Source organism: Chroicocephalus ridibundus, chromosome 6 (genome assembly GCF_963924245.1).
Source record: "Chroicocephalus ridibundus chromosome 6, bChrRid1.1, whole genome shotgun sequence".
In the NCBI taxonomy this organism is placed as follows: Eukaryota; Metazoa; Chordata; class Aves; order Charadriiformes; family Laridae; genus Chroicocephalus; species Chroicocephalus ridibundus.
Genome location: NC_086289.1, coordinates 69906436 through 69969555, shown reverse-complemented (window position 1 = coordinate 69969555; position 63120 = coordinate 69906436). Strand labels below are relative to the sequence as shown.

At 40.4% G+C, this 63120-nt stretch overlaps 1 long non-coding RNA gene across 1 annotated transcript; it reads left to right on the top strand.

Annotated features, from left to right (window-relative positions):
- Positions 1 to 34949: 34949 nt before the first annotated feature.
- On the top strand, positions 34950 to 62641 carry LOC134517357 (uncharacterized). Its single transcript, XR_010071604.1, has 7 exons — positions 34950 to 35022; positions 36294 to 36386; positions 47339 to 47489; positions 49424 to 49745; positions 59518 to 59646; positions 60745 to 60949; positions 62506 to 62641. It is a non-coding gene; the product is annotated as an uncharacterized LOC134517357 (long non-coding RNA).
- The last annotated feature ends 479 nt before the right edge of the window (positions 62642 to 63120 follow it).

Genomic DNA, 63120 nt, shown 5'->3' with positions numbered 1-63120 from the left:
TTAGCAAGAGGAGCTGAATCCAGCCTTGATGGGCTTGTGCGCAAAAAGCCCTCGGGTAAGTACGAGCACTGACGACATGAACAGGGCCTGAAATCAAGAATGACGAGAAGGACAAAGATCTGCTGAACATCATAGATGATCAGCCTGTGCGTTATACAAAAATTATGGGGGAAATAAGAAGAGCTGTACATCTTACTCTGCAAGCCAATTACTCTCATTAAAACAGAATGTTTAATTGCATATTGCACAAATACAATTGTTCTACAAAGAGAAGACAGGGAGAACACGTTAATGACCTTCAAATATGTAGAAAGTTGTTACAGAGAGGAGAGGAACCTTCTGGTTTTCATTTCAAGGTAGACTGGACAAGAGGCACTGAACCCTTAACTGCGGTAGAGACATTTTAGATAGATGTCAGGAAAACTTTTCTAGTGGTCAAAGAACATATCTAGAGGGATAGTTTGACTTGGGAATGCGACGCTTTTTTTCTTTTTAATTTGCTGTATGTTCTTTTGCATCGCTCTGTGATACACTAAGTAGTCATCCTAAAAATAGGTACTTCAGCTACTTCAGCTATTTCACAAAACCCTCTGTATTTAAAGATGGATGTGCTGAGACGTCTTTATGTCCCAGTGCAAAGAGGTTAAAAAAAGAAGATCCTTAACATCAGGTAATATGTGAAAGGGGGAAAATGGGTGTTGGTTAGGGTTTTTTTTTTTTCAAAATACAGTATTCTGAATATTTTGTTTTAAAATTCAGGCTTCTCAGTACTTTGCAGTAAAGTTCTTGATAGACTGTTATCCTTCATGTACCTACACAAGGAAGAAAGACATCTGTTCCCATTTAAATATACAAAGGTTCGTATGCCTCTTTTCTCCATCTGAATCGTGATTCTTAAAGGTTTTTTTTCTGCAGGAGTGATTGCAATTCAATGCACATTCAAGTTACATGGTAGCAGCTGAAGTTACTGGCCATATCTTAACATAAAGATAAAGTGTTTTCTTGTAAAGGAGGTAAGAGATGATAAAAGGCAAAATTGAACTGTAAATGCTATTGGCTTTAGTGAGAGGAGCACAGTGTGGGATGAGATGGAAAAGCAAAGATCAAAGCAAAATGCAGTTTCGCAGCCCTTAAAAATGCGATCTGAGGTTAGAGGTTAGACGTGTAACTCGTAGTTGAAAGTCTGTTACAGTGACAAGAGTTACAGAAGGTGATAAATTCTAAGGCTTTTCAATGAAGCGTGAGTTCATTTTTAGAGCTTGCCAGATTATTCAGATTTCACTTAGTATGACAGTCTCCGAACTAAGATTACCTTCACTTGATCTGTATGACTCAGAAAGAAGACATGTAACAATAGCATTCTACATTTTGGGAGCCAAGCTAAATTCTGCAGAAATTAGGTGGAGGAATACTGCCTGAAGGGCCCCAGTTTGGAATAACGGGAGTGAAGCAGTTTTGCAGAGGCTGTGAGATTATAGATTTGAGTAGTTAGCAACGGGCATTGTGTGTTACATTTTAAAAAAGTAAGATTATATATATCTAAGCGTAGTGTAGGTATCTAAGTGCATATATCTAAGTTGTGCTTAAGTCAAAATGCAAAGCAAGAGAAAGAAAGAAACCAAAATTAATTGGTTACGAATCTTCTTCTTGGTAAACGGTGTACCAACTGCATCAGGAGAAAAATACATATCCAGGGATGTATGGTTTCTTTAAATCTACGTTTAAAAGTGTTGCCCTGAATTGTTCATTTCTGATGTTTCCATTTTCTCCTTTTTGAGTTTATCATGAAGGAGAGATCCTCTAGTTCAGGATAAGGTTTTGGAAAGTATAAACAGGAACTATTTGTGTCTGTTCCAGGATGGGATTAAGAACAGAATTAATCATTATGCTCACAGCGAAACTTAAGTAAACCTAAATAAATCTAATAACCATTTTCTCGGCAGTTCTATCAAAATTTTGGTAAAGGACTTTGTACCTTGGAACCGGGGAGAATTTTTGTCTGTATTTGTATTTGGGATTATTGAATCTCAATCAGCTAGAGTCCCTGAAAAATCCGTCTAAGGTGAGTTATCCCAGTGAGATGCAGAAGAAGCTCAGCAGAGCTTTGCCAGTGAATGTGATGTCGGGCTGAAGGAAGGCCATTGGATTGTCAGGCTCAGGGAAGAAGAGCAGCAAACCCAACTCCGGTGTTAAAATTGCAACGTCTGTTCCTTCTGCTGGCTGCCGGCAGCCGGGATGGGGAGCTGCTGAACTTGGGCATGGAGGAAGGCAGGAAGATTGGAGTCGATCAAGGCATGAGAGGGGAACTGGAGTTGGATGAAGGGGCCAAGCTGAACAAGGAGAAACTAACTAGAAACTGGCTTTGTCAGGCAGAGTATTGAGGTGAGGTAAAGAATAGGGAAGCGGAGGGAAGGAGAGAAGAGGACTGGTTTAGCCACATTCAGATCCAGAGTGTTTAATGTTACATGACAGAGACATGCCCATTATGAGCTACTTCACTGCTGTGCAAAAGTACTAAGTTCTGAAAGCGGAGTATGTTTTGGGCAAGTGCGCTGATGAGTACTTTAGTCCTGTGACTGTTTCCTACTTTTCAGACCTGGCAGTTTTTGCTGGCCTGAGCACTTGCAGTAGTGTTTTATTGAACAGTATAGATATAAATTTAGTTGCCTCTCTCTTTGTTGTGTGTTAAGTCGCCCTGCTTTTTTTTTTTGTTTTGCCTTTTTTTTTTTTTTCCCCCGGCCAGGAAATAATGCATATCAATTTTTGGCATTTGGCTTTCATCAGTATTTCAGCGTCATGAGTATTTCAGTGGAGCTTGAAAAACCGACGGGATCATATATGGTGCAGGGAAATGAGTTGGCAGACTCTCAAGGTAATTAGGCAGCAATGCAGAGACCAGTTTTTCCTTCTAAACTATTAACTCGTATGGATCTGAGAAAGGGGACTGTTATCTTTGCAATTTATCAAAGAAGCTTTGACAAACTAATTATTATCAGAAAGCCATCGGCCACCGCTCATGCCATAGCAGGTGTAGGGCAGATGATAAGACTACATGGGCTACAGAGCTTTGGCTTCATTTGAGGCTTAGTTTTGCGCCCACAAAATTCAGTAAGAGCTTTGCTGTTGACATGGAAGGAAGACTTGGACCTTTCCTTGTCAGGGGATTCAGTAGAAGACATGGACTACTGTTACCTTCTGTTGTTGACATCCGTGCTGCATCCACTGAATGGACCCATGTTCACACCTCTAGAGGAGGATCACGAATCAAGCTTCTTTCTGTGGGAGACGAGGAGGTACTATGCAGCTGTTAAGAATTAATTTTAGAAGTTTGCCTTCTCAGTATCACTTAACTTTCCAACACTCAGTTACTAGTTTTCCTGTTTTACTATATGATCAGTTTTGCTTTCATTACAGTGAAATTAACACTTATCAGCCCAGGATTTCATTGTACTTGTGTTGTATCTAACTGCAGCCCAATTTGTCAGGAGTCGTTGCTGACTGCTAGAGTTTTAGACATTTGAGTGCCATTGGGTTGCAGGATCTCACATCTCATTGCCTTTTTAATCTGAGTTCTGACTTTTAAATTGTACTGATAAAATAGAGCATAAGTCTTATGGCAGTTGGGTACGTGGAGTGTTTGAGTATATTTTTACGGAGTTATTCTAACTGCGCTGTCTTTTTGGCAAATCTTGACATACTTAGGTTTGATGTGTGGCAGTACACTGGTAGGATCATATCCATTGGATTTATTTGTAGTAAAAAAAAAATGATCTTGCTGCCATTTGTTGTGATAAATTTGAAATTTTCAGCATCAGACCGCATTTTCTGAATGGAGTTCTCTGTTGGAGAAAAAGGAGTTGGCATCTGCCGTGCCATTCTGTGGGAACATCTGCCCAAACCCATCGAGCTTTGGTTTGAATCTTTATACGCAGGAAAAGCACCTTGCACCAGCTTTTTCCCTTTCTATTAGTTACAATTATTTCTCAAACAATGAATTACTGTCTGTGTTTCTCAAAGTTCAGGAAAATAAATTCAGGAAAATGGAGTTCTAGAGGATTTCAAAACTGCTTAAGACCGCCTTAAGATCACTCAAGCATCAAGTTAGCATTCTTGGTGGAAATAAGAACTTTGTAATCCGTCCAGCTCAGCACGTTAGGAACACTTGAGCTGGTCTTTATGTGCCATGCTTTCTTCTAGGGAATATATAAAAGAACATAAGAAGAAAAATTTCTTCACCAAAAGGGTTGTCAAGCATTGGAACAGGCTGCCCAGGGAGGTGGTTGAATCACCATCCCCGGAGGTATTTAAAAGATGGGTAGACGGGGTGCGGAGGGACGTGATTTCGTGGTGGTTTTGGCAGTGTTTGGTTAGTGGTTGGACTTGATGATCTTAAAGGTCCCTTCCAACTAGAGGACTCTGTGGTTCTGAGGGTGTTCAGATTTATACGTCGTGTGTACAGCTCCAGACTCAACCAGGACTGTGACTGGAGCCGTAGAGGGGGCTCCAGACCCAAAGAGCTTTCTCCTTTCTGAGGTCAGTGGAGTAGAGCTGGGGTGGCAGCTGAGGTTTAAGGCTTTCTGAGCAAGGTGTGTACCTACACACAGGAATGCACCGATGTGGCATCACTGGTGTATGGGTCCTTCTTTCGGACTATGCACTAGGAGCTGGACTCAAACGTGTATTTTGTCAGTGGGATCCCTAAATGGGGACTGTATAATGAATTAGTTCAGGGAAATCCCGCGGCCTGTGCTCCGCTGGAGGCTAGTTGATCACAGTTGTTGCTTTTACCTTGTAGTCTGTGCACGGATGATGTTTCTGAGAGTGCAAACAAGAGAGAAATAGGTATAAATAATGCCAATGTACAAGATCTTCCTATTTTCCCACAAAATAATCTAACTCATTCCATTTGAAGAATTTCTAAATGATGTCACAGAGAGCGGAAACACTATTGCGTATCACCCAGCTGCTGCTCTTTTTTTCTTTTCCATAAAATGAATAAGCTATACCCATGAGTTTTATTTAACATTATCAATTCTTTCCTCCCTAAAAAGCTTTTGATAAGTAGCTTAATAGAAAAACACTGTGGAGTTAGTTTTTTTTTTTTCTTTAAAATTTTTTGAACAGAAGCCTCTATCCCAAAGGAAAGAACTTATAAAGCCTGATAATCTCACTTTAGTCCGGTGTTTAATTAATTTTTATTCCAGTTGCTCAGTTTCAGGGCATCTAAAGTGTTTTGCGGGAAGAAAAGGGAACATTGCGAATTCAGTTTAAAAGGAAAAAGAAAAAGTCGTGAAAACAAGCCTCATTGGAGAGCACTGCCTCCGTTCCGAACGAAACCCTTTTATTCAGTTCCTTTTCATGGAAACCATTCAGCTTGCTTGTAGTTTTGTTATTCTGATAGATGGATAGTTTGAGTGCTTTGCGGGACTACTGGACCTCATAGAGCCAGTTAGAGTCAGTGCGCTTAGGCTGCAGTGAGCCGGAACCTGAATTTTATCATTAGTGAATGTCGTTACTCACTGCATTTGCCTGAACCGGAGGAGCAGAGGGCAAAAATAAATCTAGCAAAACCCCACTTCTTTACATATAAATACTTAACCTGGCCCCAAACGTTTCTTCTGTAGATCGTCATTCCTAAATAGTAAGAAAATAGAGGTGTAAATATTTCCAAGTGACTGAAATAGCCGTCATCTGATGGCAGTTGGAGTGAAAGGAAAGGGAAGAGGCTTAGTCTCTCCCTGGATCGGCTCCGGTGTTTGAGGGGCAAATGGAGAGTGGAAGCCCTAGAGAAAGGGCGTGAACAAAACGGAAGGCGTCTCTCTGCCTTCTGAGTGGTCTGCTGTATGCAAAGGCCAAAAGAGGTGAATTTTTATGCTGTCTCTCTTTTCCCCCCTCAAGTGTTTAACCTTTCAGTCCCGTAATGTGTGTTGACTTTGCAGGCGTAAGCAACGCTGTGCAGGACTTCGCATTAATTGTGATCTGAGCACGGAGCAGGGACCACTCGCCCCACGGAGGGTCAATTGAATTTGTCCCTGTTCCTACAGCTTTGTAGGTGAACAAGTGTCTCAGAGTATAAACTTCAGTGATGAGGATAAAAAGCAGATGCTTTTTGATGATGCATCCTTTTAATCTTTTGGGAATGCAGCTAAGTTTAGCACACGTTGTGAAGAGAATGAATTTATCCGCGTCGAACACATATCATCAAAACAGAAAATCCCTAGTTACAATTTGGTTTTAAGCAATGACAATGAGACAGCTCTTCATTTGTCTTGACCGTTTCTGTGCTGCCGTAAGGTCTGGTAACTTACGGAGAGTTCCGTGTCAGAGCAAACCCATGAAAAAGCTGCATTAACCATTTAAGATGTTTAAGGATGTAAATTTTACTGGCATTTTCAAGACTTTCTGATAAGAATATGATAAATCCATTGATGAACGCTGCTAAGTGCTTACCCCAAGATCAGAAAAATATGCTTTTGAACGTACTAAAGACAGATAATTCTCCCTGTGTTTTGTGTGTCATAGCATCTGAAACTAAAACACAGTGCTCAGAGGAAATATCTGACTAGCTGAGCAACAAGCTCAGCACAAAGCTACCTGCAGAAGTGTTATTTTTACATTATTTATTTGAAAGTATGGCTAAATGCCTTACAGGTTAATGCAGTTTAGACATACATGTAGCTACTGCTTACCTCAAATAACTTGCTTAAGCAGACACACACACACAAACAAACTCGAAATCTCACCATATGCAGCCTGATGGAAAACCTGTTTTAGGGGGTAACGCTTGTTCAGATCTGAATAGAACCTGTTCTGTAAACTCTGTTTCTTCCCACCCCTCCCCGCCCCCCCCCTTTTTTTTTTTTTTTTGCTGTTTTTCCATAGGCACATTCTACCTGTGCCCTTGCAGCTGACAGGAGTTTGACCCGGATCTTAATATGGGACAAGGGATGGGCTCATGATGGAGAGCTCCGGTCTTTTGAACAGTCTTCCATTCCTTTTTGAAGTACTCCAGGGACACCAGGCAGGTTTATCCTCATTGCAGAGCCGTGCCAAAATTTTCTGCAGGAAAAGCAGAGAGACCCGCTGGGAAATAACCCTCGATGATCCCCGGGTTCATAACCAGAGCTGTGAATTTTTTTAACTAGCACGGGGTACCCTGACAGGAGGAATATGAGCGGGAGCCAGGGAGGAAACCTAAAGCTTTCCTGTACGCTTTGTGCAGGGCTACTCTGACCTTTTCTAGTATTTCTTATTTCATTTCTGGCTCTTTCTGTTCTGTCTTTGCTTCTTGATTACAGCTTCCTTTTCTCTGGGGAAGCTGTAGGCTACAATATGAAGCGATTAATGCATTCAGAGTAGAGTGGTTCATTTCGCTGACTACGCTGGAAGCTCCAGATTGGGGAGTTTGTCCTTGTGGCAATAACTGCAAGAACCGGAGCGGTGTCAATGACAGTAAGGCAGGTTACACAGAGTTTAACTTTCCCAGAGAAAAGCCCCAGATTAAACCTTCAACCCCAACCCCTTTGAGTCCTCACTATAAAACTACTTAATCTCACTGGGAAAGACGTTTAGAGTATGATCCCTGGAACCGGCACGTAGTGTCAGCGCATGTACAGCATTATTACTGTGTAGAAGGGATTGTACAAATGGGCTAACGTGACGTTAGCACGGGAATAACAAAATGGCTTGTGAATTACAGCCCAGCAAAAGTTGCATTTGGCAGAATTATGAACTATGGATGAGCGTGTACAGGTGGGACCCAGCAATCCATCAGTAAGACATGTTTCCTAATCCCTAACGCCAGGAGGCCTGGCATTATGCAGCTAATCAAATGAGAGAGAGGAGTGTATGGGAATGCGCGCTTTGCAACGGGTACTGTGCGTGTACGCAGTTAATGACACTTGTGAATTACGGAGTGATGACAAACACCGTCGCTATCGCAAAGGAGACCAGCGGGTTCACTCTGGGTAGATAAAATAAATCATGTAGTCATACAGAACTCCTTAGATCTTCTTAGCCAATGGCCTCAGGCAATTAAATGAGCCAGAAATTGAGCTCTCCGCAGCATTTAAATAGCAACTGTTCACATGCATGCACAAGCAATTATTTGGTGTTGAAATAAGAAAAGAAAATTGAATTAAAAAATCTGTTTGGTAGGGAACAAAACTGTATTTCAGTTTCCTGGTCAGTCAGGAACTTTGCTAAGCACAATTCTAGGGTTCAGATGGGAAGCTAAGCTTGAAAAAGAGAATAAAAACACCAAGAAATTTCAAATAGTTTGTATTTGATTACGATGTGGCACAGTATAAGCACTAGTCTGCGTATATGCACACCTGCCTATATTGATATTGCGTGTTTCAAAAAATAAAAGAACCGTTAAATTACTATTTGTACCTAATTACCTGTGAGAGACACTGTGATGTTAAGCAGGCCAATACCTTGACAAACCTAGAATTACTGTACCGTGGTTTCCGTATGCCTCGGATACATTTGCGGGGTGTGTGAGTGAATGATGGCATAATGGGATGAATCACTCGATAATTTGAACAGTAAAAAGCTGCAAGGCACGTACTTGACTGAGGCATTTTCTAAATATAAAAATGGGCTTAATTTTTTAGACAAATAATTTTGAATACCTGAGACAAATTCTACGGTATCACTCTGATTAGTTTTCAGTTTCTTATTGGGGGTTGGTAGAAATGCAAACTTTTAAACGATTGCAGCAAACGTAAGACTTCAAAACAACATCACCTTTTTTCTTTCCGATCAGCTCCTTCCGATTCCTTAATTTTTTTTCTGCAGCGCGAGAGTCTAGCACATGTGAAATCGAAAATTGTGGCCAGGAAGAAACTCTTGAGAGTTTATAATATTAGATTATCAAGTTAAGGAGGTTCAGAATGTTAAATGTGTTGAGGGACTACTAATGTAAAGGCCAGATTTTTGGAGTTGGTTATGTCTTCCTGGGCTACAACTTCTAAATACCGGTGGAGATTTGGATCTTTAAATGGAAACTGTTAAGTCATCCAGCTCCAGATTATTTTTTTTTTAACATACATAAGCATCTCATGGGAATTTCAAATGCAATTAGATCCCATTAAGTTCCAGACAGTTTAGACATTTATATAGGTTCCTGTCTGTACTGAAAGGCCATAAAAAATCTGTTTGTAGTGAAAGGTGGACTAATGTTTCAACAAGAAACAGCCTTTATTATTATTATTGTTTAGTTTATTGTGATCTCTTTGCGCAAGCTGAGTAAATGATGTTGGCCTCTGGGGGAACCGTGGTGCTAGATGATGATGAAATCCTTCTCCAATTGGTAATAGAGCATCCGCGTGTGTCTGGGGCTGTTGTGCGGGAGCTGGGCTTGGGGTGGTGGGACCTGCAGCCCCTGCTGACCTGGGGTGAAGGCAGAGGCAGCTCCTGCCTCCGCTGGGAAAGAAGGCTCTTCCTCCTGGATGGAGGAAAGTTGCCAGGGAGTTCTTCCTCTAGTGAAATCCCGGCAAGAGGCTGAGAAAATTCAGGGAATGTCAAAAGGTTACGATACAAAGTAAGATTTTAAAAGTTTGCTTAAAATTCACTGATTTGTAAATGGCTGCTTTATTCTCACTGCGTCGTTTGGGGATGTATTTTTTTTTTTTCTTAATTGCAATAACAAATACTACGAAGGTATCTAAACAAATGGAAATCTGTAACATCCTGGAGCAGTGCATGATGTTGGCGTTAACCCACTTTCATGAGTACCCATTTTCAACTGTTATTCTGAGTTTGTTGGTAGCAAAGTGTGTTCCAAACACAAGTGCATGCACACACTGTTCTTTCTTTCTGAATTTACTTCTGGTTCTCGTCTTGCTGTTTTTTCCCTTAATCTGAGATAATAGGACTGTGAACGGAAGGTGCATATTTTCTTCTTATGCATAGAGAAGATATTCAAGCTTTTTTTCTTTTCTTAAAGTTTTCTGAAGTGGTACAGTAAGATTTCCACATGTTGAAAGGAAACTGCCTCTTAAGATGTTTTTTTAAAGAAAAAAACCATATACTTTTGAATTGTGATCTACAAACTTATAAACTTTGAACTGACACATAAAATGGCAGGTTGTTACTGTGTTTTAAATTGTGTATTTAGCTGTATTGGAACCTTTCTCTGTAGTACTGTTGATTTTTGCAGTGTCACCAAACCACTGTAGAGATGTGCTGGCATGAGTGTTAAATAACCTTTTATTTTCAGGAACTTTTGATTCAGTGGTAACATTTTTAATAGGGTGCAATTAGAAGTCAATCAATAGTATTCTGTGTGCGTAGTGCTGACTTTCAGAAATGTAAGGAAATATATGGCTTATTTTGCGTTGTTAACGTGAGCATCTTCAGTTGGAATAGCTACTTTGATTTGCCAACTACAGAATCAATAAATAAGTTTAACATGTACTCCAGAATGTGCAAAACAGCAGAAAGAATGCCGTTAAATGTCTTATTTTCAGAGCTACTATGGTAGTATTGAGATTTTTCTGTCTGATATTCTGTTACTGAATGATTCTGGTTTTAGGAAGATGGGTGTCTTGGGGAAGACATAGGTGATTTGTATGTGTATTGAATCACTCGGAACAGCAGTCAGGAAAGGCATTTTAAATAAGAATGAAAATAATGAAAGATAATAGTGGATAATACATCAATCACTTCTCTTATCTTGTCCACTTTCCCTTCCATGATAAAAACTGTTTCTGAGAGAGGGGAATTTAACAAGTATTTCCCATGAAATTTGTTGATATGTGCTAATCTGTCAAAACCAAATTGCTGATGACAGTTAGGTTATTCTGATTTGTATTTCCAGTCAACCATCTTGAAAAAATATTTAATGCTGTTGACAGATTGGATTTTTTTTTTTGTTATTTTAAAAATTCAAGTTCTTGTGTTGAAAACTTAAGAAGAAATTAAAACAAATCAACTCCCTGCCTGTAAAATTTAAGTTTTACTTAAATTCCATCAATTCAAATTCTTGAAAAGGAATATCAAAATAATTTCAACGTGTGAGGTTTTTTTTTCCCCCAGATTTATGGCAGATGTTGTGTACTCAATTTTTATCTTAATATTTGTAACATTCCAGTGTTTGTGGGTTGGTAAGGTATTTCGCATCCATCTTCAGTGTGGACTGACGTTGTGCTTCTTGGTGTTAAAAGGAAATTAGTAATTTGTTGTTAACAAGACAAAATTTATGGTTAGAAATGTGCTGGGTTCTTTTCTTTTATTCGGATAAAGGTGGAAGTGCACAAGAAATTCTCAAGGAAGTCAGAGGTGCTGGGACCTAAATTGAGTGATTGATACCAGACGTGTAAATGTGTTCCTGGAAAATCAACAGGAGGATTGCTGCTAAATTCTTGTATACCTAAAACTTTGTCTAATACAAGGAAGTAGAATAGATGAGGTTCATTAGAACGAGAGGGAATATCTAAACTTACACAATGAACTCGAGGAAATTTTTTCCCTATGTTATGGCCTTGGAGTGATTCCTTGTATACATGGCTGTGACTGCACTGGAAAACCACTCGATATTGGGGTGCTTATCCTTTAATAGTTTTACTTTTTGAGGGTAATTTAAATAGAGCTGCAGCTGGCTTTAAAAAAAAATCACCAAATGTACTTGGATGCTGGTGGTCTCCCCCTCGCTCGTACACCCTGCCACCGCTGCGTGATATTGCCAAGATGAAACTTAGAGCGACATTTGCAGCCAGTATGTTTCCATTCAGTGACCTTAAAACAATTTAAAACAGCAGTTTCTGCCATTACAGAATTTAGTGTGCTCTGTTCCTGGGGAGGAACATCACATCCATTGAGCTCAGCACTATAAAAACCGGCGCACAAGTGCACTCATGATAATATAGAGAATTCTCCGGCATGTTATCCCTTTTATTTTCCTGCCACAAAAATAAAGGGCAAGCCTTAAATCCGACTGAACTATAATGTAAAAGCTGAGCAACTGTCACTTTTATTTTGGCTGGTTTCCCTGCAGAATTTCGAAGACGTGAAGCAAACCAAAGGGCCACCATGTGGGAAGTATGCGGAGTTCGTGGGCTCCCTTTATGTCTACTGCAGTTACTGAAGTCAAAATGCACCCTAATTCCATTCAATTACCTTCACTGTAAAGCTATTTTTGCACTCCCATACATATGCATGGTGTGCGGCTCAGCGTGACCCTGCAAAGGTCAACAGAGCTTCAGGAGCTGTGTGGTGAAAGGAGAATAATGATCCTACACAGGAAAAAGTGTTACTTTTTAATTATTTTTTTGGTTTCAGCAGCTCTTCTTTTTCTCTTCCCCCCCCCGCCCTCCCCCCGCTATTCCTCATTTTTCTCATCTGGGAGGAGGGCTTCTTTGTGTTGTAGTGATCAAAGGGAGAAGGAGGATGTCTGAGAATATAAGAACTTCCAGAGTGTGCCAACATTAGTAAAAAAAATGAGGGGGAGGCAGGAAAAAGTGCCTTTTAAAAGTATTTTCGTTTCAAGAAAACATTGGTGCGCATTTAAATTGAGAAGCCAAACTCTCCGAAATCACGCTGTTGTGCTTTTATGCCATGGGAAGGTGTAATTGTTCTTTCACAGCCGTTTATTATTATTTTTTTTTAAACTCCAGCGTTTGTCAGAATAGTTACCCTGGTTCCCTTTGCTTTTTGCTATGAATTCAATGGCATAACGCAAAGAAGAAAACTGTGGAGGATAAATCCCTACGAAATAATAACTGATTAAAGATGGCAAATCTTATGCTTGAGAGTAGGAGGTGTTAATGAGACACAGAAGTGATTTTTGTTCCTCTCTACCAATGCAAGATTCGTCTCAGCAGAGGAGGCTCAAATGATAAGGTTTATACCGTCTGCCTTGGGAGCCGGGACTTACCACTGTCACTGCCAGGATGGCAGCACGGGTAGATTTCACCCAGTTTTCAGTAACTCGGGCAGGATACGGAGCTGGTCATGCTTGTCTTAATAAGGAAACAATAATAAATTGAAACCATGAGTGTTTTCCAGCAGTGTAAGGAGACAACAGGTCACTCCTGAGCTGCTGAGGAATTTAGACACGTAGCAAAGACTTTTTTCCTACTTCTTACAACAAGTTTGTTTCTCACTATCTTATCTATGAAAGACCTAAGAAATTGGGACCTAAAATATTTTCTTTTTGTTCTTGTAATCTTTTTATGAAGATAAAAGTTTTCCTTTTTGACATGGAGGACAACATTAGGGATTTTAGATTTCCTTTTTAACTCTTTTATAAAAAATGTTGAATGTATTGTTCTTTTTTTTTTTTTCCTCTCGTGTACAGCAGAGCTTGCGACTGCCTCAGTCTCTTGGGGAAACAGCAGTATTTGTATGTGAAGAGTAGAAAGCTGGATGAGAATTTGTTAAGCATTTACTGATTTTTTTAAAATTATTTTCTTTTCTTATTTTTTTTTTTTAACACCAAAGCCTGTTGTATGGGTTGATTTCATAGCCGTCTCTTCTCTGGTGTTCCTACTAATTATATTAATTAGGGTCCACACCATGTTCTCAGACTTGGTTAGGTTGTTGATAACTTCTAAGGAGGGATCTTTCCAAGTGACTGCAATCAAGCTCCTCCTTCTGTACAGCCTAAGACAATTCCTCCCATAACCCACAGCGATTATGGCTATTGGGTATGAAACCTTCTGATTTAGGTTATACTGAGCTCCTATTTTAAATGAGATTTGAAAGTGGAAAAATACTGTGTTCGGTTTTGGGGCCCTCACTACAAGAAAGACATGGAGGTGCTGGAGCAGGTCCATGGAAGGGCAACGGAGCTGGTGAGGGGTCTGGAGCACAAGTCCTGTGAGGAGCGGCTGAGGGAGCTGGGGGTGTTCAGCCTGGAGAAGAGGAGGCTGAGGGGAGACCTTGCTCTCTACAGCTCCTTGAAAGGAGGGGGTAGAGAGGTGGGGTCGGTCTCTTCTCCCAAATAGCAAGCAATAGGACAAGAGGAAACAGCCTCAAGTTGTGCCAGAGGAGGTTTAGGATGGATATTAGGAAAAATTTCTTCACCGACAGGGTTATCAAGCATTGGAACAGACTGCCCAGGGAAGCGGTGGAGTCACCATCCCTGGTGGTATTTAGAAGCTGGGCAGACGTGGTGCTGAGGGACATGGTTCAGTGGTGGGTTTGGCAGTGTTAGGCTAATGGTTGCACTCAATGATCTTAAAGGTCCCTTACAACCTAGACGATTCTATGACTCTATGTAACATTAAGTCTTGATCCTATGTCTTTTGCTTTCTCTCTTTGGATCCAGCTTCCTTGAAGTGTGTGAGGTCCACAGTCACATCTGTATGAAGGGGGGCGATGGAGAAGGGCCTGTTCAGAGGGTGATTTGTGTCACTTTGCCTGATGCCCATCTCACAACAGGTTCAGTTTCATTCTGCTGCAATCTAGTGATCTCTGGTCGCTCCTCAGTGACGTGCCCAACCTGGTGTTAATTTTTCCACTATGCCAAAGTAATGTGGAAGTATTTGGCCTTTTTTTTTTTTTTTTTTTCTAAAAGTGGCTCAAACGTCTTCCTCTGAAGTGCGTTTGAATAAAGCCCCCCACTTAGCAGGTTGCCATGCAAGGGGCTGTGGCTGAACTGCATGGTGGGAAATTTGTAGTGAAAGAAGTGCTGGAATTGGTGATGCTTTCTGAAACTAATGGCATTTCTGCTTTGGTTCTCCCTGCATGTGGGGGAAACCACAGTATTCATTTTGGGGAAAGTTTTCAGAAGCCTATTTATGCTTGGAAAACCTGCTGATCCTGCAGTAACCGCCTTCCTCCTCCTCAGCCTTTGTCCCAGTCCTTGTTACTCTCCATCCTCTCACATTAAATTACATGAACTACTTGTTGGAGCTGAGAGACTACAGCCAGGGGGCACTTCACTGCCCGTCTCTATTTCCCTGGTATTTTCAGTTTGTGGGAACTCTGCAGGGCTTTGTGTCCCAGACCTGGATCAGCGTTCGCTGTCTTATTGCCCGTGGAGACTTGGTGAATTCGCATCTGGATCAAGAGATGTTGAACGAACTTTGAGGCTGCTCAGATTGTAAATAATCATGAGCTATGTGTAACACATTCTGATGGTTTCTATTTTAAAAAATGACCACTATATGCAGAGCGTCGGGCTAAAGTGTATGCTCAAACATAAATACTAAACATTACATTTTGAAATCCATATATCGACTCCGAAGTACATGATCCAATTTCCTCTGTGTGTGCTGTGCATTGTCTGTGTTTCTGAGTCAGACTTTCATTTAAATTAGAGATATGAAAAATTGTTCCTTAATAATTTTAAATCTTTTTAATATAAAATATGAAGGAGAAGGAAAAAAAAAATATTTTTTTCCCTTTACGTACCCATCATCCCCCAGAACTAGGTGTACGAAAATTTATCTAATAAGAAAGAATAGGCATCTAAATTAAAGTTTTTTACCTGGTTCCAGGCTGCAATGAAATGTCATGCTCTTAGCTGAGGTGTTATGGGTCACTTGCTTAGCTCAGGAAAAGCGTGGTATCTAATTAAATATGTCACTTAGTGTGCTGTAATTGTCACTTCTTGCCACGGAGGGGCCAAGGAGTAGGACATAATGTAGGAGACTTGTCACCCCTCGAGTTTAACTGAACAGCTCTAACTTGAGAGATAAGGGAGGTTTGTGGGTGGTGCATGTTGTTTCTCTTGGTTATCTCTATATAAGTTACATGATAGTCGAATCATTAAGAAAAAAAGAATATTTCTGAGAGAGAGGCCTTTTGGTAAATCGTGAGAAATAGCATAGCATGTTACTGATGCAATCTCAGTGATTCTTTACCTTCAAGGACTTTGATGTAAGAATAGATAAAAAATGAAGGCAGCATGAAAGGGAGCACGTAGATGCTGGGAGTGCAGGCGATCAATCTGTACATCATCTGTGTTAGGCCTGTAATGTATCTGGATAGTCCCTCTGGGATTTCCCCTGTAGAAATGAGGTGAAATTAGGTGTCTCCAGAAGCAGTCCACGTCGCCTAGAACAGGCTATTATTCAGAATAACCTTTTCAAAAAACCTAGTTGCTCTCCATTCTTCATAAGGAAGCCCGTGGAGACCAGCAGGTGAGCTAAGTTAGGTGCCGAGTGTTAGATTGAATGAGTGTCCTTAAAACTATAATGATGCAACTCTGGATACGTGACCGAGGTGTCCTTGAGGACGCCACGTGCCCAGAAGACTAACAAGATGTGAAACCGGCCATAGTCAAGGTTCCTCTTTTGGCCGTGTGTCGAAGATCAGGCAGATGCAGTGAGACAGGCTGCTTCAAGGACCTTGAGGTCTGTCTGTGGTATTGCTGTTGCTGCCACACGTAACGTCAGAATCGTGGGCCCTAGCTGAATTTTATGTTCTGCTTTTAAAACGTAATTTTGAAATTCAGATGCGTGCTGGTTTCTGCTCCAGAATTGAAATACACGGTTGCTTTAATTCTTGATAGTTAACGAGGTAGTCATGTTCATTCCTAGAAAAGGTGGTATTTTGGAAGAAAATTAATACTTTAATATCAGTTTGCAAAGTTCTTTCAGAATGACAAGTAATACTTAAAAAGATAGGTGTGGGGTTTTTTTGAAGTGCAATGAAAAATCAGAATTACACTCGGATTCTAAAGAAGCTGAAACCAAATATTATGAAAGGTGAAAAACATGATCAACAGAATAAACAAAACCCATTTAGTAAAATACCCCCAAAATGTGTCAAAAATTAAAAAAAACGCTCCTATTGATGTTAAGCGAATATAGGTCATGTTTTCAACTATTATTTTGTGAAGCGTTGATGCGGTGAAGTTGTGTTGCTTTTTGGGAAGAAAAGTGACTATTCCACTCCAGTGGTAAGAAACAACAGATACACATCAGATATCTTTTTTTCATGCAGAACAACATGGTTTTGGAAAGTGTATCACTGGTACTGATACTGGTACGGTATCTCCATCTACATGTAGAGAGAGGAGGGAAACCTCCGAAGCATGCCATAAACTCAGAACACCGTCAGTCTGATAAGCTGCAGCGATTTTGCTGTTCATTTTTATTAAGTGCACTTTAACAGGTTCTTCATGCTTCCGAGATATGTAAAGCATAACATATTTGTAGTTTCAGCCTTCTAATTGACTCCGATATTTTTTTTTTTCCTCGAGAAGTCTTCATTAAAGGGAAATGATTTTGCAGTCGATACCTTATGATTTGTTATAATGCAAGTAACATTTAGCACATCTTGTAGACTGTCTGAAGAATTCCCACAAGCTTCCTACCAAATGTCATCTTACTTCTGAATTGAGTGAAGCACTGCCTGCCTTTTGCTTTCCTGCAATTTGTCATGCTTCATACTTGGCTAAATCTGCCAATTTTCATTGTCCTCACTGACAACAGCTGTCAGCGTGCCATTTATGTCTTCAAAACTCTTGGTGGCAGCATCCTCTAAGTTACAGGATTGAAATGCAACCTGAGCAACTTAGAGATTTAGATCTGTCTGACTTCTTGATGCATCATGCTCAGAAGCAGCGCCACAAAATCCCTTAATTGACCTCCTAGAAAGGAAGAACACAGCTGGATGTAACAAAGTGGCCAACAGGTCCAAAAAAGTCATCATTATCTCCTACATGGCTTTGAAGAACTCGTGTTGACAGTGATGGAATTAAAATCCTTTGGAGAAGCGTACATGTAATGAACCTAATCGCTGTGAAAAGACAGGGTGCCGGCCAGCTAAATAATTTTCGTCTTTTGTTCGCTGCAGAGCTGAGTAGATGCTTTTCTTTGTACGTTCTCATTTATTGCAAACTCATGACCACTTTTGAATTCTTCCCAAACCGAAGAGCTGGGAATCTATGAGATACAAATTGTGGACAATTCCTAACTTTGAGAACAGAGTTGGGGATAATTTTTTAGTCTGCCATGAGAGAAGTTCCACTCTTTTACAGTTAACCTTTCAGTTGGGGAGGTTTGGGTTTGGTTTTTTTTTTGGCAGGGTGGGAGGGGTGTTTCTTAATTTGGGGGAAATTAAGGAATTCCTTGTGAATCACAACCTCTCTTTGGTTTTGCATCTGCCATAGATACGGATATATTGTAATTCAGTCACTCTTTATCCAAACTCACAGCCACCATTATAAAGAACTGGATAAGTTACTGCCATCTTCCTGATCTGTTATTAGGTGGGATACTTCGAAGGTGGGCTTTGGTTTCTCAAAGCTGTCTCAGTCAGAACTTTCTTTTAAAGCAATTCAAAAGGTTGATGATTCTGGTCATTAATTTTATCTAAAGGAAAAATATTAAACTTAGTAATTAGGAGAAGTTCCAGTTTGAGGCATATTTTGAATACTAATTATTTATCATTATTATTAATACTGTTTACTGCCATATTATGTTTTGATAATTTTCATTTAGATTTTTCAGTTCTAAGTAAAAGCGATGAATTTAGAAGACACCGAAAAATTATTTTTCTATATTTTAAAATGAAAATATTTCTAAACATTATGATATTTAATATTGCAAATAAGAAAACCTAAGCCCATGAAATCTATTGAAGGAAATAAAAATATTACATTGATGATTAATGTCAAATAATGCTTATTATTTGGAAGAATAGCTTGAAAATAGCTGCTGTCTTTCCCTGCCTAAACCTGAATATTCACGTGAAGGAGGGCGTCATAATGGTTCAAGTGCTGCACTGGATATTTGGGATGCTTTTATTTCATGCAGAAAAACCAACAGAGTCTGTGAACTCATCTACCTGACAGCTGTTTAAGAGCTGTCGAGGGTTCAGTGCCAGTATAAAATGTTTGCTGGCAATCCTTCTTCATGCAGAGATGCTTTGAGTCTTCTATGCTAAGAAAAACATGGCTAGCTCTTGGCAGCTCTGCAGAGTCATCAATAGCCCCCATGCAATTCTCGTTTATTGCAAACTCATGACCGCTTTTGACTTCTTCTCAGACCTAAGAGCTGGGAATCTACAAGATACAAATTGTGGACGATTCCCACTTTTGAGAACAGAGGTGGGGATCATTTTGTATTAATATTTTTAACGCGTATTTCCATGGGTGTTTTTAAGGAAGAGGAAGGAAAGGAGGGGGATGTGTATTAACGTGGATTAGTCGGTTTACGACTCCGGACATTCTGGTCCTCCGTAGTTGATTGTGATTACTCGTTGGGTGCTTTGTGCAGAAGGGTTTTACTATGTCTGACCATTAATGGTGGCGCTATACACTAAGCTTGTATTTAGCAACTTGAAAAAAAATAAAATAATAGAGTGACTGTAGTCTGAAACAGTAAGCCCCCGATCAGTTAGGCTGGGTGTCTGGAGATAGCAGCCCTGGAGCTATTAGCTTAGCCTGCTGGTGTGTTTGCTGCCAGGGAGTGTTTCAGCAGCACTTTTCCTGGATGAAGAGTTTATAGTGCTGTTGGGCTCAAGTTGCTTTGGGCTGCAGGTGCGCTTCCACCCTTAGGCAATCTAGTTTGTTCAACTTTCTTTTCTCGTGAAAGGTATTTGGAGGACTGTCTCTTTGCCAGCGTAGCTGTGGAGGGTGGAATGGTCACCAGAAGTGGTCAGGCATGGTGTGAGGAGTCTGGGGCTCCTGGGAACGGTTGGCCCTGGCAAGCGGTGTTGCGGTGTATTAATAGATCGTGATTTTGCTCTGAGCAGGGAAAGTAATTCTGCTCAGCTAGGTTGGTACAGAAGTTTCTGTAATAGACTGCCTGCAGCTTTTTAGAGCTGTCAATGTGGAAGTTTTCTACTAGTTTTGAGTACAGTCTCTAACTTGGCAGCACTGTTGTTATAGAGTAGTTTAACAGCGGGTCTTGCTTTGGTGAGGTCTTAGAGAGCAACAGAACAGCTCTACAATAACTGTTTCTCTACTACATCTTTTGCAATGCTTCCTGGCCGCGATGTCTCTACAAGTAGCCAGTAGCACTCCCTTACGTATCCGTAGACACAGCTACATCTCAGCGGTTGCCATCTGAGTTCACTTTTAACTAATTACCTAGGTTTAGCTTCGCTCAAAAAGTTCTGTAAGAGCTGATGCCTGGTTGTTTATTGACTTTGTGTTCAGGCAGGTCTGGAGCTCAGCTGTTGAAGCCTGTTACGAATGCTCGGGTGCTTCCGTCCGCGCTGCAGCCTCTGTGTTGTACCCATATCCTAAAGTGCTAGTGATCGGAGAGGTCCACCTGGGCATAAATTGAACTGTCTTATGTCTCTTGGGTAAGAGCAGAACCACACCATCACTAGAAGTGGCCTTTTATTTATTCATTTATTCAGCAATGCAGCCACAAAAGCAATGTGTTTTATCTGTAAGCAATGTCTGCTGATGATGTGGTTTTCTCTCGCCTCAGAAAAATATCATTAGCTCATGCTACAGCAGCTTGCGCCTTTGTTTTTTGATCCTTCCAGTTTATCAGCCAACACCGAGGATTAGCATGCATAATCTAGTGGATCCCATGAAGGCCAAACACAAAGTTACCCCAAATCAGAACGTATTCCTATTTCGCCTTCCGTCGCTGCTGTTCAAAGGAGAGGTAATACTTTCCTCATCTCAGGGACTGAGGTACCAGGGGCCTATCACCTTGGTGTCTGTGTCCCGCTGGGCATCCCAGAGTGCACTAATCTCTGTATTTAGCTCTTCTTCCATATGCATTTATGAAAGCGCTTCGCACAGATGGGTAAGAGTTTTTATCCACATTTCTTGTTGGTTTAGTGTAGTTACATTGGGAGGAGTAATTATTTCTATCAGCAAGATTGTGACAGCCACCACATATTATGGAAATTTTCTTCATTGAAACTTAATTTTTTTTTTCCCTTTTGTTTGATTCTCATAGCAACGCAAAGAATAGTTTAGAAGTATAATTGCAATCGCTAGAAGAAATATAACCAGACTGGCTATGAAGCTGAATCACATTAGAGCACTGGGAGTAGAGCCACCTATAAAAGAAAATGAGCAGAAAGAAAATCACAGCTTGAGCAGTTGTCGTTTGTCAGGAAAGGGGAATCTGTGCTGAACCACCGGCCACCCGGGAGGAAAGTCACTTTGACAGTGATGGCTTGTAGCCTGCCAGTGTGGGAAAACTCACGAGGTAGTTTTTTAACAGCAACGATTACTCCGTTATCGAGCACATGGTGCACAGTTACGCTCCTTAACTACATTTGTCTAACACATTTTGTCTCGTGCGGGATTGGGTTGTGCAGAGAGCTAACGCAGCTGAACTCTCAGTGAAGACCTTGAACAATCAGCGTAACCTTTCCTAAACTCAAGGGTTCGACTTGTAAAACATCTTTGCTTTGCTGCCAAACAATAAACCTGGCTGCTCGTAAGGAATTGCAAACGCGACATTGATAGAGTTAAAATGTTTCCAAGAAAATCTCTGTAAAAGTTCAAGTTACTTTAATGAATGCATTAGTTCACGACACGACTCTTTTAGTGCCTCACCCTTTCTCAACATTGTGTGCACTGAATCGCAGTTATGTATGTTATACTTTCAGATATTTTTATGTTATACTTTTTGGGCTTTGCATACATATAGTCTGTAGTAACATATAATAACTGCTTGCAGAAATTATTAATAATATGTAGTGTTTCCCTATATCGTAATAATAGGCTTTTCTAAATTTTTTCTGTTAGTTGAATGAACCTCATAAAAATCTTGTGAGAAATCCTACTTAAGTTTTACTGGATTCAGCCACACACAAGTTTACATTTGAATCCTGTTCTTCACATATACTTTATACACTTCAAACTTTTATATTGACTAACCCTCACTGACCCCGCAATTCATGTCAGCATCTCTCTCTCACCTCTGCATTATGAAGAAATCTGAAAGTCATATAAGGGCTTTTTTAAAAATATGAGATAAATGTAAACCTGCAGCAATATGGGATAGAAAAAATATGTCTGCGTTCATCTACCACTATTGCTGCAGTACAAAACTACTAGTTCAAGACACCCCAGAATTAAGTGTAGGTCGTCTTAACTGCAACTGAGAGCCTTACATTTAAAAAGAAAGCATATTTTAGATTTGAAGAGAGAAATGTAACCTTCTGACATTTGAGACTGGGGTAATTATCTTTTATTAGTATTTAATTGTAGTGCATTAGTGTAGAGATATTACCTAGAATTAATTACTGATTAAATACAGAAGTATGATCTGTTGAATGCTTTTATATCTGCAAATTCAAAATATTGGCTTATCTGTGAAAACACGCATTTGCTTATGGAGTAGAACTGATGTGTTTCCTTCTTAATTTTAGTAAGTACTAGTTTAAACCTTATTTAAACATTATTAGATATTTTCTTGCAAAATCTCGAACGCGTTGTCAAATCCTTAATGTGGAAAAGGCTGCGCTGAAAGGGTGGCCTCTGTATTGAGGTCCGTGTAAGGAATAACAAGAAGGCTTTCAAATTAATAAACTCCTTACTGATTTCGATCATCCTGGAATCATTCAGGCCATGAGGTACAGCTGGTGAGGAGCGCTTGTACTGTGTTTCACATTTCCAGCACTCTCTTTAGGAACTCTCTAACGCCGAGATGGAAGGAGTGAATTTTTTCCCCCCCTAGAGAGCGGATGTTTCGACTCTGATAATTGATGGAGAACTTCATAGAAAGGCACAGTTCAGGTGGTGCTGTCCCGCGCTAATCCCGGCTGCTGCTGGTTCTGCCGCTGTTGGTTCATCCTCGCCGTTTTTGCGATTCCTACAGGGACCTTGTGTCTGTAAGCGGGAAAGGGGAGCAAATTTATGGTGAGAGGCGGGGAGGCGATCTCACAGCGGCTCCTAGACTGGTGGATTGTGCTGTGGGAGACTGGGACCGTGGGGAAGAGATGGTATTACAGGTTAGAGCATGCACGTTACGTTTGATAATTATACATGTTATGTACTCCAAGAAGCAAGACCAGAGATGCAGGGTTTTTAATTAGAATGGCTGACCTGATTGAAAAATTGACAAGATTTTGAGCTTCACGTGTTCTTGTCTGGTCCTGAGAGCAGATTGGTTCTTTCCCATCAACATTCGTTTTTCTGAAAAAGAATAGACTGTCTCTTCTGATCATTTTAAACATGATCTTTAATTTACTTTTTTTTTTAAGCTGAAAGTGCTTTATTGTCCTAAACGGGGACAATAGCAAAATCTATTACTGTGTGTGATGATAGAGCTTGATTTACTTAGAGTGAATTATAAGACTCTGAAATCCTGTTCCTGATCTGAAACAGTGTCATGGTGTAGCTTATCTAATTTTCGAACTGTAAATTAACAGTTAAATTAATCAATGCATCATGTAACTACTTTAGGAGTTTTAACATCTTATCTCTGTGAAGTGCTGAGGCCTCCCCTTAGACAAGTTTGATAGTAATTCCTGTCATGATCATCCATTTTCTTGTCTTTGCCACTGTTCAGACTGAAAGCAGGGGACAGAGGGAGGAGCACTGGGAGGGAGAGGTGACAGTGACATCTTATCATAGAATTGTTAGGGTTGGAAGGGACCTTAAAGATCATCTAGTTCCAACCCCCCTGCCCTGGGCAGGGACACCTCCCACTAGATCAGGTTGCTCAGAGCCCCGTCCAGCCTGGCCTTGAACACCTCCAGGGATGGGGCTTCCACCACCTCTCTGGACAACCTGTTCCAGTGTCTCACCACCCTCATGGTGAAGAACTTCTTCCTCACGTCCAATCTGTATCGTCCCATCTCTAGTTTTAATCCATTCCCTGTAGTCCTACCATTACCCAACATCCTAAAAAGTCCCTCACCAGCTTTCTTGTAGGCCCCCTTAAGATACTGGTAGGCCACTATAACGTCTCCTCGGAGCCTTCTTTTCTCCAGACTGAACAACCCCAACTCTCTCAGTCTCATCTTCCTATGAAAAAGTCACTATTTGTGTCAGACACACTTTCGGTTTTTGAGGCAGAGTTTGGAGGAGGGAGGGGGCGAGGGGCTGCATCTCTCAACTTCATTACATATGGCACAAAGTGTTGGCTTATGTCCTCCTCTCGCCATTGTTGCATGTGTTGGTGAGCAGTTAAATCATATATTTTGGTGCCATCTGGGGACTTGGAATCCCATCCTTTTCAGTGAACCGTGTCCTGGTTTTAAGATACTGTTAACCCAGGCAGAAGCCACCGTGCTGTCCTTGTTGTTCATACCTTTAAGGCTGTTTCAGCCATTACTTCTTTTTTTTTTTTTTTTAAATTAAAAAGAAATAATTAATTTAATTTAAAAAAACGCGGCTTTTCATCTAGAGAATCAGTAGGTAACACTTAAGAGCTCTTCAGTGCTCTCAACTGCAGCATGTGAAATTAGGGCAGAGCTTGACTGAACTGAGCTGAAAGCCGAGCACATCAGGAAGAGTGATGTGGTGCCCAGAAAGCCGTGGGACTGATCGGGACAGGAATTTCTGCAGCGGGTGACTGGAAGGAAATGGGTTTTCGAGAACAAAGTAAATTTCTCAAACCGATTTGAAAGACACCTTTAAAGATGCCTACTTGACGTTAAACCAAAGCAGCATTTTACTGGTAGGTTCCTGAAGTCCTCGGAAAGAAAAATCTGCCTGGAAACCTATGGAAATTGGCAGGATATGACCAAAAATAAAATGCATCAATTTGACATTGCAGTGTAAATGGCGTTGATTTGCAGCTTTCTCACATTGATAAAAGACGAAAATGAGAAGGAAAAAGGAAGAATTACTCTTAAAAGGTAAGTTTTGTCATATTTAGTTGTGATCACTCGTGACAAAGGAAATGAGTGTTTTCATTTCTGGAATTTATTCTAAACAGAGGTAAAATAGTGGAGAATGTGTCTGAACGAAGTATCAGTGCTTTCACTACCGTCACTTTTTTCTTTCAGCCGCTCGTTACAGTCCAATAAACTAGGAGCATGAAAGAAATTTAACCAGAAAGGAACGGCAAGTCAATAACAGGTAGCGTTTATTGTTCAAGTGATTTAAGGCGAAAACCTCTATTGTGGAGTATATTCACGGGCAGAACTTGGTGAGTATCTTGCATCATACAGTTTGTGTTTTAAACAGCTGGCGGAACTACTGTGCTACCGTTTAGAAAGTAGAAAACTACCACTGTGCAAAAGTGGAAAATACCTGCTATTGTGCTGATGGAGCTGTCAGGGGACTCTTGCCGGAAAAAATAGCTACGGGCTTGGTTCACTTGAAATCGGTGAAGTTATGCTGACATAAGCTGGAGAAAAACAGTTGTGAATTCAGTCTCAGATATTTTATAGAAAATCTTAGGGGCTGAGAGAGGTGTGTTTTCAGGTAAGCATTTAATATTTTATACAGTGGCTTTTAGTATTGGAGTCACCGCTCATAAAAGCGTCATAAAAGTTATGCTAGAGAATTCTGCTTGTGTCTGCGTTCTTATTTTAACCTATTGAACACTGAATTATTTTTTTTCTGTAAAATTGCTTAGCTTTGGCACCTGCTCTTGCACCAGAATAAGCTTCAGTTGATGATTTCTTAGGACTGAGAAGTTAAGACTTGTCAAGGAGTAAGTGATACAGGCTCGAATCTTTTGGATAAGAAAGGAATGGAGTGTAGGTACTCTTGTGCCTCTGACTATCCGAACTACTGAGCAGCCAGAGAAATGGAAGACGGTATTTTCTCCCACAGCTTCTTTTTTTTTTTTTTTTGCTAGCTGAGGAAAAAAAAAAGTCTTAGTTGATTAGGATGTTATGAGATCTTTATGTGAGGGACCTCGGTGGATATGGCGAGTTAGGGACCTTGATGGATAGAACAAGGGAATTGTGGTATTTGGTTTTGGTTGCTTTTTTTTTTTTTTTTTAAACCCTGTTGCCTGTCTCCTTTCATGAATTTGTGCAAGTGACACCATAAATTCGGTATATTTAAAACCTAGTCTTTTGAAATATGAGTATCATTAAAAGTCAATTTTAAAATTAAGGCAACCTCTTTTGAAAAATTTGCCCTGGGACAAGTGTCAGGAATAATTAAGCTTTGCAGGCGAAGTGTGCTGAGATGCACAGGCATTTTGGGAAACACTTTTCTTTGGTAGCACAGAAAATGCAGACACAGAGATAACAGTTGATTGCTTTTCACTGTGGAATAAAGTTTAGTTTTTCAAATTCCTTGGTAGCTGCTTGCTTCATTAAAGATTTTTAGCGAGCAAATGCAGCTAACAGTGCTTTGATTCTTAGTTAAGTGGAAGTTATTAAAACAGTTGTCTTGAAGTTTTTGTAAAAAACAAAAGATGTAAATAATTGAAGTTTTATGTAAGTTAGGAGTAGTAAGTGTAGGAAAATATTCTATCTTAATAATAGGTTTAACAAGGGAAGGCAATAAATCATTTCTAATTACTAGTCTTGTTGATTATATGTTTCCTCATTCTAATCTTCCAAATTGCATCTAAGCTCAGACTTCTTTGTAAATGAGATTGCTTTTCTTCTTCTTCCGTTCTGCAGGATGTGTCACATTGCAGAAAGACATGCATGTCCATCAAAATCACTTTCCTGCCTTTTGGATCACGATCAACATTTTGCTGAAAAAGATGGAGGGCTTTCTACAGCCATCTGGAATATTGCTATTGTACGGCTGGCTTCAGTTCTTTTAGGGGAAAAAAAAACGGACAAAATGGATTCTTGGTGTGTGGTCAGTCTACCAAATTAAATGTTGATTCCTTTTGTGTGTCTCTTTGGTTTAAAGTCTGTCATCCAGTTACCATATTTAAAAAGAGGGTTATTGAAAAGTCAAATCTTTGAGGATGGTGTCGGAAAACCTGAGGTAGAGTTGCTGAAAGGGGCACCTCCTTCCATCATTTTAGGAGAGCACGTAGTACACAAAGCTAAATAAATAATGGCACCTTTCTTTTCCTGAGAATTAAATGGGTTCTTTTATTTTTTGTAGCCCTAGGGACTAGTGAATAACTAGTGGAAGAGAACTTGAGAACTCTGTCTTACTCCCTCCGGTGTGTGCTCCACAACACTGACCTCGCTGGTGTGTCTGAACACGCTGGGCGAGAGGCATAAAAATCCTCAGTGATCCAGCCCACGGGGAGGCTCTGTGGCCAAGAAGTAGGAGACGTAGCCAAAATCACGTAGTCTTAGGATCTTATGGTGTTGTTTCTTGTCTAGCTGCTATGTTGTCACTTAAGCGCAGCATACCGATTAAAAACAATAAAAAACCCCCAAACAGCAAACCCAAGCAACTTAAGGCAGTGCTGTGCCGAGGAGTGGTGTTTCCGAGCCACGCTGCTTTCTTAGTGTTTCTCTGAGGGCCGCAGCTTATGTACTTATACCCAGGAGTTTACACAGAAGCATGCTTTAGTCTTAAGTGTATGCAGTGCGATACCTTTACATTTCTCAAAGCCTTTTACTGCTAAATTGGCAGAAAGTTTGGCCCAGTAGTATGTGTAATTGCGACAAGAAACAAAAGCCCTGTTTCTGCAGCCCCGGCCCCTGTAGGCAGTCACTTGTTGGCACAAGTAGTCATTTCAATGAAGTAATTTTTTCTTTAATTGTTTGAAGTGATTTTAGCTCTACTGAGAGCAACAGAGCGGCAGCAGCTCAAGCCGTCCGTCCCCTGACCCGCCGGGGCTGTGCGTGGGCGTCGGGATGCCGTCCTCGCCCGGACCTTGCCGGTCTTGACAGGAGCTGCCGAAGCGTGGACGCCTGGTCCTTAGGAACTGCACTTGGACCGTAGGCTGGTTTCACATGAGTCATTGTGCAGCCATCGGGGTGGTAACGACTTCTGGTTTTAATTATGTGTTTTAAAATCGCGGGGTTGTTCTCTGCAGCTGTTAGCGCTTGCTGTCTTTTGACAGTTTGGGTTTTCGGCAGTCCATTGGTTCTCTCTTCTCCCAAGATGGGGCGCTTACCCATGTCTGCAGGAGGCTGCTCCTGGCAGTTTTTCTGACTAGATGGTGGTTTAGTGCTATGAGAACTGAATTGCCATCGCTTTTGCACTGAGCTTAAATTTTTGGTTTTTTTCATACACTATTGTTCATGAAGTTCACGTCCCTACGTGCAGCGCAGGAAAATGAGTCTGGAAAACCCATAACAGCTGCACTATAGTACCCTGTAGCTGTACGCTGTACTTCATGGGAACCCAATATATATTTTCTGCAGTACCATGCCATATATTCCTTCAAAAGATGATTCCTTTGGGGTTAATGCAGTGGCCAAGCTCTGGTGTGTTGTGCCAACCCTATGGGGATTGGGGATTAAGTTTGGTGATTGGTCTCTGTTCCGTTCAGCTGGCGAGAGATGGAAGCACTGGAGAGGCGGCACACCAGACGCCGGGGGAAAGAGCAACTCGCCCGCAGCTGATGATACCTCTGGCCAGCACCCAGGATGGTACTGATGAGCTCTGCAAGAGCTGTCTCCAACCCTCCCCAGCTGCGGAGATGGCTGTTGTGCCCGGCCTTAAGGGAAGGAAAAAGTAAAGAGTGGAAAATTAGAATGTCATGGAGGATAATTGGTCCTGAACTAGTTTTAATTTAATTTTTTTTTTTTAATTAAGGGTTTAGGGTAGCACAAGAAGAAGAAGGTAAGCAAATAACAATGCGTCATGACTTGCAGGTGATTTAGGGAATATACTTTGCAAACCGTGAAATTATAAGTAGAATACAGACTGACTGATTTATTTTTGCGCAGTAGATTGGGTCTGTCTGTGGTGTACTGGCTTAATAGATACTGAAATCAGAGATTTGGGGGTCTTATTTTATTGATTTCTCCTAATTTATGTTTTTAAATCAGAAAAAGGATCAAGTTTGTGGGGAAAAAATTATTTGAGAGGGTTCTTATAAAGAGGTTTAAAGGAGCTAGAGGTATAATGGGAGAAGCTGGGAACCATAGCATATGGTGGTTTAGGGTAATCAGAAATGTTTCAGTGAAGGATTTGCAAAGCTTTTTAAAAATCTCTTTCCTTTTCGTATTTAAGAGAACTATTATGCACATCTTCAGCTCTGACTTTGTTCACAAAACGGGCTTAATGCAGCTCATAACAGTGCTGAAAGAAAGTATTTGCAGCAACATTTCCAGAGTCTTTTTTCATTGATATGATGCAAGTCTCCAGCCATATCAATAAATCCCCAATACAATAAGTTGAAATATTTGCCATTTTTTCCGCCAAGCTACTATGACTGAATGTCTTTTAACAGTCTAGTATAAATATAGCTGAGAATGCCTATGGTATGGACAGGTATAGATAGTATGAGGATACTGAGGATTTAACATTGTCTTTGTTTATCCTGTTCTATGCTCAATATTCAAAACACTGTTTTAGAAGGAGTTTTAGCCTTTGGATTAGATGCGGTAGTATGGAATTGCATCAGTTGACCGGGAATAATCTGAAGCAGCAACCTTTTTTGTCTTTTTTTTTTTTTTTTTTTTTAAACATCTCCCCCAGTATTCGAAGTCTTGTTATCTTGTAACCAAATGATAGTATATTTTAAAGAGCAGCGGTGTGTTACAACAAGGCCTTCGTAAGAACATGGGCCCACAAACATGTTACTGTAAAGTAAGGAAAGGTAGAAATTTACCTACCCAGTGTGTCGGTTGCTTTGCTTTAACAGCCTCTGGGCAGAATCCTACCCCTTGTGCTGTCGGAGCAATGAACTACGCTTCTCTCGTTGTATTGGGGGCATGGAAGGGCATAAAGGTAGTGACGTGGGATAGCTGGGATTAGTTCTCACTGTGATTTGCTTTCTGGGAGCTCTGCTGTTTGCTTGTTCTTGCTGGCAGTTTCTCTTCCACGAAGTTTTGGGGCGGTCTGAACTAAAAGACACGCGAACAGCAATCCAAAAGTGAGTAATAATTTTTTCCTGTACAAAGGCCCACGCAGTGACGTGGAGTGGGTGTTTAAAGGAGATGCCTTTGGACAGCCTTTCTAACGACTGCGTAAATTTGCATTTCTTTAACTCACACGAGTGTTTGTGACCAGAGTTTATGTCGCTTTAGGGAGCGGAGAAGAAAATAGGCCGTGAAGTCAGTGGTCCTGACACAACTTGTGGTGAAAACTGGGGGTTTATTTGGCCTCGTGTGCCACGGCAGCGCAAACGGTTTTCCCACCACACGGAATCCAACTATGTTGAAGGAAAATTCTCCAGGTCACTGTTGTCGGGAGTCAGAGACTCTTTCCTCTTACACTGAAAACAAGTAAAACTTCCTGAATATGGCTCTGCGACAGTGTAAAGAAATGCAGCTCATTTTACAAACTTTTTTGGTCTGCGCAGCTGGAGTTTTCCTGGGTTGTCTTGTTCCCGTGTGCATAGTCTCAGGAAGGTGTAACAATTTGTATGCTCCGGTCTGTGCTAGGAAGCTCCAGGCAAAATGCCTCCAGCGCTCCCTGGGGATGGTGATACTCCATGTGGAGCCCAAAAGGCCCATAAATGATTTGCTCACATATTTTGAATATTCACAGCTTCAGCAAGTGGGACCCTGTATCAAGCTGATGACATCGAGGTATTTCATATAAGCTGATAGTTTCATCCTTCGATTGTCTCAACATTTTGAATTCAAAATTGTCTTAAATATAATTTAAAAGTTGTCATAGTGTGGGAACATGAGAAACAACATCCTTGCAGGCATTTGTCCATAAAATTCTCACTAAAAGGCTAATCAGAGCACAATTTGAGAAATTAAAGCTAGGTTTTGGGGGAGGGTTCTTTTCCCTTTTTAATCGGGGCAAGTTACGTGCTGGGACTTGCAAGTCTAGAAACAAACTAAGCAAATCACAGGAGTAAGAAAAAGCAATGTGAAATAGCTGTCAGCACAAAATGCATGCTAGTCACATAAATCTCTAGGACTCCTTTCAGTGCTCAGTTTAAAAAGAGAAAAAGTTGTAATGAGAAGATAATAATTGATAAGGTATCGGCTTCACAATGCAGCGGATACGTGGCTTTTTTGTTTCAAATGGTATTTAGTACTGATCAGAATAACGCAGATAGAACTCAGCACAATAACTAGATCTCTTCTGTTTGGTGTCCTGGAATCTTGCATTTAACAGAACAATTTCACCACAAATGGTATTTTAACTCTGGCTGATTCCCATTTTAATTGAAGTCTAAATTTTCTAACTAAGCTATCATTATAGAAAGTTCATTGAAGTGCACTTGCATTATGCGAATCGCAGCATTCTGGGAGTGCCTAGCTCAACGGAGAATGATAAAATTAATGTCAAAAATCTTGCTTTTAACCTTGAGGATAGGGAATGGTTCACAAATAAAGCAAATTTCATAGCATGCCCTAAAGAATATAATCATCTCATGGAAAAAGGAGGGGGGAGGATTCGTCAAGACTGATTTGTTGGCCTTTTATGTAGAGCTGGATAAAGAAGGAGATCTGTTACAAAAGTGGTGCAAGTTGACATAACTGGCTTTTATAACCGAGGCTACAATGGATTTAAGATCTCTGAGCTGTGAACTGTGTCATGGAATTTTTGGAAGGTGTCCAGTTATTTATCCAAATTAATCCTAAAGACTTCATCTACTGTTGGTGAATATTGTTTTGAGATCAGGATATTTTCTGGTGTGTCCAAGTGTGTTTCATCGATGGCTAAGTTTTGATCGTTTGATAGTTAACAGAAAACTTTGTCCACGCAGGTGTCTCCTTAATGGTCCAGATACTTGACTTGAGAATTCAGGTAATAGACAATTTCAAAGTATCCGAGGTATGGAGAGAGACAAGCTGTTCTTTACTTTTATCATTTTTAATGCCTTGGCTTCATGTCTGCCCTTTTCTGTATTTTCTGCTCACTGTTACACTTTCAATGGATATAAAGTTGTGGATCACAGACCCAAATTTCCTCAGCTAGATGGTGTTGGCTGCTCAACTTCACACCATTTCTACCGATCTCATCTTCAAGGGAGAAAGGGAAACACCATTTGATATTGCATTTGAACTCAGACTTTTACCTAGAGCTCAGGAGAAGTGAGGACTCTTTATCTGCCTGAGCCAAGAGCTGGTATCATCAGAGAGTGAAAAAGATTTACACTTGTTGCCTTTTATTCTTTCTCTCTTTTCTTTTACCGGTGTTTAAGTTGTTATCATTAATGTGGAAGAAAAGTTTCTATAATGTCAATTTTTCTCGTGTGGAGAACGGGGAGAACACAGGGGGAGCTTTCAGGCGTTTAGCTTGTGTCATTGCAAGGGGTTGTAGCATCCAGTGGCAGACACATGATGCTGGTACAGAGGTGCAGATGATGTTGCTATATCTCTGCAGGTTGAACTAGGTAGCTCTGCGAACACTTGACTGATGCTACAAATGCTTGGCAAAAAAGGTGGCGATGGCTTTATTACAAGCTGTCACACGTAACGTGTCAGTTGTATAATGCTGGTGTATGGTCGTATGCTTTTTAAGGCGTGTACTCACTTTCCGGTGGAAATCAATTCTAGAATTGCTAACGGTTAACCAAGTCATACCTCCTCCTGAAATACCTGAAGATCTTTTGGTGACCTCTTGTGCTGCACGGTGCGTTGGAGACACTCTGGAACTTGCCTGTGTGGTTACTTGGGCATAAAGGAACCTTGGGGGAAGAAAATCCCAAGATTTGGACTAAGCTTGTTACAACTCTGAAATCCAAACAGTGACTTAAAACACAATTACGTCTTAGGTCAGATGTTTATTATTCTAATATGTGGCTTCTAGTTATGTACTTTGTGTCTTGCATGTAAATTGCGTGCACGTCCCTCTGTGTAGCAGGTACAGATAACCGAGAAGCGCCTTGTCTTACCCCTCTGCCCAGTTTAGCCTGTGTGGTAAATTTGCTCTTTTGCAAGTTAACGTAACTACAGAGTTTTAAACACCGTAATTTCATTATTACCATTAGCCTAATGAAGTATAACTTCAGATCGTTCTTTTTGCGAATGAGAACGTTCACTTCCAGTGGCACTCACCTCTCCGTCCTAAGCAAAGCAATTATGCTGAGTTATACCTCATACGTACAGCCCCTCAAGTGCTTCCAGAAGGCAGCTGCAAAAGTCATCGTCTTATGCCAGAATAATCTATATAATGCAGCTCGACTGTATATATTAGCTCTTGCTCTTTTCTGTAGCAATACCAGCTCTACCAGCTTCTTTACTTTGGGTTTCTCCACCTAAAGTTTCTCAAAACCGTAAAGCTTAGAGAAGAAGTGCTCACTAATTGGCTATATTGGAAGCGGAAAAAAAGTCTCATTAAAATCGAGGCGTTATTTGTGGATGTTGAAAAAGAAAATAAACCTTTGTAGCTGGAGTTCACTGCATCATTATTTTAATTTATACATGGCTAGGGCCCACATACAAAGGGCAGTCTGGGTCACGCCTACAGGAACTTAATGGTAACCGTTGCTTTTTAATCAAGAAAGGCACTAACAGTGGAGATACACATGCATATATATATATATATATATATATATTTTGCTGGGACAGAGAGCTGTTTACAAGATCCAGAATTCCCTAAGGGTCTTGTCATAGATTTTTTTTTTTTTTTAAATACGTGAAGAAAGTTGGTCGGTTTGAGATAATTTTTTAATTACTGAAGTATCACAGGTATCCAGACTGAGTTTAACAAAATTTATTAGCCCATATGTATGTTGGAGAACAAAAAGGGTGAAGTTGGGAACAATTTCAAGTGTCTTTCAATACCTTTGTTCAGTTATTCTGTGACTTTGTAGTTTGAGTGTAAATACTTTCGTATCCAAAGGGTGAAAATCAAATATGAATAAAGGTTGAATAAGACTTCAGATAGGTTTAAAAAAAAGATAAATCAGAGAATGGGAGAGGAAATAATAGGAGAATAACTATGAATCAACCATAAATCTTTGAATTATAATGCTCCTAGATTTCTTTACTTTTCTCTGCAGGTCTCTTGGGTTCCCATTCCCTTTTTCCTCATATAAAAATACACGTTTGAGTTATACTGCTTAGGTGAGTGGACCTACATTCCAAAGACCTTTCTGTGGTGGCTCCTGAGAGAAGTTAAGTATGAATATCAGCTTCATCGCAAAGAACTTGCAGGAGAGCAGCAATTTTTTCCAAACCAAAATTGTATTAGTTTTGAGGTATGGAAGGCGTCTGCTTTTGATACCATGAGGATTCATCGAGGAAACGTTTTTCAAGAGGTAAGTGTACATTTAATATGTGCTTTCAGGGTTTCTTGGGATATTGTTTTAAAAATGAAAATCCCAACAGTGCAATACGATTCTGTGTTTCCCCCGTGTACTCCCTTTTGCAAGGTGGGCCCAGCAGTTTGCAGCAAGCACAGAGGTCATTTCATTAGCAGGTCGTTTCGTGGCTGGGAGACACAGAAGTGGTTTGAGGATGTGATCTTCATGGATGGGAAATTATGTCCTTGGTTCTGTTCTAGGGAAACTTATTTTTATTGTATGAATGAGACAGAGCAGGGCATGAGACTTTGAGATTTTGATTGAAGGTTGTTCTAGTTATTTTTCCTTATTTTTTTTTTCTTTGTTGTTTTTGTTTTTTTTTCCAGTGGGAATGCAGTTGATTAGATAGAAAATGTTGCACTAATATCTAGATATATTTCATAGGAAAATAAATACCGAAATACGGAATATGCAATACGGAATTAGATATTAACTAGCTCTTCTTAGTATTGAAACTAGTTCACATAATATTCTAAACAGTTCTTCTACCACTGAAATAGAGACCCGAATTAACTAAGCCCTGCCAATTAAACATATATAAGAGAAAGAAACCCCCACCAGACTTAAACTTGTAAATGAAGCTTTCTGTAATTAATAAATTAGATATATTTATTATAGAATTGATTCTGCTATCTTTGCGCTAAGACCTTGGTCTGCCGTATACCAAGAAAGAAGTAAAGAAATTACTATGCTCAGGGTTGGAGGACAAGACTCTTCTCTCTATGCGGTTAGAACTGCTCTAGAAAGGTTTTACGTGTTTAACCCTGTACAGATAATGTATGGGTTTCTTGAAGAACAATTTCCTATGTTCCTTACAGCCTTCTGTGTCCCTAGGATGGCCTGGCCTGGGTTTCTCTTTGTTCACTAGTGCTGAAGTGTGATCATACGTTCTTTAGGCTTGATTTGAAGATCATTGAAGTCGGTAAGATCCTGGATCCGGACCACATTAAAAACAGTCATTGAAGCATCCATCAATAGGTGGTTCAAATGCTACTGTTTATGATAGTGATACCGCATTGTTACTTGTTGCTTATATCACCATATATTTCTTTTCAGAAGAGCAGTAAGAAGTACTTCTCAGTGAATTTACATATCCTTGAAAACTCCTGTAATGTTGTGTTCTGTTCTTTCCCTTTTTCCCCACCTACCTTTGGTCTAAAAGATGGAAATATATTCATCCAGTATATCTACGCACAGCTCCAGATATTTTAAGAGTATCTTGTCTAACAAAAGTTTATGAGAGAGAAAACTCCTTTTGTTTGCATTGTTTAAGGCCAGAAGACAGTATGTAGCCTGACCTTCTGTAAATGTCAAACCTTAAGAGCTCCTGAATTTTTCTTTGCTTCTATTAGAAAGCATGATGCAGTCATTCCTGGTACTGTTACAATTGTTATGACTTCTGATGGGTTGTCCCAATAGCTCATTAATTTAGTTGTATCCAGGCTAATTTGCAATCCTCAGCCTCCATGTAATTTTTCTATTGGATGACAAAATTATGTTGTTAATATTTTGTTCTCAAAATTCACATAGCGTTCTATGCAGATGCCGTTGTAGAGGTAGTGGAAGTTTGTGAATAAAACGGATACACGTAATTCATGTGCACTTCACAATTATATTGTTTTGACAAATATAATTTGTGATCGCATAGGCCAGAACATAAAGCTAGCAGGTAGTTAAATGTAATTAATCCTTCAAATAACTTTTGACAAGCAGATTTTAAAAATTGCCCTCTGATTCTGTGGTATGTCTTTTCATTTATTCGTTGATGTAAACATCACAGCGCTTGTAGCGTAAGTGATACCCACTGATCCTACAGTGTGCACAGTAGCAGAGGTGGCGGATTCCTGGCTCTCAATTGTATGCTGAGCGGTTTGGAACTTCTTTCCGAGGGCAGTCATGAAATACTTAGTAATATTCAGCCAGTCAGACTGCACCACTGATTTAGCCATCCATAAGCTGTAATTAAGCAACACAAGCTGACAGGCAGTGCATTTCTGTAAGCTTATTGCACATCTCAGATGGCTTTGAGATAATTAGGCTTTCAGACTGCTCTCTGCTTTTACGCTGGGCCCATAGATTCAGAATCGATTTGACTTTCAGCAGTTCCTTACCTCTGCCAGGTGCAATTATATTTCCATTCTTTGCAAATAAAAGAAAATCCCAAAGTATTTAATGTTTCTTTTTTGGTTTCAGATTCAAACTGGTTTATGTGGCAACAAAAGAAATAGTCTTGAAAGCCACCGCATGAATCTGTGTCGTTCAAGGAAAAGAAGTTAAATACGGCAGGTATTATGCATTTCCCAGACCTTCAATACAAAGATGTGTTTCCAAGGAGGAATACTGCTGACATACAATCCAACTCATGCAGTTATTATTTTTTTATATATAGATGGAGATATATATATAGAGAGAGAGAGAGAGAGAGAGCGCCCTTCATTGAGAGCATTGTATAATGCTTTATAGCAAGCATGAATTACAAGCTTTGGATAGTAGCTTGACTACTGCATTATAGGAGCCCTGAAATTGAGAGCTGGAATTTAGGGAGGGCATAAAAAAGGGGAAGAGGCCAGCAGTGTCACAGCTCAGGTATGGGCAAATCCTTTCCTGGTAGGGTCAAGCTGGGGTCTGTGCTGGCAATATTCCACTGGTGGTGGAAGATCTGGGAAAGCAACAAGAATCTGGAGCCGTGGAGATCCTCTTCTTTTTTGGTGCCTCAGTCATGAGTGAGGTAAGTGTAGGGAACGGTTGGGTCCAGGACCAGGAGTGGATGAAAGTGCTGTGACCCCAAGGAAGGTTTCAAAGCACTTTGAAGCTGGGGCTTTCTGGACCTAAGCATGGTACAGCAGAAATGATGGGAAAGTCAATGGTGATGGAGAGCTGTCTTTGCAAACACTAGAAAATTAGAGTGGAATACGGGTAGGTTTTGGAAAAAAGCTAACCAAACAACAACAACAAAAACCCTAGAACTTTTAAAAGACTTCAAAGTCTCGTCCAGGTTACTTCTGAGTTATGGAAAACGCATTCAGTTTTGAGAATATTTCTTTAAGTTTACCTCTTCACCAGATAAAGAACATATTACTGTCCATACTGATTTTAAGACTAATCTGGTCAGAGACTGAAAACCATCATAGAACATTTTGTCTTCCCAAAATCTTCTTATAAGGGAACAAGACTTATTTTCACTTCTTGAATTACCATGGCTTGTATGAGAGACAAAATACGAACCTGGTTTAAGTAGGCTTGTGGTCTCTTTTTTTGAAGTTAACCAATTTCTAGTGTCAGAAGACAAAAATCTCCAAAAATGTGGATGCACAATAACAAGTTCCAGATGAACTTGTTACTTTTATAGGGTACTGGGTATGGTGTTATTACTGTCACAGAGCTGTGGCTTTTTCAATATCAAGAGGAGTAAATGTCTTATATTTTGGTCTGCCTTTTTTCTTATATAATTATTTTGCTTTAAAGACTAAGAATTAATGTAGCTAATAGGAAAAACAGTGAACTTGTAATGCTTTGCCTTTCTAGTTACATGAATTTTCATAGAGCACAAACTTTGAAGGCGATTAGAGTAATTTCTTGAGAAAATTTGAAGAGCTAACAAGCATAAGAGAGCCTTTAGATGATTATTTGGAGTCACGTTTATCAGAAGGAAAGAAGTTTCCCGTTTAATATTTTGACAGGGATACTAAGCAGACCAAAGGTCCGAACACAGAATCAACAAATACAGGCCTCATTGATGCCTGCAACATAAATGCTAGAAGGGACAATCTGTTTTAGTTATGCTTTTGAGCACACTTTAAATGTAATTTTAGTGCACAATAAAAATGAATGCTCTGTTTTCCAAATGCATCTGCTGAGCTTGAGTTTCCACACCAGATGGCTTTATATTGTGTTAAAACTCAACATTCGGTATGACGGTGTTCACTGGATCTGCTGAAAGGGACCTTGCATTTTTTTCTGTGTGAGCACAAAATATGACATTTATTAATTTTGACATGCAAAAATGTTGGTCTTTCTAGCTTGTTTTCATATTCTGTTTTACCTGGTTTTAAGGATTAGTTGTTTTTTTATGGTCGGAAGTGTGTGGTGCTTCTACTTCAAAGATTGATTTAGGTACAAGCCATTAACAAAATTGCCTATAAATCTTGTACAATATGTACGAAGTATATATCACTAAAGACAGTGCGCAAGTCACATCTAGGCCTCCAGTTATGAATTTTGGATTTTTCAATTTGCATCTGGCCAATGTTCATTGATTCCTGAGCTTCCTCCACCCTTTGCTATCTCGTTGCATCCATGCGAGCTCTGACCTGACGGCGTTTCCATGCTGACATTAAAAGCAGTGCTTTCGGATGGGAGGCAGCTGGTGTCTGCTGGCTTGACCTCAGGTTTTTTTCTGCAAAGACTCTGTGGACAGAGCGGTGTCTAAAACGAGACTCTGAGTAAAGCCTGGGCTCCACCTTGGAGGTGAGACCTTGACGAGAAATGAAATGTCAGCATGTCGCTGACATTTGTGTGATTTGTGCCGCTTCCCACACTGAAAACTATGCAGTCCGGCAGAGCCGGAGCTGTGCAAAGGGTGTGCAAAATGCTCCCTTTTTGATTGTTTTTCTTCTATCTGCTATAGCATGGCAAATAGCTGCGTGGCAGCTGTGAATCTCTCATTATATATGCATTTTTGCAGTCCTGTCCTCAGAAGCTCGGCCCTTCTTTAAAAGCAGGGTGAGGTTTTCAGCATGGTCAGGGCAAGGGATGCTTCTGAGCACACGTGAACGCAGAGCTGGTTGTCTTTGCGTTCCTTTGTGGCTACCAGAGGCTGATAAGAATTCATTTTGCCTGACCTTTGGGCAGTACGTATGCAGTGCAAGGATGAAGTGCTGCTCTGGATTCCCTTTGATTCTTCTGTTGCTCGAACCGTATTTCCCACCTACAGATCATAGAGACTAGCTATTTCTTGGGGATTTTGTTAACGTGCACTTAATTGGCCTGGCTGTTTATTAATGTGAAATTTTATACGGTTTCCATCCTCTTTGTGTCTCAGTTATCAGCAATCATCGGTATGTTAATCCTCGCAGCATTTCTGAAAGGTGGAGGAAATGTAGAATACTTTATATTGGAGTTTGAGAGAGGAAAAAAACCTCGCTTATCACCAAGCGCACAGGGATCTGTTGAGGATGGATTACCCAAATTCTAGGATAGTTTCCTAACTACCGAATCATCTGGTTTCCTCCTAGCAGCAGAATATTATTTAATATATTAATATAGCATAGGTAAACTATGTAAATTTTAATATTATTCAAGTATTTGGTGTGACCCAAAACTTGTTCTCTCATTATTTTTCAAGTGTTTTCCACTGTTAAGTTGATGTTTACTCACAATTAAAACACCGAGGTAATATTTGAGCTACTGAAATTATTCTCTTAGATTAAAAATAGGTATGTTTTAGAAAGAGAAGTAACATCCCAGACACTGGGGAACAGCTATATGCGGTGACTCATGAAATGTAGTTCTGTTTCTCTGCACACCAGATTTCATTAAAAATTTGGACTCAAATGCTTCATTTCCTCAATGTCCTTTTGAAAGCCCTTACGACAGTGCTTCCTTCTGACTTCTGACTGGGATAGAGTGCACCCTCAGCAAGTTTGCTGATGACACCAAGCTGGGTGGGGTGGCTGACACACCGGAAGGCTGTGCCGCCATACAGAGAGACCTGGACAGGTTGGAGATCTGGGCAGAGAGAAACCTTATGAAGTTCAACAAGGGCAAGTGTAGGGTGCTGCACCTGGGGAGGAACAACCCCATGCACCAGTACAGGTTGGGTGCTGACCTGCTGGAGAGCAGCTCTGTGGAAAGAGACCTGGGAGTCCTGGTGGACAACAGGATGACCATGAGTCAGCAATGTGCCCTTGTGGCCAAGAAGGCCAATGGCATCCTGGGGTGCATCAAGAAGAGCGTGGCCAGCAGGTCAAGGGAGGTCATCCTCCCCCTCTACTCTGCCTTGGTGAGGCCGCACCTGGAGTACTGTGTCCAGTTCTGGGCTCCCCGGTTCAAGAGGGACGGGGAACTGCTGGAAAGGGTGCAGCGGAGGGCTACAAAGATGATGAGGGGACTGGAACACCTCTCTTATGAAGAAAGACTGAGGGATTTGGGTCTCTTCAGTCTGGAAAAAAGACGTCTGAGGGGTGACCTTATCAACGCTTATAAATACTTAAAGGGTGGGTGTCAGGACGATGGGGCAAGGCTCTTTTCAGTGGTGCCCGGGGACAGGACAAGAGGCAATGGGCACAAAATGGAACATAGGAAGTTCCACCTAAACATGAGGAGGAACTTCTTTACCCTGAGGGTGGCAGAGCACTGGAACAGGCTGCCCAGAGAGGTGGTGGAGTCTCCAACTCTGGAGACATTCAAAACCCACCTGGACGTGTTCCTGTGTAACCTGCTCTAGGTGACCCTGCTCTGGCAGGGGGGTTGGACTAGATGATCTCCAGAGGTCCCTTCCAACCCTATGATTCTATGATTCTATGACTTTCCTTGTTGAAGTTGGTCAGTGAATTAGCGGGTGTCTCGCAGACTGTCGCTGTGAGGGTCTCGTACCTCCCTGACATGAGGCACAAGCGAACCAGAGACAATGGCAATGGCGACTGGCAGTTTGCTGGCTGGTTTTTGGTCATGTTTCACTAAAGGCAGTGTCATTTGATAGCTTCTAACGCCTTTTAGCCAGGAACCTCTGTGTTAGTTTTGGCAGCAACTTATCAAGCAACCGTAGCTAGGATGTGTCAATGTTAGTTAGTAACTTAAAATTCACACAGAGACATGGACGATACTCTGACCGCTAACACTGCCCGCCATGCCTTAATGGGAGGGTTCATAGGCTTAGTCATGGTGATGCACAAAGAGGTGGACATCTCTAGTGGTTCCGTTTTCTTTTCTTTGTTTTGATGTGTTAAGAAACACTGAAAGATGCAGGAAGCAGTTTTCTTTGTAAGCAGTTCTCACCTTCCTACAGGCCACTTGTTAAATCACAGATGGAATAGTAAAAATGCCAATGGCAGGTGCTAGAGAAATTCTTGTTCATTGAGCGAAAAATGTGGAGCTTCCCTATAATAAGAATTTAGTCACTATGTTGTAATTTTGTGTTTGGAACGATTCAAAAGTTTGTTGGATGCTTTTTCTCTCCTTTCCGTGGCATGCCTGAATTTTTTCCAAAAAAAACCATTGTCTACACAGCATTGTCATAGAACAGGTAAAGTGGAATGGTGCTGGATAACAAGCACAAGCCTTTTTAGACTTCAAAAAGAAAGAAACTGCAGTTTGTTAAATGACAGCAGTGACTACGTTCAATTTTAGGCTGGACTTGTTGGTTTTTAAGAAAACTACTGAGTGAAAGTACGTTTTTGTAACAGTTATGGCAAAAAGAAAGACAAGGTAACAGGAAAAAATGGTATAAGTGGGTTGCGGCTTTATTCCCTAATAGATCAGAAAACCATCCAGCAGTAACTCAGCTCTAATGCATACCCTGGCAGAGAGCTACAGAGAGCTTTTGTCTTCTCTTAACGCTTTTGATAGAAGCTCAGTGAGGACAAGAGGGACAGGCAGGAGGGAGGTCCTCTCTGTATTGGGTTTTAGGAACCGCAGGCTCTTTCATTCACCTTCTTCAAAGGCTGCTTTCTGTTAAGCTCCTCCCAGCGTACCTTGCCAGAGAAAGTGCGTGTAAATGTTCATATGCTCAGGAAGGTGGGGGTCTTTCTGAGACTCAAATTCACCAGGAGAAATGGTTAAAATAGTAAAATTTTGGAATTCAAAGTTTATTAATTTATTTTTTTAATGGTATTTTCAGTTTTGAAAATGGAAACTTGCAGCACTCTAACTCCTGTTTGCCTTGCTGTCCCATTTCAGATGAATCATTTCATCGGCTCATTGGCATTTTAGAGATCCATCTACTGATGTCACTCCAGCTTTTCCTCTGTGATGAAGTTAAATGTGATAGTTCAGTATTTTCAACAGCTACATTTTATTTGGTTATTTTAGGTCAGTCCCTCTGGAGAAAGGTGACAGGGAATTCTCCTTTTTGTTTGCAGCACCTGGCCACTGTGCTGGGTTTGATCTCAGATGTGGAAAGCTAAGGGCAAGGCTTTTGTGATTCGACGGAGTAAGAAAACCTGGGGAATGAAACCACCGCTCCCCTCCCTCACTCCAGTGAGTGGTGGGAAGAGACAGAGCGATGCTGAGGGAGGCCCTGTGTCCGCTGGTGGTACAGCACCGTCATGTGAGAGTGATGCCAGAGACGGCTCCAAGCTCCTCGTCGGTGTAATCAAAATTGAATTTTGGTGCCATGTGACTGAGGGCGTATGGCCAGGCCATTTCGGCCGCAGGAAGGAGGGGAAGTAGGGGCAGGATGGATCTGCGATGCAGCTCGCCAGGAAGACCTTCCTGCTGGCTGCGGTTGCCTGGGTAGATGGGAGGTGTGGCAGCCGCGATGGAGGGTGTAGAGACAAACTGCTTCTTCAGCAGTAACGATTGCCTGAAGCTATAATTGTTTTCAGTGACAGCATCCCTGGTCTTCTGGGGCACCAGAGTGGGCAAAGTCACCAACGGAGCCGTTATAATTGTGCAGCTCACTGGAAACTGCAGTCTAGGGCTGTGCTTGGCCCCGCGTGGCCGAGTTGTCGCTCCGGGATCTCGGAAAGACTCCTGGCTGGCAATGCAAACTTTCCCTGAGGTGTAAGTGGGAACCAGTCGAGTCTTTTATACTGATTCCAGTAGACAGGGAGCCCTTAACGAGCTTCTTGTGGAGGCATTCCAGTCTGCAACTGACTCCTGGTAGATACCCTTTGAAGATCTTGTGCTGATTCAGGACCAGTTTAATTAATTCAATCAATTTTTTTCTTGTATGACACAGAAAGCAATTTTACTCTATATTTTTAAGATTAGACTTAGTGGTTTTGACTTCTTGGTATGTTCTGATGCTGTTATTGAATTATTATCTGGTTTACCATATTTTGTCCAGTATTTATGAAAGATTGTGTATCATTGCATACATCATAGTAACAATAGGTAGTGCAGTTTATGAAGATGTCCATGCATGGTTGTGAAACATAAAAAGTCATCTTATTATTGATGGGTTACTATTAATATTGATGTCATAACACAGTGTTGCATCAATTGTAATAAATTGCTCAGATAAGGAAAGTAAACAGAAAATGTTCCCAGGGAAGTAATTCAAACCCTATATACAGAACAGCAGTGGCAAAGTCAATGCAAGGAGACTTTACAATGGCATTTTACTGAATAACTAAAGTTTTATTGGCTTATGTTCCACATGATGGAGCATTAAGCAGTCCCCCACACCCTAATTCCTTTCTCAGTGGCAGCAGGAATGACCTGCAATTCCCATCAAATTATGCTTCCTTGGTACTGTATCTTTCAGTCTTTATGTTGCTTTTTGACATTACCACTTCTTTTCCTTCCTCAAACCCATCTCTAGAGTTAAGGGTTTTCTTTAGAAAAGTTTAGAAGACTTCCTTTAATGCATTTTGAGACAAAACTTCTTGGAAGTTTTGCCTCTATTTCACTCTTCTTTGGAAATGCATATTTTCTATATAACACTTCATATTGATAATAAAAGGAGTCCTACCTATCTGTAGACATTTTTACCGCAGACCAGACACTGGAAAGTCTCGACTCATTTCCCCAAACCACAATTGAACTGAAAGATGACAATATGCTGGGTCGTTTGACTGCACCAACACTTTGAAAAGAAAACTGCGTATGTGAGGGCTCAGAACTTGTCTTTTAAGGGAGTGTTTTTCAAGTTCTTTATGGTTCTTATACAACCCATACCACAGTAGTATAATGCAATATCCAGACTGGTACTTAAGTACACACAGGTCAATGCAGACAGAATTTTATGGATTTAAGTTCAGGTTGCTCTCAAGCACGCTCAGGAAATTGCATCAGAAGCAGAGATAAAATGCTGGTATCTCGACCAAGGACTCCACTTCTCATGGCCCAAAATGGGCTGTGGTTTTCCTGCTACTGGCTTAATTTAAAGGGAAATATTTGATTATGCAACCAGTTGTATATGCTCCAACATCCTGCCCTGGCAATCCATATGAAAATCTGAAATATTGGGACTTAGGCCTGGGAATCACTCCTGCCTAGGGGAGGTAAGGGCATAATCTGCGGAGATCCTTGGAGTTGGAAACTGGCTCACTATTGCATTTTTTTTCCAGACAGGTGCATTGAGAGGGCTTTTCTCACAAGGCAGTACTGATGATAGCAGTTCTCACACTGATCCTAGAAATGAGGAGGTCCAGTCCTATCCGGAGTCATCCAGACTCATGGCCAGTTATAACTACACTGAGGACCTGCATTTAATTGGAACTACTTCTTATATGTACGCTAAAGCAGTCATCTTAACATTTTTCAGGGTGAAACTTGATAGGATTTGTCAAAATTCCTTATTCCTTACAAATTCCTTATTATGGCATTGGAAAGAAGTTTGCAAAAATAAGGAAAACATATCTTTGCTTCTACCTGGCACTGGTTCTTTTCTGAACTATGAGAATTCTTAAAGCATGTCTCAACCCTGGCACTGTAAGAATAAGTCACGCAGCCGCATTTGTCCTCCCAGATCTCCCAAGAAATGAGCCGCAAGGCAATGATTATGAATGTCCATACTCAGATGTCAACTTGAGGCCGTGTAGAATAACAGCCTTCTGATCTACCTCTTTGTGGAACTTTGCTTCTTGTTTGGGCTTCTGTATTTTTATCCGTACTTTCATGTTCCAGTTCCTTCCTCCGGTAAGTTCGGTAATACATTGGTTTATGTTCATTTTTGCATCCCTAACTGCTGTGGAAATGACATCTGTCACTAGAACACAGACACTGAGGAAGCCAGATGTGCTTATGGGGCTCAGATGCTCAACCAAAGGAGTCATAAATTATAATCCTCTTCAGTTTGTCAGTGTTCCCAATTTATTAGTCCGTATATTGCTCATGGGATGGTTGTGGCTAACTGTACTGCAGTGTTTAATCAAATCTGTGGTGTGTGTGCTATCCTTTTGCTAGGTCAAAACTTTTTTCCCTAGGACTCTTAAATCTTTTTATTCTTACGTGGTTCTCTTTCTCCCTTCTTACCCTGAAGTTCTGCACTTACTGTTCTCCTTTCTGTATGTTTCCTCTCGCTCTCCGAAGGCTTCCTTGTTCTTTTTGCCTTCCGTGACCATTTCTAAACTTTACATCTGACCTTTGAGGATACTGCTAGTGACTCTTGTAGGAATTTTCTGTTTAACACCCAGTAACTCTATACTGTGGTTGCTGGAAGCACTTCTGGTCTATCCCCCTTGCTTTGGACTGTTGTAATATCTCCCCTGGCAAAAATATCAACAGGGCACCCTTTCAAAGCTTCACTTCTACGGTGAAAACTGGATACATGAAATATGAAAAAACTTGAGATTTCCTTGCATGAATTGTTCCTTCCTAATTAGAGATGTTATTACTTATTATTACCCTTATTACTTTGTTTAAAAGGAGTAAAGAATATAATTTTTTTCCCACAGATTTTATTTATGAATGAAATCTAGTTAAATTCCCATTTTCTTTCTTTTGCTGAGAAGAATGTTTCTAGCACGTATAAAGTAGTTTAGAGGTTAGACAAAATGGAAGTTATTGAGTAAACTTTATTGCCTCAGGATAGAAATGATAATATTTCCTCCTGAGTCATCTTATTTTTGAGTAGCCGTTCTGTTCACTTAGATTGTGATATTTTCAAGGACACTTTCAAGAAGCAGCATGTGCTCTTGAAGACAGAATTAACTTCAGATGTTTCTTGTATCATGACATGCAACTGCAAATGGCCAAACTTCTCTTACAGTTGGTCCCCTGCAAGCACCCTGGCCTTAACACGTCCTAGTACCTGAGTGCTTGCCAATGAGGTTTTCCATGCACAGTATGTACAGAGAAATATTTGTAAACTGCACAGGCACTGTGAAAGCTAGATGAAGTTCCAGTGGAAGATGCTACTTTTAATCATTTACTGGATGAATTCCACATTTTGAAGTGTTTGAAGCAGGGAATACCACAGCAGGTCTTTAATCTTTCCTGTGTTGGTTGATCTCTGTAATGTCTAGTGCCATGATAAAAGATAGTATAGGACAAGAGAAAATATAGCCCTAAAAAGATTTTCCTCTTTCTCTTCCTTGTTTGTAGTTTGTATTAATTTTCTTTTGGGACATTGTATTATTTGTTAATGATATTTTGCCTTGTAATCTTTCTGTTTTAATTTAAAGGAGTGATTTAGAAAACAAGGGCAAGATAGTCTGGTGAATATTTGCATATATATGTGATACATATTGAAAAGTTCTGAGCTCCTTAGGCAAGACAGGCAATATTTTCAGCTGACCTCTAACAAAAAACGTTGCAGGTGCATGTATTTGAATTTGAAAAGACCAACATTTGCACATGCATATCACATAGCTGTGTTTGCGCAGTGTAGTTGGATGAGCAATTTGAGTACTCTACGTGCAGCAATAGTCATTTTTGTGTGGAAATGATCTGGTGGTGGCTGTTTCACCCCTCTTTTCTTCAGTGTGAGTTTTGTGAAGCTGTGCCTGAACATGGTTACTTTCCGTGTCAAAGATAAAAGAGCTACAGTCACAGATTTTCATAGCTAAGCATTTATAGAGACAGATGGACATTGACTCTGAAATCTCCAAATAGTAGTGTGTTTTGGTTTATTCAAATCCGTAGAACATAACGTAGCTCTGCAACTTTAGACTTTTCATTCAACATAAAAATGCAAAATTTATATTTTTATTGTTCTTTTGCATTATTGCTATTGAAAAACATAGACCTAAGATTACAAATATTTAGAACAAATCTTCTAAGGGTTCAACATTTAATGTGAAGTGCAAAATCTAATAACACCAAAAGGTGATAAGCTAGGCTTTGCCTAATGCTGCCTGCCTACTCCTGTTTTCCGTCTCTGCCTGTTGATAGAAATCACCCGGTTCTGTCGTCAAAATCTAGAAGGGATAATTTGGACCCAGAGGCTGACTCCTTTTGGTCTTCTTAGAAGTTTAGCTTGGATTTTTTTATGGTTGTATCCCTAAGAGGATATAGATACATAAATTCCAACTGTCTCCTTGGGTGCTTAAACTGAAGATAATGACACCGCTCTCCCTGACCTGCCACAAATTATCTGACTTGTTCATGCCTGAAATTCTTATGTGTTTCAGATTTCACCCATGGAGTCCCCTAAGTGCTGAAAAATTGGTTTCTGGGCATGCCAAGCTCCTTGGTCTTGGTACTGTAGAAAAAATAGAAAATAAGATCATGCAGTTGCACCAGGGTTCACCGTCTGGATATCCACAAACATGCCTTGATCAGGTAGGATTTCCCAGAAGAGACTACAACAGATTTAAGAGGGGGGGAAAGAAAAAAAAAAAAAAAAAAAAAGTAGGGTTGCAGTGGCTTCCTTAGGAAGAGTTTGGCAGCCAGAATAGTCAGCCAGCAGCACGCAGGAGGCAGAAGCTCATTGCTCACCTTCTTGCAGGCATTCAAATCCCCCTTTTCATCAGGAGATTGAGCAGTGTCACAGGTGGGCAAGATCAACTCTCTCCAGAAAGTGGGAGGCCACTCTTGGAGGGAGAGATGTTAGGTGAGAGAGAGTCCGAGTGAGATATTAATCTTGTCTGGGTTTTGTGCCAAAGAGAAATACAGCAAAAACAAGCCCAAATTACTAGCCTAATATTAGAGCAATGAGTGGGGATGATTAGGTTCTGGAGCTTTCGCTAGTGACTGTGCCAGTCATTAGGCGAAGTCATTAAATAGTCATGGGAGCTTTTGTCTCCTCCTCTTGGGTAGACTTTATCCAGCAGGAAAGAAACTTTTTTTCTGCCTTTGGAAATGAGAGCGATCAGGCAAATGATCCACAAAAGAAGCAATTACTAGCTAGCTGAATATCGTGGTTCAGGTGTAGAAGGGAGAAACTGGCTATATTTCTGTCTGAACTGTGGTGGCTGGAGCAGGCAGTCAATATGAAAATCTAAGGCTTGCTAGTTGTTTGTGTCGTTATGAGAGGTGATCGGGAGTTTGTGTGTGCAAATGCTTCTGAAAAACTTGAATTAACATGAGTCATGGTATACCCTGCGCCGAGCCTGGTTTTTACAACCCTTGTGAACCAAACCAGGCAGATTTATGTGATGCAAATAGAAATGTCCCAAGTTCAGTTTTTTGAATACGTATTTATTCAGCCTGACAGGAAAAGTGAATTCTAGCTGCAGTGAATTAGACCTATAGATATGTGGAAAACTGAGTCCTGAGGTGTAGGACCTATGTGATGTTAAAGAAATAAATTTCAGTGCCCATATGTGAAGAAAGGAATTGTCAAAGAAAGACTCTCTTGATTGGTTCTCTTCTGATATGCGTCGTTTCTGGATAAGAGGAATATGGTTTGTTACCTTCACTATGTCAACAGAGATGTGCGCCAACTATAGACTGGGATAATTAAAAGTGCTAATTTATATAAATATTGTTGTGTGTATTTGGTATCCCGTACCGTCATAGAATTTTTAAACATTTAATTGTGATTAATTTTAGCCTTAATCATTTTTGCAAGCTGCAGAACTACTGGGACACTACAAGCAGTGTGATGATTTACAAACAAAGAACGTCGGAGGTATTATCTCTTGCTTTTAGTCTGAATACAGGTTTTTCTTTCTGTCTTTACATCTTACGATACACGTTCGCTTCCATCAGGTCCCCAGATAGCACATCTGGGGATTGGTTTCTGCATTGCGCAGTCACTAACTCTCAGTGTGGCCATCCCTACGAGGTATTAAAGCAGAAGTGGTGGTTCTTTAAGGATTTTCTGTGTAATGAAGACGACAGCGTGTATGATTAGAAATGTAACTTTTTTCCCTCGCACACACTCACCTGCACTGGGAGGTAAATATCACAAGGAATTTCGAGATTCTGACAGAACTGGAATGTCATGCAGAGCATTTTGATATCTCACTTAACCGAATAGTCTGGAATCGCTGCGCAGGGCTAAGCCAACTTAGTCAAAAGCAGAATGAGTGACCCCTTTTATGTAGATTGTTGACCTAATAATGAAACGTTCTTCTTGCATTAATGATTGTGATCATGACTGTATGTGTCTGAAAATAAGAATTCATTAAATATTTGTGTATTGAGGTCACAGGCAATGGACATTTGTTTATTGCTGGCTGATAAACTACAACCCAATGTATCTACTATTGGTATCTTTTCTCCTGTGCGGTAGTATTAACCTTTGTCCTTGCTTTTACTCATCTTTTTAGCCACTCAATAACATTGTCTGGAGAAACCAATACTGTTATAGAGGAAGCATTCATTCTAATTGGAAGTGGAGAGGACAGAGGCAAGGGAGACGTGCTGAAAGAGTATTTTGCCTGGCTTACTTACTGCAAGTCGAAGCTGAATGACGTCTTCTAGAGTGGCTTCACTCATACCTGCCCTGATGGTTCTTCCCTGTTGCACTCCATCTGCTTGAAAGTCTGTGTTTCTGGCTCCACGTAGGTCTCCTCTGCATCTCATTTCCATCATTTTATGAAGGAGAGAAATTTTGTGAAATACCTATTGCTGGAAGTGTTTTAAGAGCAGGTAAGATGCATTTCTGTCAGGAACGATGTAAGTGCAGTGGAAGGTGCAGGAATGATGGGTTTAGATAACCTTCTGATTTCATGATTTGGTCATTCGACCTGATTTGATGAATACTGACTGCCGTATCACTTAGATACTCTTCAGTCATTTCCTAAGCAAAGGCTCTGAAGAGAGCACTTGTTATCAGGGACTTTTTTTTTTTCCTCCAAACGAGGAAAAGAAGACAAGAGAAAGCGGAGGCCATTAGTTTCATCTGTATCTTAGGTCTTAGTGAGTTGTGTATTGGTCTTCTTATTTCTATAATTTTAACTCAATTTGCAACCATGCATAATTACGATTTAATGAAGTGCAAAATATAAACTGTTAATGGAAAAAAATATTCCAAGTCCTTGTGAGTATATACACCCCTAATGTAACTTGTGTAAATTGTCTAAAGGTTGGACTCGATGATCTTAAAGGTCCCTTCCAACCTCAACAATTCCATGATTCTATGATTCTAAATTGTTAGTAATATGAATGAAAAAATCAGGAAGTGTTTCATTTGCAGGGTTACCCGTTTATGCATGCAGCATATTTTTTTATCAGTACTTTTCTTTATACAAGAAGATGATGTTGATCAGAGTTCTTGTGGTGTTTTTTGATACGCTTAACTATTCCTCACAGAAAGGCGATATCTGATCTGGAGCATCAGACTTGCTCCACAGAAACTTGTTCTGTTCCTGTACTTGCCTACTTCAGTGAAAGCTCCATAATAGGTGTTGGATTTCCTCGCTATGAACCACTTCCAAGAGTAGTACGCATTTACCTTTCAGAGAAGGTAATCAATTAAGCAAACAAGGCACCCGTACTGGGAAAATTGAGTATCTTGTTAGTTCAGTAGGCAGAGTTTATGAGAAATTCATCCCAAACGCCAATTCGTAGGTGGAATTACATGGGAAGACAGACCGTGTCATTCCTTGTACCTCATACCGACTTGCACATTCCATAACGTCTTGTTCATCACAGAATTTTTTCCTTCATGCCAGAAGACAAAACTACATCACTTAAATATTTTCATTATTTTTATAGGAAGGAAATGTTTTACCTTTTCCTGCAGACCAGATTTCTCTTTCATCTTTATTCATACAACACCACATATAGTAAAGCTAGTCACTATATTTAAAAATGAAACAACACTTAAAAATACTCAGCCTTTGAGTGAAATGCACATGTGTGTTACATAGCTTGATAAATGACATTGAAATACATACGCATAAAATTTAACTTCTGGGTATCCTCTTGATCCTCTCTGGTCTTCGTTCCCTCACTCTTGAGGTCGCGTCACCTTTCTGATCCTTTTCTCATAATTTCTGTATCTTTGCTATCTTGTATTCCTTCCCTACGAGCCGGAAACAAAAGATTTGCACAGATTGTTTCCTGTGCTGAGGAACTGCATGAGGTGCCTGCATGCCCTGTATCTTCTTACAAAGGATCAAGTGGCCAGTTAAGTGATGGGGTTTTTTTATGGGGATGAATATAGGACTCATACACACCACCACTGAAATAACTAGGAGTTGAACACAAACATTGAGCAGCATTCTCTGTGCAGGTTTGCAGGATCAAGTCAAATAGGACAAAGTTGTTTTAGCAGGGCTGTTTGTATTGCCTTTAAAATACAGTTAAAAAAAAGGATTAGAGCGGTGTCCGTAGTCCATGCTCATTTTCTCCACAAATACGAATTTCATTCATACAGGACTTGGATGGCAGGAAAAGGGAAATATTTTCGTGATAGGGAACTTGAAGGGAAACTTTTTTTGATAATAACTTTGAGGCCAGAGTAGATGCAATAAAAGAGACAAGGATGAAAGAACAAGAGCAAATACTTTACCTTGAAACAAAATACCTAAACGTCTGATTGAAGTGACCATGAATTGCCACCATTAGTATATTGCTGACACAATACTGATCCCAAAATTCCTTTAAAAATCTTTCGGCATTTGACTGATTGTGGTGCTAATAATAGGATGATGCTGCAATTTTATTGTCAGGGTTGTTCTTGGACTTGACATTGTCTTTATCAATCTGTTAATGAAAATAATGCTTATGCAACGTGTTACTGTGAATTCCTGGTTCAGAGCCAGAGATGGTGGCAGTGCTATTCTGTAGTGTAGCATGTTACAGAATACTTGTGTTTAGTTCCTTTTGTGAGTAAGCACTGGAGAGAGAAAGCTTTGGGTAGTAGAGTATTTTTTAAAAAAACTGTTCTGAAGCAAACAGTGAATGCCCCCAAATTGTCTTTCACGTTTGAAAAACATCAGCATAAAAAAAAATAAAAAAAAAAAAGCTAGGAAGTTACAATGTTTGATATAGTTCTAGTGACTTTTTCAAAGTGGAGGTCCCTTTCTAGTATCTTTAAAATATAGACATGCATTGGTCTTTGCAACTATTCCTATGCTTGCAAAATCTAGGGAGGAAAGCAAATAGGTTTCTGTTAAATTCCTAATCTCTGATAGTGCTGGGCGTGTTATGTTTCTCAAAATAAGTCAAAGCTCAATGTGACGTGCCCGCGTGAGCATTATTTCCTGGGGCTACTTAATTTTTTTGGAATCCTAAGTTTAGGTGCATTATAGCAATATTTTGTTCCCTAGTTCTGTAGGAACTGGAAGGATTGGAAGAGGCGTGTGCTTATGGTGCTGTACTATTTGTCCCTGCCAGATGATTCCCAAGACTTCTTCGGGGAGAGAGTGGCTATGTTTCAAGTGCTTTGCAGGCAGATTGTAAACTGGCAATCTAGGTCATTGTAAATACAAAATAAAGCAGCTGCCAATAAAACTGAAATATAATTCAGTATTCCCAGTACACGCAAGCAGAGAAACAAATCCAGGATGCTTGGACTGACAGCTGACATTCCCTTCTCATTTATGGTGCTGCGTTATTCCGCTCCCTGAGCAACCTCAGGTGTTGCAAGGACAAAGAAATAATACGGACATAGTATAAGAAAGTTTCAGGTTCTGTGACAATTATGTTGTAAAGGACCTAACTTTGCAACTAAGCACCTGGCTTTGAGTTGATCTGTTTGCAGGCTAAGATATTGCCAAAGGGTGACTAAGGGCGGTGAAATTAGAAATTGGATTTGTTTTGAAAGAGGCACAAGGTTTGCAGTGTCATTTGGCAGCAGAAAGTACTAATGCTGTTCTGAGCTCCATTAACATCTGCAGGATGTAACAGATCAGGTATTTAGCTTTTTAAAAATGAATCTCATGACCACATGCGAGAAGCTGCATTCATTTCTAGTCATCGCCAGGCAAAAATATGAATGCAGAGGGAGTTCAGCAAAGATAGTTAAAGGTTTAGAAATACTAACTTATGTGGACTAAAAACGTTTTTAGGCATAGCTTTGTTAAATGAAGTGTTGAAGCATGCCAAACACAAATATTTATGTATACTTGTGCTAGCTTGTAGGTTTCCAAGCTGATGTGCATTTTTTTTTTTTTTTAAACCTTCCTGGTGTGTTTCTAACATTTCATTTTGTTGGAAGGGTCTCTTGCAGGTAGATCATTATTTATTCGAAGGTGGGGAAAATTTAGAAGGAAGGATAGCTTATCCCCAAAATGAACCTATGTGGGAAACCTGGCAGGGATACCCAAAGTTGCCCATTGCCTCTCTTGCTCCGTCGACACACAACACACAAGAAAACACACACACGTGCACACAAATGTAGCCGAGGACAAAGAACAGGGTTTGCAGAATGAGAAAAGGTTAAATAAATTCAAGCCAGGTCACCATGACTTGGGAAGTAATTCTAGACTTGAAGCAATTCATTGGAAATTCCCTGTTTCTTACAAATTTTATGGTGACAACAATCTATTCGTTTAAGCAGTTTGAGAAAATCTGCTCAGTTTTGCTGTGTTCCTTTAGATGTTTTGCAGTTCTTCACTCTAAAAGCAACTCTTTCTGCTCTTAACCTTTGACTGGAACTTGGCCCTAGTTTGCTGTTTCCGCAGACATTGCCTTTAGTTTGTCAGTCCCACAAATTGTAGCACTAAGTGGGACTCTAAGCATTTGCCAGTGTCATCAAACACTGCTTAATTGACCCTCTTTGCTCCGGGATTGTTGCCTAAGTCAGCATGATACCTGTGAGGAGTGATGGCATTTTTGGTGGCACAAGCTTGCTACCTGTCTATAATGAAATATCAATTGCTATGCTGCGGTATGTTTTGGCTGGCAGTGTGAATGCCAGGAAAAGCAGTGTGAATAATGTCTTTCGCTGTGTTCTTGATGTTAGTGGTCAGGACTGTGCTTTCTACAGCCCTAATGAACCGATTCTCAGACATTTCTCACGATAAGCATCTCATGGCAACACCAAATCTGAGACTTCAGTTTATTATGGTGGTATTCTGCTGTCACAGGAGGTGACGTAATTTCCCCACTGGGGTAGTGTCAACTTCATAATCTGATTTATAACAGATGCATATTTTTATTTATGGTTATAGCTTATGGATTTTCTGGGTTTTATAAGATGCGAACTTCAGCATTCACTGTGTCTGATGTTTTCATTCACCTGATTCTTGGCCTGATTCTCATTAAAAATACTGCATATGAGGGGTAACTCTTTACAGTTTTAGGAATAAGAATTGGTCTCACTGAAAAGCCAAATCTATATCTTATTTTCACTATAATACTGAACTGGAGAGAATTACAGACCTGCCAGATTTCTGATGACAAAAATAAATCTGGTGACATACCATGAGCTTCATTGGAGTCAGTTCTAGTTGCATTAATCTGAGAGAAGACCCAGAAATTCTGTTTGCTTTAAAAAAAAAAAATCGTATACTTTGAGCATAGTTCATTGTCTCTTAGACAGTTTTAGTCATTTTATTTGCCAAGTTTCTCCCACAGCTGGATTAAGACAAAGTTTAGCGGTTTTTTTCCTACTCTCCCTCAGATTAGTCATGAGCCTGTGGGAGATGCACGTGGCTTTGGAGCACAGCCGGAATCTGTTCAAACCCAGGCACAGCTCCTGTTAGTGCTTCTTGGATTAAACCTGTATTCAGGCACAATGGCACATGCGTTTGTAAAACAGTGAAAAGGTGAACAGTCACAGGCATATACATTTTTACACCATGTAAATCCTAGAGTTTTGAAAAGGACATCATGTAACCAATTTTGCCCCCCAAAAATTGGGAGCATTTCTATCTAAAATAGTCTGTCATTACTTGTGGAAAAATAGCAATTACAAGGAAGCTCTGGGGTGAGTGAGAAAAAAATAACCCCAAACTTCCTTCTGTAGAAAAATATTTTTTTTATGGTGCTTTAGTGAGGTAAACACCCATACTCCTTTCGCCTTTCTTTCTCCAGTGACATCGCTTGATGTTCCAAAGGCGTACTGAAAAGTAAAGAATCATTAGCAAATGAGTCTTCATGAAGATCTAGCTGAAAGGATGTGTTGTTATGCCTTTTACCACTCTCCTTCATTCAGAAGTGGATCCAGACTTGACTGGGGTGACTGGAAGGATTTTTGTTGGCAGCAGTTTGCTTTCAAATGAGACAATTTATAAGATACAAAGGTTGAAATCCAATATTGTGAGTGAAATTTATTCAGAATGGAAATTTTATCACTGAGTTCAGAGCGACCAGAACATTGCTGTAAAGATTCCTATATATTTCTGTTAACATTGGTGTTAGTTCTGCATATGGTTTATTGAAATCAACAGACTCTATTGTTGCAAATGAAGCTCAGGAGATGCAGCTTATCTTACGTCCATACTTATCTGTGTGTCACACAAGGCCTTTTTGTAAGTTTACTATGGTGATCTATCTATGTTTAAAAAAAAAAAAACAACCCAAAAAACAGCGAGAGGAAAAAAAAAAAAAAAAAGAAAAAAAGCAATTCATAAAACAGTGAGCAGAACACTAGTCTAGGGAATGAGATGTCTGGTTTCTATTCCGAACTCTGGCAGTGTGACCTTGCACAGGCACTTCTTTGTGCTTCAGCCTCCACAACTATAAAATGTGAGTAATGAGGTTATAAACGCATCATTTTTATTGAGTAATGATGTTGCATGGTTCTGTTTTGTCCTTTATTTCTGTTTGCTGTGTAGTTTAATATTTGCTGGTAAAAAGCACGCAAGTAGCTAATTACGTTTCAGGATTCTCAATCCTCAGTTCATTGCAATTTATGTATTTATTTGTATCTGTACAAAGGTGGTATTAATCATTTGGAAACTGCTACAGCCAAGCTAACTAAATGGAGGAAGCCAAATGTGTAGAGCTTTTGCAGGCTGCAGGTGCAAGGCTGCACAAGGGAATCAGGTTTGAAGCGTTAGAAAGTTTTCTACATCTCACTTATCCTCTAAAAGCCAACACGCTTCCCACAGCCCTCCTGCCTTATACAAGCCGATGCAGTACAATTAATCTCCATTCTCTTTAAGCAGTTTGCAAATCATTAAAAACATTTATTAGAGTTTAGTCTTACTATATTCAAATTATTCCTATTCACTTATTGCTGTTTCATCTAGTTTCTTAATCTTCTCTTTCTACCCAATATACATAAATAATAGTCACTACTAGGAGGTTTCCAGTGCACAAACTCTACGGGTCTTTTTTTTTTTTCTTTGAAGTTACACCTTCGAAGTTGAAAACAAGTTACAATGAAAAGCCACAATGTCTCTGAAATTATATTTGCCAATTTAGAATAAAGCTGCTGATGACAGTGATGACAGTGAAATGGCTTTAATGATATTTGGTAACTTCCAGTATATTTCTCTGAAAATCGTGTTTCATCTTCTGTGTTTCTTCTATTCATTATTAGATACCTGTGTAGTTTAATAGAAATAGATCTTACTACCTTACTCTTAACAGGGAGCATTCTAAGTTTTTTTTTTTTCCTTTGGTACGTGTCCTGTGGAGAAAAACTCCTCTTTCTTTATAGGTAACAAATACATGGATTGTATTTATTATCCAAAAGAACTCATGGCTTCTAAATTGTTGGTGCAGCCTTTTTGAAGTGATGCTAGACGTTTAATTGTCCCCGGGCTAGTGGCCAGATACAGAGTTTGAGCCATGGCACGGTCCCATTCACTTTGCAAGTCTGTGGTGGGCTTAGACATTGCCCTTTTGAAAGCTGCAAAACCTGCAAGAGAGCTCAGCGGATCTCTCAGTGGAGGAGCTCTGCTAAGCTTGTCTCAGCATATTTTAACAAGGATATTTCTAATTCTGTAAAATCTTAGCTTTAAACTTTTCCGGCTCTCTTTCTCACCTATTTTAGTCATTATTTAACTGAAAGTCTTTGATTTTAGTCATTTAATCACAGTTTGCCTCAGGCAAGCCATGTGTCTTCCCATGAACGGCCATTTGTTTCTGCATTTCTAAAGAGCATCGTAATAAGGAAGCCAGAGATTTTTAAAGATATTAAAAGATGTCTGTGTAAGGTCCCATACAGTATGCAATTCCTTCATTTATAGAAATGGAATTGTTCAGGTTTTGACACTTTTCCATTGATGTGTACAACACAGGCAGGTGGCCTGCTGAGTGTTAGGAGCTGACAATGCCATCAATAGCGATGGTCTCAGACACAAAAGAGGGTAAGCTTTCTGGGTAAAATACAACTTTTGTTAGGTCAATTGACTCATGTCCATGTGTCTGAGATCCACTGCATTTTTTTTTGGCTTTTTCAGTTACTCTAAGTTATTGCCCCTGCGGTGCCCTTTTTTATGTGTGTTGTGCATTCATCTCGAGGACATTAGTTTATCCACACATTTTTATATTGAGGTTTGCTTTTATGATGGTTTTAACAGATTTTCAGAGTAGGGATTTAAAAAGAATGGAGAGATCAAAACAGGTAAAACTGATAAGCAGTGATCACAGGTACCACAGAATCACAGAATGGTAGGGTTGGAAGGGCCCTCTGGAGATCATCTAGTCCAACCCCCTGCCACAGCACGGTCACCCAGAGCAGGTGGCACAGGAACGCGTCCAGGCGGGTTTGGAATGTCTTCAGAGTTGGAGACTCCACCACCTCTCTGGGCAGCCTGTGCCAGGGCTCTGCCACCCTCAAAGGAAAGAAGTTCCTCCTCATGTTTAGGTGGAACTTCCTATGCTCAAGTTTGTGCCCGTTGCCCCTTGTCCTGTTGCCAGGCAGCACTGGAAAGAGCCTGGCCCCATCCTCCTGACACCCACCCTTTCAGTATTTATAAGTGTTGATAAGATCCCCCCTCAGTCGTCTTTTTTCTAGACTGAAGAGACCCAAATCCCTCAGCCTTTCTTTTTAAGAGAGGTGTTCCAGTCCCCTCATCATCTTACTAGCCCTTCACTGTGCCCTCTCCAGCAGTTCCCTGTCCTTCTTGAACCGGGAGCCCACAACTCCAAAGCAACCACTATTATTTATATTAAAATAGTGCATCAAAAATCCAACAGAGACCGAAGATTTGTTGTTAAAGAGAGCATCTGTCGTTTGTTTTGGTGGCCAGCCCAGCCCAAACCACCACAACTAAGAACTTCACAGATAGCTATAGATTATTTCTGCTTCAAAGGTATTACATGCACCAGATGCTACAAATGTAAACTTCACTTTCTCAAAGTTGCACAGTTCAGATTGGTGGCAAAACGAGGAGATGCCATAAAGTCTGCTGGCTATCGGCCGGGCAGGCAGTACACTAAAACAGTAATTCACAAGAAGGAAAATAATTACTTCTAGGAAAAGAGTTTGTTGCATGTAAAAAAAGTCTACTGCGATGCAGTTTAATATTATAATTTCGACTGCCTGTTTCTGGTTCTCTGCTTTTGTAACAACAAGGGGCGCTCAGTTTTTAGTCATTGTGGCTTTAGTTAAACTAAATTTTAACAGATTGCCTTAAAATACCTCAGGTATTTTAAGCAGAAACTGTAAAATGATCAGGCAGGTATGTATTTTACAGAGAAAAGCAGGAGCAAAAATCTTCTGCATACAGTTTTACTTAGAAAATACCATGAATTAGTGTGGTGCATGAAAGGAAAGATCATAGTCAAAAGTAGACTTTCTAGTCCTGGATTGTTAAAGCAAATGCCACCATCATCCGGGACCTGTCAGGATTTCCTTAATAAACGCAGGTGTAGTATATCGGTTTTTATCAAAAAGCCCAGGGCCCTGTGGGGCAGGGGGCGGGTGCCCTGTGTGGGAGGAGGCCGTGACCCGCCCCAGGCCGGCTCTGGCCGGCTCCAGCCGGCTCTGTCACGGCCGCACACCGCCCGCCTCCCGCCACGCCTTCAGCCAATCAGAGGGGCCGATGTGGCGCCTCAGCCCGGGTCTCCTCAGGAAGGAGGGCGGGATGGGGGTCAGCAGATGGAGGCGTCTGTGGAGCAATGCTCCGACCCAGTTCGTCCTGCCAAGGAGATGCCCTGTGGAGGCACTGGGAGAAGGAGGTGATCAAGTGCGGCTGGGTGGATGGCGGGAGGTGTTTGTGAGCAAGGGGGAAAGGACCCTGGGAAGGCAGTGGTCACTAATGCCATGTCTGGGCGGCTGGGCACAGTTACTGATGCCACTCGGCTATCACCTGGTAAGATGGCGGGACATCCTATTGATCAAGGTGTACCCATGTGTGTGTACCATAATGGGGTGAGCATGTGGAATACAGGTGTGAGATTACCAGTGTGGCCAAGGCTGAAGCAAGAGGCCAGTAGTGTGGTCTTCCTTGAAAAAAATGTCAAGAAGGGCTGAAAATCTTCCATGCTCCTGCACCAGGAATTACAGATGTTTCTAAACAAAAAAGAGGAGGATATAATGAAGGGAACTAATAACTCTGTTTTGAATTTCTAGCCATGTTGAAAAACCATTTCCAGTTGCTTCCAACATGTTCTGGATTCAACTCATGATCTTAATGATGAAGGACGCCACATCCCATTAACAGTCTTCTGAGCCATACAGTTCTCCTGAGAGCCTGTTTCAGTAAGTTGCTTGAAGTTTCTGTGTGATGCATACAAAATATATTTTACAATTAAAGTATTTTTTCCATTCATCATTTAAATCAAATTACAGGGCACTTGAACATTGAATAATTTATATTCCCCAAAAAGATGTTAGGATATTAAATACCAGGAATAATGTTAGGTTTATTAAATTGTTGCTGAGAACTCTTTTCTATCTTTGGTACTGCCTCAAACTCTCCATTCCTATCAAATAATTGTTTCCATCTTTAACTTGATTGTAGGGTTATTTCAGAGGGGTTTGTTTTTGTTTTTTAATGTTTACTGGGCAAATCTTTTCAGTTCAGGCATTCCCCAGATGGCTCATCCAGTCACTGAATTCTGTAAAAGAAGGTTCTTTTCAAAACCATGTGCCCGTGTATTCTCTGTATTTGGAGACAAATGCACAGCTCTTTTCCCAGATCCATATTTCTCTCCTGGCAATGCATATTGCCTCAGTGCCTGGTTTGGTGATGTATTATCATATTTATATAAATGGATGCACGTCTTCTGTTAAAGAGTTTTCAAAAAGATACAGAGGCATGTGGAGGGACGCTTAATTGTATGTGAGTTATTTGTTGGCAAGCTTCAAGTTGGGATGTGGACTATGCGAGAGTAACAGCAAAAATGTTACAGTTGGGTTTGCCCCTGAATTTCGGCAGGATGATTTAAGGACGCCCAGACTGTTTCAAGGCTGAGGCAGTATGCTTGGGAATGGGAATTTGCCCTTGAGAGAGTTGCATTCATAGACAGAATTCCATAGACAGTTTTCTTTCTCCAGAAAGAAAATGGGGAAAGAAATTTGCATTATGATCAGGCAAGTTAATGCTCTGTTTGAGGGAAGAGTTAAAACTGTAATGCAGGGGTCATATATAAACCTTACTTGCCGAAGAACCACTGAGATGAAGAAAAGGAAGCACTTGGAGGATGATAACAAGGATATTATGATGGGTAACACGACATTTAAGTGCCAATGGAATGGGCAATTCTGTAAGCCCTCAGGAAGACAAGTGTTGCTGAAACATGACAATTTATTGAATGCATTTCCTAACACACTTGTTACCATATTTTTTCCCTGCAGTACCACAGTGAATTCTGTCCTGTCTTTTGGCACAATAATAAAGGGAAGAGAATGTCATCCAGCATCAGGGTGCCAGACCCTGGAGTCTGTCTGTTCCCAAATGAGGAGGGTGAAGAAGTAGCTTGCTGGTCTCTGCAGAATATGGAGAACTTCTCCACAGAAGATGGAAGGTCCGGGTTGACAAATATTGTCAAAGGGACTTATGGTAAGGTTTAGCTTGTCTTATTTAAGAAGATTGGAAGTGGTAGTGGGAAGTATATGTGTGAAGGGGAAACATAATTTTCCTCTTGTGGAAGGTAAATGGGGGAGGATAGTTTTTACATGGAGAGAGGTGGAAGAGGGGTAATAAGCAAGGTAAAGAAATAACATGGCTTGATTTGTAGTGGTGACTTCTAAGTGGATTATTTGATCCCTGATTTCAAATAGTGAAAATACATAACAAACCAAATTGAAAAATAGTTTAATTTTGACATCCCCATCCTGCCCAACACTGCCTGTTTTGTTTTATAGCAAAATTATATTGGTGGATACTGGGTATGATCCTGAAGGCTGGCATCTCTTCCACTTGCTTGAACAGTGTTGGGAACTGCTACAGTGCTACATTGGTAATGAAAGCTGGTCTCAGTCCGTATTAAAAAGTGACCACATAAATCAGCTGTGTTTCCCATCTCAGTCAATGACTTATAGTCCTACAACTGCAGAACACGGTATTGAGTTAAATAGTAATTCATCCAATTAAAGTGCAGTTTGTACTTACTGTTATATTGCATGGTTTGTTTGTGTCTACCTACATCAGGTGACATCAATCCAGAGTCCAGTAGGTGACCTATCTAGACACTCTATGTACTGGAGGTAATAAAAATTATGGTGCAAATTAAACCCTCTTTCTGTGAGGATAATTGCTTGAGCTCATAAGTGAACACAGTCTCTGTGTATCCTTCAACACAGTATGGGAAACTGTAGCAGCTGAGAGATGAGGTTTCCTGTATCTTCTACCAAAGCACTTCTAACTGCTGCCATGTGGAAGATTCAATCTAAACCTGGCTTTCCGGGCTGGCAAGAGAAAACTGCACCATTTCAGCTCCAAAGAGTTCTGTCTTTTTCCCAAAAATTATGTATAAATTTGATCACTAAAGACAGAATATGGTATTTTCTATGTAAAAGCAATAAATAAGGGGTATGTGAAGTCTTTCCTGGCTGCAGTGCGAAGGGAACATCTTGTCTAAACTATAACTGAGACTTGAAATCTTTGGAAAGAAATGTGGGATTTATGGATGCTTATCTAAACCTAACAAAATTTTTGCAAGTTTATACAACAACAAGCAGGAACACTGAGTTAACTTAGGTGACAATGTCTGTTTCTAATGGTTTGCCTAAAGATTCTGGTTGTAAATTTTCCAGTGAAATGGAATCTTATCAGAAAATACTCTATTTTTCATCCCGAAATGATACAGAAAATGCCTTCGTTTCAGCAAGCTTCAGCCAGACCATACAGACTAATATAACAGACTTCCATGGGTGTCCATATTCCCTGATGTGGTGTTAGAGGAGTTAATATTAGTATTAATTGCTCCAGGTTATGGCTTTAGCCACTGCTGATTAATACTGCAGTGGTATGGCTTAAACCAAGACTAAAATACTTAGTGCCCAGTATCTGTAAACTGATCTGATTCCATTCATCTCAGTAACTGGATGAAGTTACAGTCTTGCTTTTAGTGCAGGATCTAGTCATTTATGTTTGGTTTTTATTTTAAATGCTAGGTATCTGCCAGCTGGAAAAGGAAGAGCTCAGTGGAAAAAAGGAGGTGAGCACAAAGAGGGACCTTGTGGAGACGATAGCAGAGAAATATTTTCTTGAGCATGAAACAGTGAACCAAGACTGAATCCCAGCACCTTCACTACTTCACAGTGAGTCACTTAACCTCTCCATGTTGCAGCGTTTTTTAATAGAATCGAGCTAATTACCTGCCTGAAAGAGGAGTTGTGGGGCTAATTAATTAATGTTTGCAAAGTGCTTCAAAATTGTAGTGCAGTAATAACTGCTGAGTGTTGTTACTACATTTTTTTGAGGCAGATACAGTATGAGCAGTACCTGCTGGTGTAAATTGGTATGAAGGACTGTTTTCCATTTCAGACTTTCCTGCCTGATTTCACTGATTGCCTCAGTCTCTGTTGTAGTAACTGAAAAAGAAACAAAACATACCAGGAAGCTAAAGCCTTGGCTGCCTGCCCCTGTCACTCACTTCTTATATGCATTCCCAGTCGCAGGGATGGTCTGACCTAAACCATGTCCTTCACTGAACTTGCCTAGAAAAAGTGTTTTAATTTATGTTCAGCAAATCTTCATGGAATTTCCCTGTTTCAAATTTTGTCTCA